Source organism: Rhinopithecus roxellana, chromosome 9 (assembly GCF_007565055.1).
Source record: "Rhinopithecus roxellana isolate Shanxi Qingling chromosome 9, ASM756505v1, whole genome shotgun sequence".
NCBI classification, from domain to species: domain Eukaryota; kingdom Metazoa; phylum Chordata; class Mammalia; order Primates; family Cercopithecidae; genus Rhinopithecus; species Rhinopithecus roxellana.
In genome coordinates, this window is record NC_044557.1 from 128,283,480 (window position 1) to 128,355,568 (window position 72,089).

Consider the following 72,089-nt stretch of genomic DNA (forward strand, 5'->3'; position numbering starts at 1 on the left):
CAGGCCAACATTCAAATTCAGGAAATACAGAGAACACCACAAAGATACTCCTCGAGAAGAGCAACTCCAAGACACATAATTGCCAGATTCACCAAAGTTGAAATGAAGGAAAAAATCTTAAGGGCAGCCAGAGAGAAAGGTCGGGTTACCCACAAAGGGAAGCCCATCAGAATAACAGCAGATCTCTCGGCAGAAACTCTACAAGCCAGAAGAGAGTGGGGGCCAATATTCAACGTTCTTAAAGAAAAGAATTTTAAACCCAGAATTGCATATCCAGCCAAACTAAGTTTCATCAGTGAAGGAGAAATAAAATCCTTTACAGATAAGCAAATGCTTAGAGATTTTGTCACCACCAGGCCTGCCTTACAAGAGACCCTGAAGGAAGCCCTAAACATGGAAAGGAACAACCGGTACCAGCCATCGCAAAAACATGCCAAAATGTAAAGACCATCGAGGCTAGGAAGAAACTGCATCAACTAACGAGCAAAATAACCAGTTAATATCATAATGGCAGGATCAAGTTCACACATAACAATATTAACCTTAAATGTTAATGGACTAAATGCTCCAATTAAAAGACACAGACTGGCAAACTGGATAAAGAGTCAAGACCCATCAGTCTGCTGTATTCAGGAGACCCATCTCACATGCAGAGACATACATAGGCTCAAAATAAAGGGATGGAGGAAGATCTACCAAGCAAATGGAGAACAAAAAAAAAGCAGGGGTTGCAATCCTAGTCTCTGATAAAACAGACTTTAAACCATCAAAGATCAAAAGAGACAAAGAAGGCCATTACATAATGGTAAAGGGATCAATTCAACAGGAAGAGCTAACTATCCTAAATATATATGCACCCAATACAGGAGCACCCAGACTCATAAAGCAAGTCCTTAGAGACTTACAAAGAGACTTAGACTCCCATACAATCATAATGGGAGACTTCAACACTCCACTGTCAACATTAGACAGATCAACGAGACAGAAAGTTCACAAGGATATCCAGGAATTGAACTCATCTCTGCACCAAGTGGACCTAATAGACATCTATAGAACTCTCCACCCCAAATCAACAGAATATACATTCTTCTCAGCACCACATCGCACTTATTCCAAAATTGACCACATAATTGGAAGTAAAGCACTCCTCAGCAAATGTAAAAGAACAGAAATTATAACAAACTGTCTCTCAGACCACAGTGCAATCAAACTAGAACTCAGGACTAAGAAACTCAATCAAAACCACTCAACTACATGGAAACTGAACGACCTGCTCCTGAATGACTACTGGGTACATAACGAAATGAAAGCAGAAATAAAGATGTTCTTTGAAACCAATGAGAACAAAGATACAACATACCAGAATCTCTGGGACACATATAAAGCAGTGTGTAGAGGGAAATTTATAGCACTAAATGCCCACAAGAGAAAGCAGGAAAGATCTAAAATTGACACTCTAACATCACAATTAAAAGAACTAGAGAGGCAAGAGCAAACACATTCAAAAGCTAGCAGAAGGCAAGAAATAACTAAGATCAGAGCAGAACTGAAGGAGACAGAGACACAAAAAGTGCTCCAAAAAATCAATGAATCCAGGAGTTGGTTTTTTGAAAAGATCAACAAAATTGACAGACCACTAGCAAGACTAATAAAGAAGAAAAGAGAGAGGAATCAAATAGATGCAATAAAAAATGATAAAGGGGATATCACCACCAACCCCACAGAAATACAAACTACCATCAGAGAATACTATAAACACGTCTACGCAAATCAACTAGAAAATCTAGAAGAAATGGATAATTTCCTGGACACTTACACTCTCCCAAGACTAAACCAGGAAGAAGTTGAATCCCTGAATAGACCAATAGCAGGCTCTGAAATTGAGGCAACAATTAATAGCCTACCCACCAAAAAAAGTCCAGGACCAGATGGATTCACAGCTGAATTCTACCAGAGGTACAAGGAGGAGCTGGTACCATTCCTTCTGAAACTATTCCAATCAATAGAAAAAGAGGGAATCCTCCCTAACTCATTTTATGAGGCCAACATCATCCTGATACCAAAGCCTGGCAGAGACACAGCAAAAAAAGAAAATTTTAGACCAATATCCCTGATGAACAAAGATGCAAAAATTCTCAATAAAATACTGGCAAACCGGATTCAGCAGCACATCAAAAAGCTTATCCACCATGATCAAGTGGGCTTCATCCCTGGGATGCAAGGCTGGTTCAACATTTGCAAATCAATAAACGTAATCCAGCATATAAACAGAACCAAAGACAAGAACCACATGATTATCTCAATAGATGCAGAAAAGGCTTTTGACAAAATTCAACAGCCCTTCATGCTAAAAACGCTCAATAAATTCGGTATTGATGCAACGTACCTCAAAATAATAAGAGCTATTTATGACAAACCCACAGCTAATATCATACTGAATGGGCAAAAACTGGAAAAATTCCCTTTGAAAACTGGCACAAGACAGGGATGCCCTCTCTCACCACTCCTATTCAACATAGTGTTGGAAGTTCTGTCTAGGGCAATCAGGCAAGAGAAAGAAATCAAGGGTATCCAGTTAGGAAAAGAAGAAGTCAAATTGTCCGTTTGCAGATGACATGATTGTATATTTAGAAAACCCCATCGTCTCAGCCCAAAATCTCCTTAAGCTGATAAGCAACTTCAGCTAAGTCTCAGGATACAAAATCAATGTGCAAAAATCACAAGCATTCTTATACACCAGTAACAGACAAGCAGAGAGCCAAATCAGGAATGAACTTCCATTAACAATTGCTTCAAAGAGAATAAAACACCTAGGAATCCAACTTACAAGGGATATAAAGGACCGCTTCAAGGAGAACTACAAACCACTGCTCAGTGAAATCAAAGAGGACACAAACAAATGGAAGCACATACCATGCTCATGGATAGGAAGAATCAATATCGTGAAAATGAACATACTGTCCAAGGTTATTTATAGATTCAATGCCATCCCCATCAAGCTACCAATGAGTTTCTTCACAGAATTGGAAAAAACTGCTTTAAAGTTCATATGGAACCAAAAAAGAGCCCGCATTGCCAAGACAATCCTAAGTCAAAAGGACAAAGCTGGAGGCATCACGCTACCTGACTTCAAACTATACTACAAGGCTACAGTCACCAAAACAGCAGGGTACTGGTACCAAAACAGAGATATAGACCAATGGAACAGAACAGAGTCCTCAGAAATCTACAGTCCACACATCTACAGCCATCTGATCTTTGACAAACCTGAGAGAAACAAGAAATGGGGAAAGGATTCCCTATTTAATAAATGGTGCTGGGAAAATTGGCTAGCCATAATTAGAAAGCTGAAACTGGATCCTTTCCTTACTTCTTATACGAAGATTAATTCAAGATGGATTAGAGACTTAAATGTTAGACCTAATGCCATAAAAATCCTAGAAGAAAATCTAGGTAGTACCATTCAGGACAGAGGCATGGGCAAGGACTTCATGTCTAAAACACCAAAAGCAACGGCAGCAAAAGCCAAAATTGACAAATGGGATCTCATTAAACTAAAGAGCTTCTGCACAGCAAAAGAAGCCACCATCAAAGTGAACAGGCAACCTACAGAATGGGAGAAAATTTTTGCAATCTACTCATCTGACAAAGGGCTAATATCTAGAACCTACAAAGAACTCAAACAAATATACAAGAAAAAAACAAACAACCCCATCAAAAAGGGGACAAAGAATATGAACAGACATTTCTCAAAAGAAGACATTCATACAGCCAACAGACACATGAAAAAATGCTCATCATCACGTGCCATCAGAGAAATGCAAATCAAAACCACAATGAGATACCATCTCACACCAGTTAGAATGGCACTCATTAAAAAATCAGGAAACAACAGGTGTTAGAGAGGATGTGGAGAAATAGGAACACTTTTACACTGTTGGTGGGATTGTAAACTAGTTCAACCATTATGGAAAACAGTATGGTAATTCCTCAAGGATCTAGAACTAGATGTATCATGTGACCCAGCCATCCCACTACTGGGTATATACCCAAAGGATTATAAATTATTCTACTACAAAGACACATGCACACATATGTTTATTGCGGCACTATTCACAGTAGCAGAAACTTGGAATCAACCCAAATGTCCATCTGTGACAGACTGGATTAAGAAAATGTGGCACATACACACCATGGAATACTATGCAGCCATAAAAAAGGATGAGTTTGCGTCCTTTGTAGGGACAGGGATGCAGCTGGAAACCATCATTCTTAGCAAACTGTCACAAGAACAGAAAACCAAACACCGCATGTTCTCACTCATAGGTGGGACTGAACAATGAGATCACTTGGACTCGGGAAGGGGAACATCACACACTGGGGCCTATCATGGGGAGGGGGGAGGGGGGAGGGATTGCATTGGGGAGTTATACATGATATAAATGATGAATTGATGGGTGCTGACGAGTTGATGGGTGCAGCACACCAACATGGCACAAGTATACATATGTAACAAACCTGCACGTTATGCACATGTACCCTAGAACTTAAAGTATAATAAAAAAATAAAATACAATAAATTAAGTTGCTGAGGTGATGGCTAACCTCATTAGCTGAAGTGCTTCTGCCATATGATTATCAATCCAAACATCACATCATACCCTACATATATATACAAAAAATATTTTTCAATTAAAAATAAACAAATTTGAACAAAACTTAAATGAGGAATTCAAATGTAGAGGCTCTCCAAGGGCCCACTGAGCAGCAAAGGATGTGTATCAAATATGGTCATATTATAGAAATACACAGTAATATCTTAAAAATGTGTAAGATACTGTCTCTTTTTTTGTTTTTAAGAGAAAGGGGTCTCACTATGTTGTCAGGCTGGTATCGAACTCCTGGTCTCCGATGATCCTCCCACCTCAGCCTCTCAAATAGCTAGAACTACATGCATGTGCACTATACTGGCTTAAGATGCATTCTTTCACACAGCAATTCTATTTCTATAAGTTTCTCCATATGGATAAGAGGACATATATACAAGATAATCACTGTAACTTTACTTATTACTGCAAAAGTTTAAGAATAACCAAATTGTAATAATTTCATTGTATTTTATCAATAGAAAAAAATAAGTGATGGCATATACAAACCCTAGGATAGTATAAGCCTCTTAAAAATTATAACAGCATTCTATGTGTTTAGATACACAAAGTGCCCAGACACAGGTGATAAAAGCAAAGTGCAGAATACTATGAATAACTGTTAATTGTGATGGTTTCCTGGGTCAGAATTGAAGGCCTGGGGGTAGAAATGAGAGCTCATTACTTCTTCTACCGTTTGAATGCTGTTCCTTGTGTATGATTTAAAATTTTCTACAACTAAAAAATAAAAATAAAATAAAAGATCTCAGAAAGGGGTTGTAGGCACCTAAATTACTTTGATATTCCTCCAAGTGGAGAGAAGTACCTGCTACACATTGTATAGGATGCATTCACATCACACCAACTTCTTGAACTAAATCTGAATTTTGATTTTCATCTGATAAACTTGGCCTACTATTCTACTGAACTCATTTCCCCTATAGCTGATAAGGTCATTGTCCTGTCCACACTGGCCCCGGCAGGAGACTACTCACCTCAAGATCTCAAAAGTCTCCTACATGAGGTTAGTAATATCCTTGAATCCTGCAATGGATTAACTCTCTACTCCACTGGGACCCAGGTCTGACCCCAGAGAGTCATCCAGAGAGTACCAGGGATCATCTTCGGAAAACAAGAGGCATTTGATCCCCAAATTTATTGAATGAAAGCACTGTTGTTTTTCTTCTCTGAATATATAAAAGTAAATACTCAAGCAGATGGGAAACAGGACAGTAATGTCCTTATCATCATTAACAGCTTGGATCAAGAAGAGGCATTAAGCATACAGACTCACTCTGTGATGAAAGCCGGGAGAAAGAGGAGCATCAAAGGGATCTTGAGGGCAAAGGCAGCCCTTCCCTCCCAATCACATGCCCACCTCCTCTCACTGTAGCCTCTGTCTCAGGCCTTCTCCCAGCAGAGCTATAAATCCAGGCTCACTCCTCACTCTCCACACATCCACACCTGCTCTCCCTCCTCCAGGTGACCCCAGCCATGAGGACCCTCGCCATCCTTGCTGCCATTCTCCTGGTGGCCCTGCAGGCCCAGGCTGAATCACTCCAGGAAACAGCTGATGACACTGCAACCCAGGAGCAGCCTGGGGAAGAAGACCAGGACCTTGCTGTCTCCTTTGAAGAAAATGGACTCTCAACTCTTAGAGCCTCAGGTAGGAGACATCAATGTTGCAGATCTGCAAAATAGAGACAGGCTCTGGCGTCAAGTGTGGAAAAGTCTACCTCACTTGAGTGACTTTACTTAATCTTCCTGGACCTTGATTTTCTCATCTCTAAGTTAATCAGTGAGAACCGAACACATCTAAAAGATTTTCTTTCTTCTACGACTTTTAGTTTCAAGATATTTCTGTGAAATTTGCTACTTTTAAGATAGAAAGAGCTACACTGACTAATTGTTTCTAGGTCTGAATGGGTAGACTTAGTTATAGAGAGAATATTTTACTTTGTCCATTGGTAAAGCTTTTAGAACCTAGAGAGGTACCTATGGGTGTGTTGCAATGTAGGCTAATAGGCTCAATTAAATCTTTCTGCAATACATACTTAGATCCAAACATCATATTGCATCTTATACATATACACAATAATTATTTGTCAATTAAAATAAGTAAATAAGTAAAATGTTTAAGAAAAAAGAGAGAGAGAGGGAAGGAAGAATTTGAATTTGGAAGGTTTTTAAAGACTCCTTAAGCACCAAAGTATTCGAGTCCATGACATGAGCATGCGCAATGCAGCATCTCAGAAACGGATCCGGTTGCATTAGGGAGCCTTGTTAGGACATGGAGATCATACATGGAGGTCAAGATTAGGGGTATGGACTAAGCAGAATGAAGAGTAGGTAACCCTGATGTTGAGAGGGATATTGTTTTCCCACGGAGCAGGTAATAAACATGTCCTGGATAGACTCAGATGGAGAAAGAGCTATGATCTTGCATGACTAACACATAGCTAGTACGATTTCTTGTCATTTATGACAAAGACATGAATTTTCTCCATCCTAACATGACTGATACAGTGTCTCTTATTTAGACTATCTCAGTTAGTCTGGCTCTGCCTGTCCTTTTCCCCACCTCCCTCGCTGTGCCTGACCCTCTCTTCTTTCCACAGGTTCTCAGGCAATACTCCGCTGCCATTGCCGACGCCGTTGTTGGCGGCTTGAATCCCAGTCCGGGAACTGCGGCCCATGGTTCAAACGCTGCTGTCGCAGAGCTTCCTAGATAGAAACCAAAGCAGTGCAAGATTCAATCCAAGGTCCTGAAGAAAGAAAAACATTTCACCGTCTGTACCTTGTGTCTTTCTAAATTTTTCTCTCCAAAATAAAGTTCAAGCATTAAACTTAGTGTGTTTGACTGTTTAAATTTTCTTTTTCCTTTTTTTCCCTTTTGCTTTTTTATATGATGGATTGTATGGTTCCTTTCTATAGAGAATTCTGATCTACATTAAATTAACTGGTCTTTGCATTCCAATGATGCACAATTTGAGCATCATAGAGCAATAACAAAATAGCAAAAATGAATAAATTGGGTTTGTTGTTGTTGTTGTTGTTTGAGACAGTGTCTCACTTAGACACCCAAGGTGGAGTACAGTGGTGCAATCTCTGCTTACTGTAGCCTTAAACTCCTGTGCTCAAATGATCCTCCCATGTCAGCCTCTTGAGTAGCTGGGACTACAGGAATGTGCCACCACACCCTGCTAATGGTTTGTACTGTTTAGAGACACAGGGTTTCACCATGTTGCCCAGATTGGTATCGAACTCCGGAGCTTAAGTGATCTGCCCTCCTCAGCCTCCCAAAGTGCTAGGATTTCATGCTTGAGCCACATTGCCTGACAGGATATAAGTGTTAATTGGAATAGTTTGAAACTTAAAAGTTCAATGCATTCCTAATGATTCTCAAACAATAGAACTTTACAATGAGAGGCAAAAAGTGGTTGTTGCTCAAAGGAAAGATAGATCTGGTGCGTTATGTTTACTTGTCCTTTAATTTTAAAAAGTGGGAAAGCATTGCTATACATAATATTTGAAATTTTAAGCAGATGTGTTAAATACATATGTTATACACTAAGCTTTATTTCACTCTGTTTTGGTAAGTGATACATAACTGTATCAACAAGATAGAATAAAATAAAGTTTGACAAGGAAAAAGATAAAATTGTGCCAAAAACAGGAAAGACTGATGAGCATCAGTGATTCAATTAATAACCAGATAGAAGAAGAGCTCAGAAGCTAGTGACCATAGAGGATGAGGCCCAATAATCAAGGAGACAAATGGTCCCTTACTGGTCTCCAAAAGGTTAATTAGACCAATGTTTAATGAAGGAGTTGGTCTCAACTCTCCATCCCTTCAAACATATGAATTCTATTAATTATAATGAAGCTATACTCATTTTAGTAAAATGCTAGTGAGAAAATATATGTTAATATGTTTTTAATTATGCCAATGAACCAAGTCAATAATCGTAATGATAAGACAATTGGTCATACAGTTGTTCAAAAACTTAAGAACAACATATATGTGAGAAGGGCAAGTTTTTAAAATTAAAATTTATATAAAAGACAGGGCTTGGTCAGTGGCATGACATGACAAAAAAAAACCAAACAGACATTTTTATTACAACAAAAAGAGTCTCAACCTGATAACAAATAACAAGTAGTCTGACTTCGATTCATCTTAGACACATACAAAGCACTGGTTCCTGATCAAGGGTCAGCTATTTGACCCTAGACTTGCAACCTCGTTTAGTCATCTGGGGTCTCGGAAGATCAAGAAAAACATAGGAAGGAGTAAAATCAAAACAAATAAGAAAAGACATCAAATCCATGACATGGGCCCTTCTATATCACTTTTGGTAAAATGAACAAATAAGTTTGTGATCATCGTTCAGGAATATGCTTATTTATTCTTTAAGGTGTTAGATGTGTTTAAAAACAACCAGGCATACTAAATGTATGACATCAATGTAGATGAAGGGAATTTAAATAACCACCGTTGTATCAATATTTAATACTCAAGAACTACTTTAAACTTAGTGTAAATAGTGATGAGAATTTTCTCTGTGCACAAAAGTCCTTCCAATACTAAAGAACCTACCAAGCTAGTGCAGGCTGGTGCTGCCTTTCCTCATCTGATGGTCCTTCGTGAGAGCTCTCCACTTTACAGGGAGATAGGTGGTGGGGGCTGGTTCTCTGCCTCAGCAACCCTTCTCAGCAGGACTCTCTTCCACTCTTGCTGTCACACCTGGTCCTGGAACTGGAGGGCCAGCAAGAGAGCAAGATAGAGGAGGGCGAGCATTCTCATGCACCACCCAAGAGGCGAGGCTCTCTGGCAGCAGGAACCAGAATGGGCTGTGGAGAGACCTCAGATGCCGAATACAAGTACATCTTTTAGGAAGATAAAGTCACTCTACAAACTCTGTGAACTTAGGTCAGGTTGGTGTGTAGGGTGAAAGGGAAGCATTTTCCAAGTCTCACCTGGTTGACTAAAAGTCACCGTGATGCTCCTCTATTTAACTGCTTTACTCACAGCCAGAATTGACTGGTTGTTTGGTCTCTGCCCTTTCTTTTTGATGTGTTCTGCTTTTTGTTTTTTGGGTGTTTTGTTTTGTTTTGTTTTGTTTTGTTTGAGATGGAGTCTTCCTCTGTCGCCCAGGCTGGAGTGCAGTGGCATGATCTAGGCTCACTGCAACCTCCACCTCCCAGGTTCAAGTGATTCTTCTGCCTCACCCTCCCGAGTAGCTAGGATTACAGGCAAGTGCCACTGCGCCCAGCTCATTTTTGTATTTTTATTAGAGACGGAGTTTCACCATGTTGGCCAGGCTGGTCTCGAACTCCCAACCTTGAATGATCTCCCCACCTTGGCCTCCCAAAGTGCTGGGATTACAGGCATGAGTCACTGTGCTGGGACAATGGGTTCTGTTTTTATAAGAATCTTGAATAGTATATCCTGTTCCTCTTCAGCCTTTATGTAAACATCAGCTACAAAATGGGGGTTTGTTAGAGGCTCCACTGCTCCATTCAGAGCAGCTACAGTGTAAACAACTCTAGGTTTTCCAGGCAGATCTCTTCAATGTCCATTTTCCCTTGAAGCTAAGACTCTTGTCTTCTATTAGCACAGTGATCAGGGGATATGAATAACTTCCATGGAGTAGGACTCTAAGGTCATGGGGAAGTATACCCTACTCTCTACTATGAGTAAAACCTACAGTAAGAAACCAAATAAATGTTTCCTACAGCCCAAAGCTGTTACATTGAGCATCAAGTCTCTGGTCAGGAGAAGAGCAGGTTATGCAAAAACCAAGATAAACAGGAGATGTTCCTCACCCTTCCTTCAGGCAATGGGACCCTTTTTCTAACTATTAATGAAAATTCTTGGCTCAGCATGGACCTAAACAAAAAGGTCTGATAAAAGGCACTTGACTCTCATTTCAGTCATGTCCTGCATATATAAGCAGGAGAGAGATGCAAACCCTGTCTCTTCTCATCTTGGCATCCCACACATCCTCATTCTCATGTCCCAACCCCAGTCAGTCTAACTGCAGATCTTCCTGTTCTCTGCTGCAGAAAATTCAGGTGACCACACAAATCAAGTGTCTACCTAAACTCTATGTCGTGGTCAGGGATCTCCAGAGAAACAGAACCAAAATAATGTGTATGTATAGGGAGATTGTTTTCAAGTAAATGCCTCATGTGACTAAGGAGCTAGCAAATTAAAAATCTCCAGGATGGCCCATCAAGCTGGAGGCCCAGGGAAGAGTCACACTTGCAGTTCAAGTCTGGAGCCTGTCTGCCGGCAGAATTCTTTCCTGCCCAGGTAAGGTCAACCTTTTCCCTTTTCAAGCCTTCAGCGGATTGGATGAGGACCACCTACATTAAACAAGACAATCTACTTCACAGAAAGCCCACCAACTTAAATGTTAATCACATCCAATAAGACACCCTTACATAAATACCCAGAATCATGTTTCACCAAATATCTGCTCCACTGCAAACCAGGCAAGTTGACACATAAAATTAACCATCACACTGGACCTTCAGTTTTACTGAGCAATCTTCTAAGTCTCTGTATTTCAATCTTGTTCCAGTTCTTTAGAAGGACTTCAACAATATCCTAGTTCTATCATATTCTATATCATGTTTTTCATAGATTAACTGCTTGAAACTGTTTTATTGTTTGTTTGTTTGTTTTGTTCTTTTTTTTGGAAGACCAAGTCTCACTCTGTTACCCAGGCTGGAGTACAGTGATGTGATCTCAGCCGACTCCAACCTCTGCCTCTCAGGTTAAAGCGATTCTCATGCCTCAGCCTCCCAAGTAGCTGGGACTACAGGCATATACAACCACACCCAGATAATTTTTTTAAACTTTTAGCAGTAACAGGGTTTCACCATGTTGTCCAGGCTGGTATCAAACTCCCAATCTCAGGTGATACACTCACCTTGGCCTCCCAAACTGCTGGGATTACAGGTTTGAGACCCCACACCCAGCCTTGCTTCTAAAACTTTTGATGCATCTTACATCTATGTGTAAAAGTAATCAGATAGTAGTTGTGCTTTGATTTATTTTGATAATCTTCTATAATTATGTAATTGGTATTACTATAATTTGAGTATGTCCTCCAAAAGTTCATGTTGAAACTGAATCCTCAATATAACACTATTAAAACATGGGGTCTTTAAGAGGTGATGGGGTTTTGAGGCCTCTTTGCCCCCAAATGGATTAACCCATTCAGGAATTAACATGTTAGTAGAGTGTCACAAGAGTGAGTCTGCTGTGAGTCTGTTGTAAAAGCCAGTTCCTCTCAAAGTGTCCCGCCTCACAATGTGACGCCCTGTACCAGTGAGGACTGCAGAGAATCCTAATCAGCAAGAAGGCCCTCACCAGATGCAGCCTCTAAACCTCAGACTTACCACCCTTCAGAGTTGTAAGAAAAAAGTGTATTTTCTTTATAAGTTACCCAGTCTTAGATATCTAGTTATACAAAATATATATATATATATACGTATATATATATATGTATATATATATATACGTATATATATATATGTGTATATATATATATATGACAGCTACCATCTTAGGATGAAGGAAATATGGCAATATTGGTTAATATCCATTCATTGCTGCCATTGTGTTAGGCATCACACCAATTCCTTTCCCTACTGCACATGAGGTAGGAGAGAGACAATTATCTAGATTTCAGAGATGAAGAAATGGAGGCCTGCTACATGGAAACCCATCCTTTAGTCTTCGGTATACCTGATGTTGCATAAGAAACAATAGTAAACAGAAAAAGAAGACCTCCCCCGATGGACAAAGGAGCCTGTGACCAACCTTAAGAACATGGCAACGTTCACTAATTCAAAACAGCAGCTTTTAGGAAACTCAGCAAACTTTGTGATGACACAGAAAAGATATTCAGAAATGTATCAGAAAAATTTAGCAAGGAGATCAAAATAGTTTTCTTTTTTTTTTTTTTTTTTTTTGAGACGGAGTCTTGCTCTGTCGCCTGGGCTGGAGTGCAGTGGCCGGATCTCAGCTCACTGCAAGCTCTGCCCGCGAGTTTACGCCATTCTCCTGCCTCAGCCTCCGGAGTAGCTGGGACTACAGGCGCCCGCCACCTCGCCCGGCTAGTTTTTTTTTTTTATTTTTAGTAGAGACGGGGTTTCACCGTGTTAGCCAGGATGGTCTCCATCTCCTGACCTCGTGATCCGCCCGTCTCGGCCTCCCAAAGTGCTGGGATTACAGGCTTGAGCCACCGCGCCCGGCCGATCAAAATAGTTTTCTAAAAATCAAACAGAAGCCCTGGAACTGAGAAATAAACTCCCTGGCAGAAAACTCTCAAGAACAGAATTGATCAAGTAAAAAAAATTCAGTAAGCTCAATGCAGGTTAGTTGAAATACAATGTAAGAGCAGAAAAAAAGGGAAAAGAATGAAGAAAACCAATTAAATACAGAAAGTACCTCAAAAGAGCAAACCTAAAAGTCATTGACCTTCAAAAGGGAGTTGAGAGAGGGCAAGGGCTACAAAACTTAAATAAATAATAATAGAAAACTTTCCAAATATACAGAAAGATATAAATATCTAGGTACAGGAAGGTCAAAGATCATCAAACAGATTCAACACAAATAAGACTATCATAAGGCATATAGTCATTAAACTCTCAAAGGACAAAGAGAGGATTCTAAAAGCAGCAAGAAGAAACAAGCAAATTACACGTAAAGTGACTCCAATTCATCTGGCTACAAACTTCTCAGTGGAAATCCTAGAGACCAACAAGGAGATGGATGATATGCTCAAAGTGCTGGGGGGCAGGTTGAGGGAAAATCTTCCCACCAACAATACTGTACCCAGCAAAGCTATCTTTCATATATTGAGTAGAAATAAAAGTGTGCCTGACAAACAAAAACTAAGAAAATTCATTACTAGACCTGTCTGTCTTAATACAAAACTATAGAAGGTAATTCTTTAGTCTTTAAGAAAAGGGTACGAACATGCAATAAGAAAATATCTGAAGGTATAAAACTAATTGGTAAAAGTAAGTATACACACAATTTTAGAATATTCTAATACTATAATTGTGGTATGTAGATCTCTCATATCTCTAGTAAGAATACTTAAAGGCAAATCTATCAAAAACAGTAAAACAATTTGTTAAGAGATAGGCAATATAAAAAGACATACATTGAGACCAAAAAAAGGCTAAATGTTGAGGGGGAGGCAGTTAAAGTATAGAGTATTTTTAGTTTTTTCTCTCTTTGTTAGTTTCTTCTACTTTCTTTGTGATCAAAGTTAAGTTGTCATTTGTTCAAAATAACTTCTTATAAACATTTTATAATCTTCATAGTAACCCCAGGGCAAAAACCTATAATGCATACACCTTTTTTTTTTTGTTTTTTGAGACAGAGTCTCACTCTGCCACCCAGGCTGGAGTGCAGCGGCATGATCTCAGCTCACTGAAATCTCCACCTCCCCAGTTCTGGCCATTCTCCTGCCTCAGCCTCCCAAGTAGCTGGAACAACAGGTGTCCGCCACCACTTCCGGCTGACTTTTGTATTTTTAGTAGAGACGAGGTAACACCGTGTTAACCAGGATGGTCTCAATCTCCTGACCTCATGATCCATCCACCTCGGTCTCCCAAAGTGCTGGGATTACAGGCGTGAACCACCGTGCCCGGGCACGCACACATTTTTTTAAAAGCAAAGAATTAAAGCACTACCAGAGAAAATCATTTAACCACTAAGGAGGAAAGTAATAAAAGAAGGAAGAATAGGAAGAGATGAGTTACAAAACAACCAGAAAACAAGTAATAAAATTGCAATAGAAAGATCTTACCTATCAATAATAACATTAAATATAAATTAAATTCTTCAGTTTATAGACATACGTTGGCTGAATGGATTGAAAATCAAGATCCACCTATATGTTCCCTACAAGAAAATTACTTCATCTGTAGAGACACATATAGATTGAAAGTGAAGGGATGAAAGAAGATATTCCATGCAAATGGAAACCAAAAGAGAGCAAATGTAGCCGTATTTCTATCAGACAAAATAAAATTTGAGTCAAAAATTACAAAAAGAAGCAAACAAGGTCATTACATAATCACATAGGGGTCAATTTAGCAAAGGGATATAAAAATTCAAAGAGCATTCAAATGCAAATATTAATGGATCTAAAGAGATAAGCTGCAATATAATTATAGTAGGAAACTCCAACAACTTACTTTCAGTAGAGAACTGATCATTTAAACAAAAAATGAACAAAACCAAACATCAGAGTTAAATTACACTCTAGCCCAAATGGACCTAACTGACATTTACAGAATATTTCATCCAACTGATGCAGAATATATTCTTCTCACAGCACATGGAACATTCTCCAGAACAGATCGTATGTTAGTCCACAAAACAACTCTCAACAATTTTTTAAGTCAAAATTGCATTAACTGTGTCAAAATTATATCAAGTAGTATTCTGACCACAGTGGAATACAATTTGAAATCAATGATAAGGGGAACTGTACAGACACACGGAATTAAACAACATGTTCCTGAATGACCAATGGATCAATAAAAAAATAAGAAGGAAATTTAAAGATTGCTTGAAACAAATGAAATTAGAAACAGAATATAACAAAACCTATATTCAAGCCACACCTACTCTTAGGTGGTCACTGGTAAAATGACACAAGGAGTTTGAGTGGGACAGACAGATTGAAGACTTCAAAGAAAGGGACAGCATTTCAAGTGGGTTTTCACCATTCTTGACCAAAACATCTCAAGGGCCAGACACTGCTGTGACCACCAACACCAATCGCAAATGCCCAGAGCCCAGGAGAAGGGAGCAGGTGTTTCCCACGTCCACCCCATGAGATTCTGAGGAAGTCTCAGCCCCAGACTGGGGCTCTGTCTGTCTGAAGAGGCAGTTCAGGTGTCCAGGCACCTCACTGAAACACTGCACGGCCGGGGAACCCAACACAGATTCCAGGGAGGACACAGGCATTCTGACAGACAAATGATCCCACCCATCCCCTTGTTTAGATGGTGAAGGAAACACACAGAACTTCAGATTGTGAAGGCCAGGAGCCTCCCTTGGTTTCTAGTAACCACCACTGCTTCAAGTCCTGAGGTCCCTGAACTAACGTTCCATATTGTTCCAAATTGGGGGCTGGGTCAGGCTGACTCTATCCAGAGGGCATCTGCATTTCTCCCAGAAGTACACCTGGCTCATTTCCCAGACTTGGGGTCTCTCCTAAAATTTCACTTTGTCACTGACATCTTTCCTGATTTCTCAGTTTTAAATTGCAGCAACTTTCCTGAGCAATCTCCATCCCACTTGTTCTCTTTATTTTAAACTGTAGAATTGTAACGGTCTCACATTCTGTTCACTCCACTTACTCTCTGTAACATTTTCCTCCCCACTCTAGAAGGGAAGATGCATGTTTTGCTCATTACTGGACACAGTGTTCAGATGACTGCCGAGCACATCATAAGAGATCAAAAAATTAATTATGATAAAATTAATTATATTCAATATCACAAGATATAAAATGAGATTATTATTACTAAACAGCATAGGAAAAAATGAAAACTACTGCAGCAATGAAGTCCATATATCAAGTTTCTGTGACAGCATGGGAAAAAAAGCCATTTAAAAATATTGAAGGCTGAAAGAAAAATATCCTTGGGAAAATGTGGCTTCATGAAGCAATAGGAGTTTAGAAGAAAGAAATAGACTATTTTGGTATTCAGTGCAAGAAAAGACTTCATGGTGAAACACAGAGGTACCTAAAACATGGGTAGATTAAAAGAAGGGGTAGAGTACAATGTTCGGTGGAGAGAATAATATCAGGGCAAGAAATATGCAGGGTCAGGTAGACCGCCACTGAATTTAGAGGAATGGATGTTGCAAGACAGAAGGATGGAGTAGAATTCAGGCTGATGTGCTGAGAAGCATCCATCAACTCAAGGGAAAGGGTCAGACGAGGATGGAGCCTCCCTGATCCTCTGTGAATAAAGGCACACTGGGAGCACCACATGTGGCTTCTGCTACTGCAGTCTGGGGTGGGCAATCACAGCTGCAAACTCTAGGACAGAGAATTCAGGGAGAGGTGTGAGGGTCTCCAAACAACCAGGACCATTTGCTCGGCCTCAAGTAACACTCAGAACTGTTCACTGACATGCACAAACACTCTACGTTCACTGATGACATACAAAAGATTTTCTACCTTGAACAACTCGTGTGGTGGAACAATGAATAATGAATATGTCAGATGCCTCATCCCTATAAATGCAATTACCCAAGAGGGCAGCAGCTCTGTCTCTGTGGGAGGATAGGAGCCTTACTCCAACAAGCACAAATGAGCAAACACTGATGGCCCAATCACACTAGCCAGCTTCCCTCCTAACGACCTCCAGAACCATCCTGCTAGCTCCCTCCAAGGCTTAAATTCTCCTGTCTTTGGCTTGAGGTAAGTTGAGTCCAAGGGCTCTTCCTGTTACAGCATTTTCACTCCTATTGCAACAGTCTTCAATAAACGTTTTCTTGATATTTCTTGAAAGTCTTGCTGAAATTTTTCTTTTACAAGAAAAGTATAGAGTTGTTTTTTCTGTATCTCTGTTTGTTCTGAACTCTACTTACAAACAAAAACAGAAGGTAAGAGATGAGAAAAGTACTCGTTTCCTTTTCTGAAGTTCTGTATTTCTTCCTTTGCCATGAAAAGCCAAATAACTCATAAAAATAAAAACTAAGGGAAAGAGTTCACTCTAATATTTCCTGGCAGATCACTCTCCCAACCTCTCAGTGCTTTGTCCTCCTGGATGACAGTGATCCCCACTTCCTCTTTGCTCCAGCCCTCCACCCATGGCCACCCACTGACTCCTTCCACCACCTGGAATTCCTCCAGCTCTAAACATCAACTATGAAGGTCCCCATCCCTGATACCCTCTGTCCTTCTAGCCTCTCTCGTAGCTGTCCCTCCTTCCCTGCTGATCAACATCAACAAGGCTCTTCTCCCCCGGGGCCATGCATGGGAATCACCAGAGAGCCTGATGCCCAAGCTGCCCCCAGGACACCTGTCATCTGCCCTCATCTCCTGTCCTTGTGAACTACACCGTCTTTGCTTCTCAGGTTCTATGAGTTTGGTATTTTTGATGTTTTTCAGATATCTTAGTGGGGTCTTGAATTCAAACGTCAAACCATGACAAGCTGAGTTAACGTTTTGACTCCTATATCTTTGAATTGAAGGGGAATTCTGGCTTCAGGAAATACTTGATTTAAGGACTCAAAGCATGAGTTACATTGTTGGCTTCCCATTTATTTCTCTTGGTCTTACTTTGGGCTCTCTCCGCAGGTGACAGTCATGTGAATCATGGTCATCTCTCTGTGACCTCCGTAGCTGATCTCCTGGAGAAAATCCCTACTTCCTTCCCATTGTTCCAGCCAATGACCAAGTCCCATGGCCGACTCTGAATCTGTCACTAAGGGCAGAGGTTGGCACCACACCTGAGTCCCATACTGCCCCTGCTCCCCAAGGAAGAATTTAAACTAAGAACAGTTGACAGGGGATCAGTGAGTCACTGGAAATGTAAGTGAGGACAGAGTGGGTCTGTGTCCAACAAAGAAATGGCTCCAGGCCAGGCGTGGTGGCTCATGCCTGTAATCCCAGCACTTTGGGAGGCCGAGGTGGGCGGATCACCTGAGATCAGGAGTTTGAGATCAGCCTGGCCAACATAGTGAAACCCCATCTCTACTAAAAATACAAAATTTAGCCAAGCATGGTGGTGTGTGCCTGTAATCCCAGCTACTCAGGAGGCTCAGGCAAGAGAACCGCTTGAACCTGGGCGGCAGAGGTTGTAGTGTACCGAGATCGCGCCATTGCACTCCAATCTGGGGGACCGTCTCATCAACAACCGCAACGAAAAAAAAAAAGTAGAAGAATTTGCTGGATACCGCTATTCAGTAGTGAACCAATGCAGGTCCCTCGGGGTAAGTTTATAAGGGGCAGGAGCGCCGCCTGCTGTCCTTAAGGTGCTGCTGTAGTGCTGCCGGCCCATCTTTCTGTAAGGGCAGGTTCTCCTTGCCTGGGAATACAGTGTGGGCACTGCTAGGTCGCCCTCTGATGACTGAGGACATCTCAAGGTAGAAACATACTAAAGCTACTGAAGAGAAAAAGGAGAAACAGCCCTTGGCACAAACAGATTGCAATTCAGTGAAAATGCTCTGGCTTCGATGTGGGGTGGGGTGAATGAGAGAAGGGCCGGCTCTGGCCTCTGGGTCTAGACCACCAGAGAATAGCAGGGCTCATCTTCAGAAAATAAGAGGCATTTATTCCCTGAACTTATTGAATAAGAGCACTGTTTCTTTTCTTCTTTGAACATGAAGTAAATGTTCCAGCAGACGAGACACAGGAAATTATATCATGGTTCTAATCATCCCTATTGGCTTGGACCCAGAACACATGCTCAATCAACAGACTTGCTATGATGAAAGCTGGGAGAACAGAGGAGCATCAAAGGGATCTTGATGGCAAAGGCAGCCCTTCCCTTCCCCAATCATATGCTCCACCTCCTCTCACTGCAGCATCTGTCTCAGGCCTTCAACCAGCAGCCCTATAAATCCAGGCTGGCTCCTCACTCCCCACACATCCACTCCTGCTCTCCCTCCTCCAGGTCAACCCAGCCATGAGGACCCTCACCTTTCTCACTATATTCTCCTGGTGTCCCTCCAGGCTCCGGCTTGAGCGACTCCAGGCAAGAGCTGTCTAGGCCGCCAGCATTGCAGACCTAGAAGTCTAGAGAGGAAAAACCAGGCCCCTCTAGAATCAGACTCAACAGCTGGCTCTTTCTCTTAGGTGATCGCCTCCCCAGGCCTCAGTTTCCTCATGTGTATACTGAAAACACAGAATCAGATGATATTCAATGGACAGTGATCCTCCAACGATATCTGATTCTGTGAAAAGTCAGTGAAATTTAGTAATCTTATGCTATGTGAAAACACTGGGGAGTCTCTCTGGCATCAAGGTTGAGAACCCACTTGGAAAGAAGCATATTTCTGTTTGTTCATTAGAGGAGTTTCACAAACGGGAATGGACCTAAGGGTGTATTCAACTGTGTGTGTGAAGAAGCAGCATCACAAAAAAGTGAGCAAATGAGAATAAGCCTCTAACCTGCCTGTGAGCGGCACTGCTGTGTACATTGATAACTACTGATTGAGCCGATCTTGCTGCTGCTGTGATGTGGCCACTGTGATAAATGCAATCAGCCCAGTAGGTAACCGCACAGGGATCCTCCTTATCAACCACCTCTGACCCCAATCCTAATGCCTGATGCTTTTTCTGTGTCTCCAGGCTGAATGAGGGGCTTGGTTTGCCCTTGCAGAATATCAGGCTGTCATTTTTCCAAACACCGCTATGGGACCTGCACCAATAGTGGGATCTGCTGTCTTTTCTGCTGCCTCTGAACATGGAGCACAGAGGAAAATGTGTTCATCATTTGCTTTGAGATCTAGAGAACTTTTCTTACTCCTTTACCTTGTCTCCAACTTTCTTTTCTTCTTCCAAATAAAGTCTTTGTAGCAAGTTCTCTGTGTTTCTACCTGTTTGCTGCTTAATGCATCTCTTAGTCAGGACTCTTTTGGATGCAAGTACCAGAATCCTAAATTCAGCTTTTTAGGCAAAATAAATTCCAAATTCTAAGAATACCAAGGACAAACATTGGCTTCAGACACAAATTGATTAACAAGCACAAATTATGCTGCTGATTTCTCCTCCTACTTCTCTGTCTTTTCACTCTGCCTCATTTCGAATGGATTCACTCAAAGGTAACTCCCATGTTTTAGGAAAAACAATCATTGTCAGCTTCCAGTTTACACAATCCTAACATCGCTACTTCTTAGGACAAAAACCCACCATGTTCTTTCCTGAAGTGTTGGAGTTTCATTGAGCAGACCCAGATCACACATCTGGCTTTGAAGACCTGGGGTTGTCACAGCTCTATTGAAAAACATTTAATTGAGATTGGAATGGACAGTTAAGAAAGCTGTAATGGGCTGGGTGTGGTGACTCATGTCTGTAGTCCCAGCACCAAAGAAATGGTTCCAGACCAGGGGTAGTGGCTCACGCCTGTAATCCTAGAGTTTTGGGAGGCCGAGGCGGGTGGATCACCTGAGGTCAGGAGTTCGAGACCAGCCCAGTCAACATGGTGAAACCTCGTCTCTACTAAAAATACAAAAATTAGCCGACAATGATGGCATGTAAATGTAATCCCAGCTACTTGCGAGGCTGAGGCAGGAGAATTGCTTGAACCTGGGAAATGGAGATTGCCATGACCAAAAGCATGCCGTTGCACTCCAGCCTGGGTGACAAGAGCGAAACTCCATCAAAAATAAAAAAATAAAATAAAATAAAATCAAACCTGTAATGAGTACAACAAAAAGCATAGGAGCACCTCACTGCAACAGACTCATCAATATTTTCCACCCATGCCAGGGAAAATCTTGATTTCACATTCATAAAGTTGTCTTCACACAAACAAAATGCAGATTCCTCTACTGCATTCTGAAAAATGCACCCTTGAGACAGGAGAATAAGGAAGTAGGGTAATCAAGGGTTAAGGCATAAGGAAAAGAAAACCAGGTGCAGCCAGTTCCAGGCAAGATTAGGCAGAACACCAAATTCTTTTAGCTTAATAAAAACCCTAAATGGGGGTGGGGGGCTTTTGAGCCACTTGTTTGAACCGGCTCCCACTCTGTGGAGTGTCAATAAATCTGTACTTTGGTTACCGCGTTCTCATGTTGCTTTGGTTTGTCTTTCGTTGCCTCGTTCTTTTGTTGTTTTGTTTGTACGTTTTGTTGAATTATTTGTTCAATGCGCTAAGAATCTGGACAACTCACAGTCAAGACCTTCCATCTGGTAACACTCTCTTGGGTTCCCTTCAAACTGCAGAGGACCTGATTCTACCTGAAAATACAGTTTTAAAGGGGCACCGGGAAAACAGATGTCAGGGAAAAGCTATCCAAGTAATCTGCGTCCCTGCTGGTGCTGCAGGGCGCTGAGGTTCTGATACCCAGAACGTCCTGCACATCAGCAAGTGAGCAGGAAACCAGGTCTGAAGAAAGGGAATGAACCAGGAGCTCAGCACCCTCTGAGATGCTCAAAGCATTTGCTGGGAAGGCCACAGCGCCCCCTGTGGTCCTGCCTCCAACTGCAGCCTCCCCACCAGGCACAGCACACCTTGGGTATGTACCTTCCTGAGCCTGTCTTTCTCCTCTCCTCCAAGAGGACAGGGTCACTCCCGGTGTCCCTGAGGCCAGGCTGACACCTTGCTGAGGTATGATGTGACCCTTCCTGTCTCTCTTCTTTTTCCTTCTCTAGGCACCCATTGAAATTTGAACACTAGTTCAACATATCCTGCAAATAGCCTATGAGAACATGACCACAAAGCCCCAGAAAGGATTCCACGTGAGCCCCAGAGCCCCAGAAAGGATTCCAGCGTGAGCCCCAGAGCCCCGGGAAGAATTCCAGCGTGAGCCCCGAGTCTTTATTTTACTTTAAATTTAGTAGTGCTACTTTGCGTTTCCACAATACGTTTTTTGAATAAAAATATGTCTGTTCCAGCCTTGGCTACTCTTATTGGGTGGTACTGGTAAAACACCCCAAGAACTCTTCCAGTGACAGAGAGACCACAGCTTGCACAGAAGGAAAGAGTGTTTCAAGTGGATTATTCACCATTCTTGAATAAAACAATCTAATCAGTCCAGACACAGCTGTGGACAACAGTGACCCTTCATCTTCTTTGTTCCAACCCTCCACACCCTAACTCCTGCCACCACTCAGAACCACCTGTGGAGGCTGAGAAGTACAAATCAAGGGGGCAGCAGATTCAATCTCTGGTGAGGACCAGACTTTTGGTTCATATAAAACATCTTTTCACTGTGTCTTCATCTGGTGGGAGGAATAAAGGAGCTCTCTGGGACCTCTTCTACAGGGACACTCATTCCATTCATGAGAACCCCACCGTGCTGACCTGCTCACTTCCAAAATGGCCCCTTCTTTTAATGCTATCATCTTAGGGTCTAAGACTGCAACATACGAATTTCAGAGGAAAAATGTATCAGGCCACAGCACCATCCAACACAGAGAAAGTGAAAGTCACCAGTTCACTAGGGCCTAATTCCAGAAAACAGCATGGCATCTAGTTGCATGTAGTCTGTCGGTCAAAATGTCACCCGGTCCTAGACCTAATAGGACAGAACAGAACCTTCCTTTCTATAGAAAAAAGTAAAAGGATTTAGGGGCCATATTTTAAAACAGCTCAAGGAACTATTTCCTTATGGTTTCTTGTAAAATAAACCTGCTGCAGACATCTGCTACTGACGTCAACACCAGACACATAGACAGCTAGTGAGAGGTGGCTGGGAAAGGTGGACAAAGGGCTGGGGACTCGGAGCTCCTGCTTATCCCAGCTGGATCTGCGGGCCCGGGAGTGGCTGTGTGGCACAGGCAGCACCAGGACCCTCCCTGCAGGATGGGGGACAAAGGGCTGAGGGGAGGGACAGGGCGATGCAGTCTGAGGAGCTGGGAGGTGGAGGGTCCTCCTCAGAGCTCACTTCCATGCAGCCCCCACTCTGCGCCACGCTAACACACATGCTGTGTTTCATGACTACCCTTTCCTACCGGGTCAAAATCATAACACCAGGGCCCTGCCCAAGGTCCACACACACACTGTCTGCTGGGGTCATCAGACACCATAAGCGTGTGTGAGAATATACATGCTGCTCTTGGAAGCCTCTGTCCTCTCACACCTACAGTCCCACCAACAACTTCTCAGAATGTTTGCCCCAGCCTGATGATGTCAAGGTTTTTATTGAGTCTAGAGTCACTTCAATGTTCCCGAAAATTCAAATGCATGTGTCTGAAAAAACAGCTTCAGTTGCATCTACATATAGTGTCTACAGTGTGGACACTGATTGTCTATACTGGCAGCAATCAGTGGAAAAATCAGGCTGGGGTTGGGGGCTATGGATCAACATGGAATTGAAAGTACTGTAAAAAAATTTTAGACGTAACACCTTTTTTGTTTAAACCACAGAATTCTGCCAAGGTTCTGGTGCAGCCAAAAGAGAAAAGTGAAAAGGACCACAGAGAAGAATCCCTCTGTTCTAATTTGAGTGTGAGAGTTTGAGAATCACCTGGAGAAGGATGGAGACGATGCCTGGGTGTGACCTCAGCACAGACTGAGACCCTGCTGGGGCTCTGGGCTGCCGAGTCCTGACCGCAGTCTACAGAGGAGGCAAGGATGGGAGCATGGCCATGAGGCAGACAGAGCAGTGTCCCAGCAGATGGTTCCCAGTCCTGAAGCCAAGAATGGGAGGGAAGGAGAGCACAAGACTGGGTTGGGGCAGAGAAGGCCACTCCTCCAGCGACAGCAGCCACCAGTGACTCTGAGCCAGCTGGAGGGTCTCAGTTTTCCCTGAACTCCCCAAATTGCTCTGGGTGCTGCATGTAAAACCACCACCTGGGCCAGGCCACACATCTGCGGCAGGGCTGCTGCACCCGCTCTCCCTCTTCCTGGACAGTGCCCAGGTTTCTGCAGGACACACTCATGGCCCCTCCAGCACTGTTGTAAAGATTCTGGGCATCAATTGGTCCTCAGTGGGCTGACAAAGTCCCCTTGCAGTTAAAAACCAAATCCTCACCACTAGTGTGCCGGCCCCTTTGTGGCAGACCCTCTATGTACTGGGACATCGTATCTTTGGTGACAGCTATACCCCACTTGTCCATTCTGCTGAGGCCCACCAATATCATCACTCAGAAGCCATTCGCATCCTTTGGGGTCAAGTAGGATACAGTCTGTAGCTGGCCCAGCAGGTGATCTCTCCAGGCCATGACTGGGCCCCAGGTTCTGAGTTTCATGGGGAGGCCCTCACTACCGCCCATCACAACTCTCAGAGCCTCTGGACAAAGCACACTAGTCCTGGCTATGGGCTTCTGTACATGTAGTCTTCCAGTAGAGGTAGTTCCTTATGCCCCAGGTGGAGCAGGTATTCTCTTTTCATGGCATTTCTTCATTTTCTCCTTTAGAACCACACCTACCATTGATTCAGATGGAGGCTCCCACCTGAGGGCATCACAACACTGGGGTGGGTTAAGGGAGTCTCATTTAGTTCATCATCCCCAAGCCACCAGCTGCCTCAAGCAGCACAGTGGCCTCCTAAAGTCATGGTTATTAATGTCTCTGGATGTGCTATGGACACCCAAGGCACCAAGAACCTTCCAAGGGCCATCGCTTTTTTAATTCTCAACCCGATGGCCACCATCGCCTCATCACAATTGGGCTAGACTCACTGTGCTGCCCACCTTGGTGATCACAGAAGAGTTAGCTTCTTTTTCCCTCAGAGATAACATCATTTACATGTTCTCCAAGAATGAGACCTCCCCACACCATCACAGGACATCCACCATCTCAACATCAAACATTTACTGAACAACGGATTGTGGATGGATAGTAAACTATGATCTTCTGAGGACTGATGCCCCAGGCCCACTGGCACCCACCAGGGCCACGAGGCTTTTGCTAGATCACACCTCTCCATTTGACAGGCAACTTCTGGCAAAAGCTCCCGGTTTTAAAGGTTAGCTAATATTTCCCACTTATTCCTCCTGGCAGGAAGTAGGGATTATTGCTCCAGAACCCTCCGAGGGTGCAGTCAGAGGCAGCAAATGAGAAGAAGAAGCCTTCAAATTAGAGACAACAACTACATCAGGCAAAGACCATATGGAAGTGCCATCACCAAACGTGGCCATGGTGGAGAAAGACTCCAAGGAAAAGTGGGTGTGAGCTGACCCCATAATCTGTGTCAATATGGAAGCACTGGGAAGAAGCCCTGAGTGACAAGATGTCAGTGTTCTCCATGATTGGCCTTGCGTGGTATCTCATGTACACATAGCTTGTGGGGTAGCTGTTAAACCCAGGCCTTGCAGCCTACAGCGCTGCTGGGAACAGGACAGCCCTAGTCAGAATTTGCACCCCAGCCTGGAAAACTGGGGAATTCTAGTTTGGATGGTCTCGATCTCTCGACCTCATGATCCACCCGCCTCACCCTCCCAAAGTGTTGGATTACAGGGGTAAGCCACCGCACCCGGCCAGCATCATTCTCAATGTAACCAAGAACTATGGCATTTTATTCATAATAAAGATGTGCTAAAGTTATGTGAACTACATGAGCTCCTCCAATCCCAAGTCAAAAATCTTAGAATCCATGCTAGGCTTTTACTCACATCTCTTCATTCTGCTACTGATGGTCACATAATGAAGTGACAAAGGAAACTGTTATTTACACAGTATAGAATATTAGCACTCACACCTGCCACAGACAGCTCACCACCGTTATACATTATACATCTCCAATGAGTCCTGCCCTTGGGGGTTAGATCTACACAAGACTAAGACAGGAACCAGCTCAGCCCTCTGCCTAGGCAGCCATGAGCAGGTGGTGGGCATATGAACACTGGAGTCGAACTGGAAAGACCTCAGAGGCCATTGAAAATGACACACTGCATGGCTGCCACATGTGTGCCAAGAACAGAGCTGAGAACTTCAACGCCCTTACCCTTTTTATTCCTCAGACAGTCCTGTGAGGTAGGTGCTATTGTTATATAATAACTGTTACCCTTATTCCTCTTTAGAAAATGTGGAAACAGAGGCACAGAGAAGTTATGTCACTTGCTCGGTATCTCAGAGTCAGCACACGAGTGACATAGGATGCCCCCACAGCTGTGCTCTTCCAATTGGTGTCCAGCAGCCTCTGGACAAGTGAGGAAGGTTCATCCACTAGTGCAAAACTGGGCTGGAGGTGCCCACAAGGAGGAGCCAGAGGTCCTCATGGTCACGAAGGCCCCCATCTCTCTCTCTCCCATCTGCTTGCCTGTTACCAGCAATAAATATGGTCATGTCTAAGCATCATTTGTCCCCTGGAATATCCTGGAATACAAAACCTCTATTATACAACCAGATTCTGTTGCTGTCTTATTTTTTTCCCGGCCAATTCCCTTGCACCCTACTTTCTTAACACAGTTAAGTTAATTCCTATGTTAAATAATTAACTCATTCATCAGGGGAGTACATGCCTTCTAAGAGTGACTGTCCATACTATGGGTGGAAATCCTGTTTTTTTCCTGGCCCTGAGTGACCCGGACAAGTAGACCTTTCTACCCTGAGGTCCAGCTCCTCAGGGTAGAAAGTGCAGCATCGACATCTCTATGAAAATGACCAGGACAATAGAAAGAAAATGGTAAGAAAAACAAGTAAAGAAAAAAATAAGGGAAAGAAAAGGGGAGACTATATGGCCCAAATACATTGAGCTTACTGTGAAAACTCATTTTTAGATAGAGAGAAAATAAAGCACAAGGTAAAGAGACTGAATTGTTCATTTCCAGGTTTTCAAATGGAATCTTGCCTTGATCTGGGTCTCAATTAACAAAGCACAAGGACAGTTGAGCCTGTACCAGGTGTCGCTGAGGATGCAGGTCCGAGAGTGATGCCCAGTGGCAACAGGTGGGTCTGCAACTGCAGGTGCCCCTCACCTGGTGACCTTGAGGAAGATGGAGCAGCGTACTGGGCACAGTGCTGGGTTTCAGGGTACTGGAAATCAGATCAGAGCAGCCCAGAGGAGGACTGTGTCTGTGCACGGAAAACATACCTCACAGATCCTATTAGAGCAGAATAAAGAGATCATAACTGGCCACCTGTCGGCCATTTAAGATCTGGTTCTTCCTTTCATGCTCTCTGTCATTTATATCACACAGTCCCCTCTCCCTGCACACAGGCACTCAGACTCAGAGACATGCACATGCACACATACAACACATACATCCCCAGTTTCCACCTCGCAACACACTCCCCTCACCACACATGCATACATACATATAAACATACAAGCATACGCACAGGTGCACACACACCCTGAAGTGCAGACCCCAAACTCTAATAGATCTGGTTTAGTCTCTGAGGCCGAAGCTCTCAGACTGACATGCACAGGCCGTAAAACCAAATTTTTGCACCCAACACCCCTTGGAGAGAGTCTATTGCTCCCAATTTAGAGTCGAAAGGCAGAGACTATGATAGGTGAAGTCATTCACTAACGATCCCACAGTTAGTTGACGACACCACTGAGACCACAGCTCCCAACAGACAGCACATTGACCTGCTGTCTTACGTGAAGCCCATAATGCAGTTTTCATTCCTGCAAAGGGGTCACCTACATCTGGGTCCTCGGTCCCAGGTTGCTCCAAGGCTACGACCTGGTGCACTTTCTACAAGAGGCTCCAGAGAAGCACAAGGGTCCTCAGGGCGATGAGCCTCCTATAGGTCAATGTCTCTAAAGGGACTGAAGGAGTTTGAGGACCAAGGGGAGTGAAAAGACCCCAGCTCTGTGCTGTCTGGAGGAAGCAGCATCCCAGGGCAATGAGCTACCCCAAACCTGTGTGGCTGTGGGATAGCAGCATCCTTTGGGTTGATAGTTCAGACCTTTGACAGTTCTCCAATCCAGGGCTGCACCGAAACACCTGCTATTCATGTTCATGAAGGCCCCTATCACTCTTCCTGTCTCCCATCTGCCTGACTGTTACCAGTAATAAACACACTTCTAAGCATTATTTGTTCCCTGGAATATCCTGGAATACAAAACCTCTATTTTAAAACCAGATTCTGTTGCTATCTTAAGTATTTTCTTTCAGGCCAATTTCCTTGCCCTCTACATTTTAGCACAGTTAAATTAATTTCTTTGTTAAATAATTAAATCATCGATCAGGTAGTACATGCCTTCTAAGAGTGAATGTCCATATTATGCATGCAAATCCTGCTTTTATCCCAGCCCTGAGTATAGGAGAGGCAAGATTAGAGTCAGAATAAAGGACAAGAAAAACAGTTTTTCAGGTTTTATTTTAAATGACAGCAGGTTTGAAGTCAAGAGGACAATAGATAATGGGCACCTTGCTACAGTTCAAGAAATGAAGGAACAGGAAAGGCATTTAATCTAAATAATTATTCACAAACACATTAGGAAACTAAAAATATTTTCCATAATGTCAGTGGAGTTTTCTCATTTTCCTTCCTTCCTTTATTTCCTTCCTTCTTCTTCCTTTCTTTCTTTCTTTCTTTCTTTCTTCTTGTCTTCTTTCTTTCTTTCTTTCTTTCTTTCTTTCTTTCTTTCCTTCCTTCCTTCATGACTGGCCTTCATTCCTTACGCCTCAGGCAATTCCTTATTTCGTTGTCTCGTCTTTCTTTCCTGTTCTTTCTTCCCTCTCTCCCTTCCTTCCTTCCTTCCCTTCTTCCTTCCTTACTTCTTCCTTCCTTCCTTCCTTCCTTCCTTCCTTTCTTTTTGATGGAGTCCTGCTGTGTTGCCCAGGCTAGAGTGCAGTGGCACAATCTCAGCTCACTGCAACCTCTGCCTTCCAGGTTCAAGTGATTCTCGTGTCTCAGCCTCCAGAGTAGCTGGGACTATAGGCACCTGCTGCCACATCCAGCTAATTTTTGTATTTTTAGTAGACACAGAGTTTTACCATGTTGGCAAAGCTGTTCTCAACCTCCTAACTTCAAATGATCTGCCCACTTTGGCCTCCCAAAGTGTTGGGATTACAGGCATGAGCCACTGCACCCAACCCAGTGGAGTTCTCTAGAAATACTTCTGGCAGAAATAATAAGAAACTTGATTGGCAACAGAGTTGTGTCCAAGGCTGAGCAATGGGCTGCCGACGGGGGTCTGGTCCTGGGAAGATGGGCCACTGGGCATCTTCTGGCTTGGCCAGTGCTCAGCTCTGCTGTCTGAGCAAACCACAGGGCCTGGACAGTGGTTTCTAAACCACCCATTTCTCTTTCCAGATTTTCTGCTCACCCTATTAATTTTGGGTCAGAGAAGGATGAAGAGAGACTGAAGATATCAATTTCTCTAATTAATAAGGACTCTGGGTGATCAAACACATAACAGAATTCATGGAGAAAGGTTAGAACCGGAATAAAAATGTTCCAAATCGTTTCTTCAGTCATTGCTAGAGATTCAGAGAGACAATGCCAGAGAGATGTAGGCTAGGAAGCAATCGTGGAATGCTATCTGCAAACTCAGCAATGTCCAGTGAGAAATAGAGAAGCAGTACAAATACAGATGTTTTAAAATCTGGTGCTAAATGGTCATTAGGGTAAAACAAGGGCCATGAAAGCTGGAATCACTGATATAGGAAATTAGTCCCTCCCAGTTTCCCTGTTAATTCATGAATTCAAATTGATATTATAGATATTACAGATCTGATTGAGATCCTCTCATTTTCGTAAGGTAGAATAAGTGGGAGATACACTCTATTAGTTTCTCTGCAAAGAAAGAAAAAATGGAAACACATATCAAACACCACAACCTCCCCACTGTACTCTAACAGTCTGGCTTCTCTCCCATTCTCTCAAGGCAATAGCAAGACTTGACACTCTCTAATTTTGTAGGAGTCACTAAGAATAAAGACAGGAGTTTGGACTGGCACAAAGGTTTAGAAGCCCACACAATCTTATTTGAAATAGCACTCAAAAATAAAATTCTTAGAAGTAAATTTAACCAAAAAATGAAAGATCTGTACACTGAAAACTATAAATATTGATGAATAAAACTGAAGAAGACACAAATAAATGGAAATATAGATTGAGTTCATGGTTTTGAAGAATTAATATTATTAAAATATTTATACTACCCAAAGTGATCTGCAGATCCTCATCAAAATTCCATTGCAATTTTTCACAGAAATTAAAAAAAATACTAAAATTGGTATGAAATCAGAAATGACACCAAATAGCCAAAGCAGTCTTGAGCGCAAATAACAAAGATAGAGGCATCATGCTCTCTGGTTTTAAAATGTATCATAAAGTTATTGTAAGCAAAACAGCATGGTCTGGCGTAAAAGCAGACACAATAACCAAAGGAAAGGAGTAGAAAGCCCAAAACTAAACCCAAGCATTTATGATTATTTGATCTTCAACAAAGATGCCAAGAACACACAATAGGGAAAGGATAGTCTCTTCAAAGAAGGTGTAAGGAAAACTAGAGATCCACAAGCAGAAGAATGAAATTGGACACTTATCCCGCACTATACCCAATAATCAACTCAAAATGGATTGAAGACTTGCATAAAAGACCCAACATTGTAAATCTACTAGAAGAAAACATGGGGTAATATCCTTATGACATTTCTCTGGGCAATTATTTCTACCACAGGACTCCAAAAGCAAAGACAACAAAAGCAAAAATAGACAAAGGAGGTTTCATCAACTAAAAAACTTCTGCACAGAAAGGAAACAAAGTGAAGAGATGACCCGTGGACTAGGAGAAAGTATCTGTAAACCATACATCTGATGAGGGGCCAATATCCCAAATATATAAGGAAGTCAAACTACTCAACAAGAAGAAGACAAACATCTCAATTTTAAAATGGGCAATAAACGTGGCCCACAGATATATGGAAAACATACTCAACATCACTAATTATCAGGAAAATGCAAATTAAAATCACAAAGAGGTCACCACCTGTTAGAATGGCTTTTAACAAATAGACAAATAGTATGTGTTGGTGAGGATATAAAAAAAAGGGGACCCTTGTATGCCATTGGTGGAAATGTAAATTAGTACAGCCATTTTGGAGAATAGTATGGGGGTTCCTCAAAGCATTAAACATAGAATTACCATATGACCCAGCAATCCTGCTTCTGGGAATATCTCCAAAGAAATTGAAATCACTATATCGGCCGGGCGCGGTGGCTCACACCTATAATCCCAGCACTTTGGGAGGCTGAGGCAGGTGGATCACGAGGTCAGGAGATCAAGATCATCCTGGCTAACACGGTGAAACCCCGTCTCTACTAAAAATACAAAAAATTAGCCGGGCGTGGTGGCGGCACCTGTCGTCCCAGCTACTCGGGAGGCTGAGGCAGGAGAACCGGGTGAACCCCGTAGGCGGAGCTTGCAGTGAGCCTCGAGATCGCGCCGCCACTGCACTCCAGCCTGGGAGACAGAGCGAGACTCCGTCTCAAAAAAAAAAAAGAAAGAAAGAAAGAAAGAAATCACCATATCAAAGAAGAATCTGCACTCCCATGTCCATTTCAGCATTATTCAAAATAAGTAAGATATAGAATCAGCCTAAATATTCATCAGTGGATGAATGAAGAAAAAATGGTATATATGCAAGATGGTATACTATACAGCCTTAACAAAAGAAGGAAATTGGCCGCGCTCACGCCTGTAATCCCCGCACTTGGGGAGGACATGGCAGCGGATCACGAGATCAGGAGATCAAGACCATCCTGGTTAACATGGTGAAACCCTGTCTCTACTAAAAATACAAAAAACTAGCCGGGCGAGGTGGCGGGCGCCTGTAGTCCCAGCTACTCGGGAGGCTGAGGCAGGAGAATGGCGGGAACCCGGGAGGCAGAGGTTGCAGTGAGCTGAGATCGTGCCACTGCACTCCAGCCTGGGCGACAGAGCGAGACTCCCTCTCAAAGAAGGAAATTCTTCATTCATGACAACATGGATGGAACCAGAGGACAATGTGCTAGATGAAATAAACTAGGCACAGAAAGACAAATACTACATGATATCACTTGTATATGGAATGTTAAAATGTCGATGTTATGGAACTGGAGTACAAAGGTGGTTATCAGAAGCTGGAGGTGGGTGAGAGGGAGGGATGGGAAAAGAGAAGATCTTGAGCCAAGAGTACAGTTTCGGTTATGCTGGAGAGTCTTAGTGATCTATGGCACTGCAAGGTGACCACAGTTAATAGTAATGTATTGTATCTTTCAAACTGATAAAGGACTCGATTTGTAATTCTCCTTAAAAAATTAAGTTGCTGAGGTGATGGCTGTCTTCATTAGCTGAAGTGCTCCTGCCTTGTGATTATCAATCCAAACATCACATCATACCCTACAAATATACACACAAAATATTTTTCAATTAAAAATAAACAAATTTGAACAAAAATTAAATGAGGAATTCAAATGTAGAGGCTCTCCAAGGGCCCACTGAGCAGCAAAGGATGTGTATCAAATATGGTTATATTATACAAATACACAGTAGTATCTTAAAAATGTGTAAGATACTGTCTCTTTTCTTGTTTTTAAGAGAAAGGGGTCTCACTATGTTGTCAGGCTGGTATCCAACTCCTGGTCTCCGATGATCCTCCCACCTCAGCCTCTCAAATAGCTAGAACTACATGCATGTGCCACCATACTGGCTTAAGATGCATTCTTTCACACAGCAATTCTATTTCTATAAGTTTCTCCATATGGATAAGAGGACATATATACAAGATAATCACTGTAACTTTGCTTATTACTGCAAAAGTTTAAGAATAACCAAATTGTAATAATTTCATTGTATTTTATCAATAGAAAAAAATAAGTGATGGCATATACAAACCCTGCGATAGTATAAGCCTCTTAAAAATTATAACAGCATTCTATGTGTTTAGATACACAAAGTGCCCAGACACAGGTGATAAAAGCAAAGTGCAGAATACTATGAATAACTGCTAATAGTGATGGTTTCCTGGGTCAGAATTGAAGGCCTGGGGTTGAAATGAGAGCTCCTTACTTCTTCTACCATTTGAATGTTGTTCCTTGTGTATGATTTAAAATTTTCTAAAACTAAAAAATAAAAATAAAATAAAAGATCTCAGAAAGGGGTTGGAGGCACCTAAATTACTTTGATATTCCTCCAAGTGGAGAGAAGTACCTGCTACACATTGTATATGATGCATTCAGATCACACCAACTTCTTGAACTAAATCTGAATTTTGATTTTCATCTGATAAACTTGGCCTACTATTCTACTGAACTCATTTCCCCTGTAGCTGATAAGGTCATTGTCCTGTCCACACTGGCCCCGGCAGGAGACTACTCACCTCAAGATCTCAAAAGCCTCCTACATGAGGTTAGTAATATCCCTGAATCCTGCAATGGATTAACTCTCTACTCCACTGGGACCCAGGTCTGACCCCAGAGAGTCATCCAGAGAGTACCAGGGATCATCTTCGGAAAACAAGAGGCATTTGATCCCCAAATTTATTGAATGAAAGCACTGTTGTTTTTCTTCTCTGAATATATAAAAGTAAATACTCAAGCAGATGGGAAACAGGATAGTAATGTCCTTATCATCATTACCAGCTTGGATCAAGAAGAGGCATTAAGCATACAGACTCACTCTGTGATGAAAGCCGGGAGAAAGAGGAGCATCAAAGGGATCTTGAGGGCAAAGGCCGCCCTTCCCTCCCAATCACATGCCCACCTCCTCTCACTGTAGCCTCTGTCTCAGGCCTTCTCCCAGCAGAGCTATAAATCCAGGCTCACTCCGCACTCTCCACACATCCACACCTGCTCTCCATCCTCCAGGTGACCCCAACCATGAGGTCCCTCGCCATCCTTGCTGCCGTTCTCCTGGTGGCTCTGCAGGCCCAGGCTGAATCACTCCAGGAAACAGCTGATGACACTGCAACCCAGGAGCAGCCTGGGGAAGAAGACCAGGACCTTGCTGTCTCCTTTGAAGAAAATGGACTCTCAACTCTTAGAGCCTCAGGTAGGACACATCAATGTTGCAGATTTGCAAAATCTAGAACAAAAGAATTAGAGACAGGCTCTGGCGTCAAGTGTGGAAAGGTCTACCTCACTTCAGTGACTTTACTTAATCTTCCTGGACCTTGATTTTCTCATCTCTAAGTTAATCAGTGAGAACCGAACACATCTAAAAGATTTTCTTTCTTCTGAGACTTTGAGTTTCAAGATATTTCTGTCAAATTTGCTACTTTTAAGATAGAAAGAGCTACACTGACTAATTATTTGTAGGTCTGAATGGGTAAACTTAGTTATAGAGAGAATATTTTACTTTGTCCATTGGTAAAGCTTTTAGAACCTAGAGAGGAACCTGTGGGTTCGTTTCAATGTAGGCTAATGGGCTTGATTAAATCTTTCTGTAATACATACTTAGATCCAAACATCATATTGTATCTTATACATATACACAATTATTATTTGTCAATTAAAATAAGTAAATAAGTAACATGTTTTTAAAAAAAAAAGCGAGAGAGAGAGAGAGGGAATGAAGAATTTGAATTTGGAAGGTCTTCAAAGACTCCTTGAGCACCAAAGTATTTCAGTCCATGACATGAGCATGCACAATGCAGCATCTCAGAAACTGATCCAGGTGCATTAGGGAGCCTTGTTAGGACATGCAGATCATACATGGAGGTGAAGATTAGGGGTATGGACTAAGCAGAATGAAGAGTAGGTAAGCCTGGGGTTGAGAGGTACATTGTTTTACCAGGGAGCAGGTAATAAACATGTCCTGAATAGACTCAGATGGGGAAAGAGCTATGATCTTGCATGACTAACACATAGCTAGTACGATTTCTTGTCATTTATGACAAAGACATAAATTTTCTCCATCCTAACATGACTGATACAGTGTCTCTTGTTTAGACTATCTCAGTTAGTCTGGCTCTGCCTGTCCTTTTTCCCACCTCCCTCCCTGTGCCTGACCCTCTCTTCTTTCCACAGGTTCTCAGGCAAGACGCAACTGCTATTGCCGACCCCGTTGTTTGTGGCGTGAGTCCCAAGCCGGGTGGTGCGGCCGCGGCCGCATACTCTGCTGTCCCAGAGCTTCCTAGATAGAAACCAAAGCAGTGCAAGATTCAATCCAAGGTCCTGAAGAAAGAAAAACATTTCACCCTCTGTACCTTGTGTCTTTCTAAATTTTTCTCTCCAAAATAAAGTTCAAGCATTAAACTTAGGGTGTTTGACTTTTTAAGTTTTCTTTTCTTTTTCCTTTTTTTCCCCCTTTTGCTTTTTTATATGGTGGTTTGTATGTTTCCTTTGTATAGAGAATTCTGATCCACATCAAGTTAACTGGTCTTTGCATTCCAATGATGCACAATTTGAGCATCATAGAGCAATAACAAAATAGCGAAAATGAATATGATTGGGTTTCTTCTTGTTGTTGTTATTTGAGACAGTGTCTCACTTAGCCACCCAAGCTGTAGTACAGTGGTGCAATCTCGGCTCACTGTAGCCTTGACCTCCTGTGCTCAAATGATCCTCCCACCTCAGCCTCTTGAGTAGCTGGGACTACAGGCATGTGCCACCACACCCTGCTAACGATTTGTACTTTTTGGAGAGACAGGGTTTCACCATGTTGCCCAGATTGGTCTCGAATTCCTGAGCTTAAGTGATCTGCCTCCTCAGCCTCCCAAAGTGCTAGGATTTCATGCTTGAGCCACCATGCCTGACAGGATATAAGTGTTAATTGGAATAGTTTGAAACTTAAAAGTTCAATGCATTCCAAATGATACTCCAATAATAGAAGTTTACAATGAGAGGCAAAAAGTGGTTGTTGGCTCAAAGGAAAGATAGATCTGATGGGCTATGTTTACTTGTCCTTTAATTTTAAAAAGTGGCAAAGCATTGCTATACATAATATTTGAAATTTTAAGCAGATGTGTTAAATACATATGTTTTACATTAAGCTTTATTTCACTCTGTTTTGGTAAGTGATATATAACTGTATCAACAAGATAGAATAAAGTAAAGTTTAACAAGAAAAAAGTTACAACTGTGCCAAAAACAGGAAAGACTGACAAGCATCAGTGATTCAATTGATAACCAGATAGAAGAAGAGCTCAGAAGCTGGTGACCATAGAGGATGAGGCCCAATAACCAATGAGACAAATGGTCCCTTACTGATCCCCAAAAGGTTAATTAGACCAATTTTTAATGAAGGAGTTGGTCTCAACTCTCCATCCCTTCAAGTATATGAATTATATTAATTATAATAAAGCTATACTTATTTTAATGAAGTGCTAGTGAGAAAACATGTTAATATGCTTTTAATTATGCCAATGAACCAATTCAATATATCATAATGATAAGACAATTGACCATACACTCACAACTGTGCAAAAACTTAAGAACAACGTATTGATGAGAAAGGCAAGTTTCTAGAATTAAAATTTATATAAAAGACAGGGCTTAGACAGTGCCATGACATGACAAAAAATAACCAAACAAACATTCTTATTACAACAACAACAAAAAGTCTCAGCCTGATAATAGATAACAAGCAGCCTGAGTTCACTTCATTTCAGACACATACAAAGCACTGGTTCCTGATCAAGGATCAGTTATTTGACCCTAGACTTGCAACCTCGTTTAGTCATCTGGGGTCTCAGAACATCATGAAAATCATAGGAAGGAGTAAAATCAAAACAAAGAAGAAAAGACATCAAATCCATGACATGGGCCCTTCTGTATCACTTTTGGTAAAATGAACGAATAAGTTTGTGATCATCGTTCAGGAATATGTTTATCTATTCTTTAAGGTGTTAGATGTGTCTAAAAACAACCAGGCATACTAAATGTATAACATCAATGTAGATGAAGGGAATTTAAATAACCACCGTTGTATCAATATTTAATACTCAAGAACTGGTTTAAACTTAGTGTAAATAGTGATAAGATTTTTCTCTGTGCACAAAAGCCCTTTCAATATTAAAGAACCTACCAAGCTAGTGCAGGCTGCTGCTGCCTTTCCTCATCTGATGGTCCTTAGGGAGAGCTCTCCACTTTACAGGGAGATAGGTGGTCGGGGCTGGTTCTCTGCCTCAGCAACCCTTCTCAGCAGGACTCTCTTCCACTCTTGCTGTCACACCTGGTCCTGGAACTGGAGGGCCAGCAAGACAGCAAGATAGAGGAGGGCGAGCATTCTCATGCACCACCCAAGAGGCGAGGCTTTCTGGCAGCACGAACCAGAACGGGTAGTGGAGAGACCTCAGATGCTGAATACAAGTACATTTTTTGGGAAGATAAAGTCACTCTACAAACTCTGTGAACTTAGGTCAGGTTGGTGTGTAGGGTGAAAGGGAAGCATTTTCCAAGTCTCACCTGGTTGCCTAAAAGTCACCGTGATGCTCCTCTATTTAACTGCTTTACGCACAGCCAAAATTGACTGGTTGTTTGGTCTCTGCCCTTTCTTTTTGATGTGTTCTGCTTTTTATTTTTTGGGTGTTTTGTTTTGTTTGGTTTTGTTTTGTTTTGTTTGAGATGGAGTCTTCCTCTGTCGACCAGGCTGGAGTGCAGTGGCACGATCCTGGCTCACTGCAACCTCCACCTCCCAGGTTCAAGTGATTCTTCTGCCTCACCCTCCCGAGTAGCTAGGATTAGAGGCAAGTACCACTGTACCCAGCTAATTTTTGTATTTTTTTTTTGGAGGCGGAGTCTCGCTCTATCTCCCAGGCTGGAGTGCAGTGGCCAGATCTCAACTCACTGCAAGCTCCGCCTCCCGGGTTCACACCATTCTCCTGCCTCAGCCTCCCGAGTAGCTGGGACTACAGGCGTCCGCAACCTCGCCCGACTAGATTTTTGTATTTTTTTTTTTTAGTAGAGACGGGGTTTCACCATGTTGGCCAGGCTGGTCTCGAACTTCGAACCTTGAATGAACCCAGCACAGATCCCAGGGAGGACACAGGCATTCTGACAGACAAATGATTCCACCCTTCCCACCCTTCCCCTTGTTTAGATGGTGAAGGAAACACACAGAACTTCAGATTGTGAAGGCCAGGAGCCTCCCTTGGTTTCTAGTAACCGCCACTGCTTCAAGTCCTGAGGTCCCTGAACTGACGTTCCATATTGTTCCAAATTGTGGGCTGGGCCAGGCTGACTTCACCCAGAGGGCATCTGCATTTCACCCAGAAGTACACCTGGCTCATTTCCCAGACCTGGGGTCTCTCCTAAAATTTCACTTTGTCACTGACATCTTTCCTGATTTCTCAATTTTAAATTGCAGCAACTTTTCTGAGCAATCTCCATCCCACTTGTTCTCTTTATTTTTAACTGTAGAATTGTAACGGTCTCACATTCTGTACACCTCACTTACTCTCTGTAACATTTCCCTCCCCACTCTAGAAGGGAAAGTTGCATGTTTTGCTCCTTACTGGACACAGTGTTCAGATGACCGCCGAGCACATCGTAAGAGATCAATAAATTAATTATGATAAAACTAATTATATTCAATATCATATAATGAAATAAAATTAGATTATTATTACTAAACTGCATAGGACAAAATGAAAACTACAGCAGCAATGCAGTCCACATATCAGGCTTTGCGACAGCATGAAAAAAAAGCCAATGAAAAACATTGAAGGCTGAAATACAGAAAAATATCCTTGGAAAATGTGGCTTCATGAAGCAATAGGAGTTTAGAAGAAAGAAATAGACTATTTTGGTTTTGAGAACAAGAAAAGACTTCATGGTGAAACACAGAGGTACTTAAAACGTGGGTAGGTAAAAAGAAGGGGTAGAGTACAATGTTCGGTGGAGAGAATAATATCAGGGCAAGAAATATGCAGGGTCAGGTCAACCTCCACTGAATTTAGAGGAATGGACATTGCAAGACAGAAGGATGGAGTAGAATTCAGGCTGATGTGCTGAGGAGCATCCATCAACTCAAGGGAAAGGGTCAGACGAGGATGGAGCCTCCCTGCTCCTCTGTGAATAAAGGCACACTGGGAGCACCACATGTGGCTTCTGCTCCTGCAGTCCAGGGTGGGCAATGATAGCTGCAAACTCTAGGGACAGAGAATTCAGGGAGAGGTGTGAGGGTCTCCAAACAACCAGGGCCACTTGCTCGGCCTCAAGTAACACCCAGAACAGTTCACTGAGATGCACGAATATTCTACGTTCACTGATGACATAGAAGAGATTTTCTACCTTGAACCACTCGTGTAGAACAATGAATAACGAATAAGTCAGATGCCTCATCCCTATAAATGCAATTACCCAAGAGGGCAGCAGCTCTGTCTCTGTGGGCGGATAGAAGACTTACTCCAACAAGCACAATTGAGCAAACACTGATGGCCCAATCACACTAGCCAGCTTCCCTCCTAACGACCTCCAGAAGCATCCTGCTAGCTCCCCCCAAGGCTTAAATTCTCCTGCCTTTGACTTGAGGTAAGTTGAGTCCAAGGGCTCTTCCTATTACAACATTTTGACTCCTATTGCAACAGTCTTCAATAAACGTTTCCTTGACATTTCTTGAAAGTCTTGCTGAAATTTTTCTTTTACAAGGAAAGTATAGAGTTGTTTTTTCTGTATCTCTGTTTGTTCTGAACTCTACTTACAAACAAAAACAGAATGTAAGAGATGAGAAAAGTACTCGTTTCCTTTTCTGAAGTTCTGTATTTCTTCCTTTGCCACGAAAAGCCAAATAACTCATAAAAATAAAAACTAAGGGAAAGAGTTCACTCTAATATTTCCTGGCAGATCGTCCTCCCAACCTCTCAGTGCTTTGTCCTCCTGGATGTCCCCCACTTCCTCTTTGCCCCAGCCCTCCACCCATGGCCACCCACTGACTCCTTCCGCCACCTGGAATTCCTCCAGCTCTGAACATCAACTATGAAGGTCCCCATCCCTGACACCCTCTGTCCTACTAGTCTCTCTCGTAGCCATCTCTCCTTCCCTGCTGATCAACAACAACAAGGTTCTTCTCCCCCAGGGCCGTGCATGGGAATCACCAGGGAGCCTGATGCCCAAGCTGCCCCCAGGACACCTGTCATCTGCTCTAATCTCCTGTCCTTGTGCACTGCACCGTCTTTGCCTCTCAGGTTCAGTGAGTTTGGTATTTTTGATGTTTTTCAGATATCTTAGTGGGGTCTTGAACTCAAAAGTCAAACCATGACAAGCTGAGTTAACGTTTTGACTCCTATATCTTTGAATTGAGGGGGAATTCTGGCTTCAGGAAATACTTGATATAAGGACTCAAAGCATGAGTTACATTGTTGGCTTCCCATTTATTTCTCTTGGTCTTACTTTGGGCTCTCTCTGCAGGTGACAGCCATTTGAATCATGGTCATCTCTCTGTGACCTTCGTAGCTGATCTCCTGGAGAAAATCCCTACTTCCTTCCCATTGTTCCAGCCAACGCCCAAGTCCCATGGCGGACTCTGAATCTGTCACTGAGGGTGGAGGTTGGCACCACACCTGAGTCCCATACTGCCCCTGCTCCCCAAGGAAGAATTTAAACTAAGAACAGTTGACAGGGGATCGGTGAGTCACTGGAAAAGTAAGGGAGGACAGAGTGGGTCTGTGTCCAACAAAGAAATGGCTCCAAGACGGGCGTGGTGGCTCGTGCCTGTAATCCCAGCACTTTGGGAGGCCAAGGTGGGCGGATCACCTGAGGTCAGGAGTTTTGTAATCCCAGCACTTTGGGAGGCCGAGGTGGGTGGATCACCTGAGGTCAGGAGTTTGAGACCAGCCTGGCCAATATAGTGAAACCCCATCTCTACTAAAAATACAAAATTTAGCCAAACATGGTGGTGTGTGCCTGTAATCCCAGCTACTCGGGAGGCTGAGGCAAGAGAACCCCTTGAACCTGGGAGGCAGAAATTGTAGTGAACCGAGATCGCGCCATTGCACTCCAACCTGGGGGGCAGAGCGGGATTCCGTCTCATCAACAACCACAACGAAAAAAAAAAGTAGAAGAATTTGCTGGATACCACTATTCAGTAGTGAACCATATGCAGGTCCCTCGGGGTAAGTTTATAAGGGGCAGGAGCGCCGCCTGCTGTCCTTAAGGTGCTGCTGTAGCTGCTGCCAGGCCCATCTTTCTGTAAGGGTAGGTTCTCCTTGCCTGGGAATACAGTGTGGGCACTGCTAGGTCGCCCTCTGATGACCGAGGACATCTCAAGGTGGAAACATACTAAAGCTACTGAAGAGAAAAAGGAGAAACAGCCCTTGGCACAAACAGATTGCAATTCAGTGAAAATGCTCTGGCTTCGATGTGGGGTGGGGTGAATGAGAGAAGGGCCGGCTCTGGCCTCTGGGTCTAGACCACCAGAGAATAGCAGGGCTCATCTTCAGAAAATAAGGGGCATTTATTCCCTGAACTTATTGAATAAGAGCACTGTTTCTTTTCTTCTTTGAATATTAAGTAAATGTTACAGCAGATGAGACACAGGAAATTATATCATGGTCCTAATCATCCCTATTGGCTTGGATCCAGAACACACACTCAATCAACAGACTTGCTATGATGAAAGGTGGGAGAACAGAGGAGCATCAAAGGGATCTTGATGGCAAAGGCAGCCCTTCCCTTCCCCAATCATATGCTCCACCTCCTCTCACTGCAGCATCTGCCCCAGGCCTTCGCCCAGCAGCGCTATAAATCCAGGCTGGCTCCTCACTCCCCACACATCCACTCCTGCTCTCCCTCCTCCAGGTCACCCCAGCCATGAGGACCCTCACCCTCCTCGCTGCCATTCTCCTGGTGCCCCTCCAGGCTCTCCAGCTTGAGCCACTCCAGGCAAGAGCTGACTAGGCCGCAAGCATTGCAGACCTAGGAGTCTAGAGAGGAAAAACCAGGCACCTCTAGAATCAGACTCAACAGCTGGCTCTTTCTCTTAGGTGATCACCTCCCCAGGCCTCAGTTTCCTCATGTGTATACTGAAAACACAGAATCAGATGATATTCAATGGACAGTGATCCTCCAACGATATCTGATTCTGTGAAAAGTCAGTGAAATTTAGTAATCTTATGCTATGTGGAAACACTGGGGAGTCTCTCTGGCATCAAGGTTGAGAACCCACTTGGAAAGAAACATATTTTTGTTTGTTCGTTAGAGGAGTTTCACAAATGGGAATGGACCTAAGGGTGTATTCAACTGTGTGTGTGAAGAAGCAGCACCACAAAAAAAATGAGCATAGACAGACTGGATTAAGAAAATGCGGCACATATACACCATGGAATACTATGCAGCTATAAAAAAGGATGAGTTTGCGTCCTTTGTAGGGACATGGATGCAGCTGGAAACCATCATTCTTAGCAAACTATCACAAGAACAGAAACCAAACACCGCATGTTCTCACTCATAGGTGGGAACTGAACAATGAGATCACTTGGACTCGGGAAGGGGAACATCACACACTGGGGCCTATCATGGGGAGGGGGGAGGAGGGAGGGATTGCATTGGGGAGTTATACATGATATAAATGATGAATTGATGGGTGCTGACGAGTTGATGGGTGCAGCACACCAACATGGCATAAGTATACATATGTAACAATCCTGCACGTTATGCACATGTACCCTAGAACTTAAAGTATAATAAAAAAAAAAAAAAAGTGAGCAAATGAGAATAATTCTCTAACCCTGCCTGTGAGCGGCACTGCTGTGTACATTGATAACTACTGATTGAGTCGATCTTGCTGCTGCTGTGATGTGGCCACCGTGATAAATGCAATCAGCCCAGTAGGTAACCGCACAGGGATTCTCCTTATCAACCACCTCTGACCCCAGTCCTAATGCCTGATGCTTTCTCTGTGTCTCCAGGCTCAACGAGGGGCTTGGTCTGCTCTTGCAGAATATCACGCTGTGATTTTTCCAAACACCGCTATGGGACCTGCACCAATAGTGGGATCTGCTGTCTTTTCTGCTGCCTCTGAACATGGAGTACAGAGGAAAATGTGTTCATCATTTGCTTTGAGATCTAGAGAACTTTTATTATTTCTTTACCTTGTCTTCAACTTTCTTTTCATCTTCCAAATAAAGTCTTTGTAGTAAGTTCTCTGTCTTTGTACCTGTTTGCTGTTTAATGCATCTCTTAGTCAAGACTCTTTGGGATGCAAGTACCAGAATCCTAAATTCAGCTTTTTAGGCAAAATACAACTCCAAATTCTAAGAATATCAAGGACAAACATTGGCTTCAGACACAAATTGATTTACAAGCACAAATTATGCTGCCGATTTCTCCTTCTATTCTCTGTCTTTTCACTCTGTCTCATTTCTAATTGATTCACTCAAAGGTAACACCTATGTGTTAGGAAAAACAATCATTGTCAGCTTCCAGTTTACACAATCCTAACATCGCTACTTCTTAGGAAAAAAAACCACCATGTTCTTTCCTGAAGTGTTGGAGTTTCATTGAACAGACCCAGATCACACATCTGGCTTTGAAGATGTGAGGTTGTCACAGCTCTATTGAAAAACATTTAATTGAGATTGGAATGGACAGTTAAGAAAGCTGTAATGGGCTGGGTGTGGTGACTCATGTCTGTAGTCCTAGCACCAAAGAAATGGTTCCAGACCAGGGGTAGCGGCTCACGCCTGTAATCCTAGAGCTTTGGGAGGCCGAGGCGGGTGGATCACCTGAGGTCACGAGTTCGAGACGAGCCCAGCCAACATGGTGAAACCTCGTCTCTACTAAAAACTACAAAAATTAGCTGAGAATGATGGCACTGTACATGTAATCCCAGCTACTTGGGAGGCTGAGGCAGGAGAATCTCTTGAACCTGGGAAATGGAGGTTGCCGTGACCAAAAGCATACCATTGCACTCCAGCCTGGGTGACAAGAGCAAAACTCCATCAAAAATAAAAAAACATTAAAAAAAATTAAAACCTGTAATGAGTACAACAAAAAGCATAGGAGCACCTCACTGCAACAGACTCATCAATATTTTCCACCCTTGCCAGGGAAAATCTTGATTTCACATTCATAAATTTGTCTTCACACAAACAAAATGCAGATTCCTGTACTGCATTCTGAAAATGCACCCTTGAGACAGGAGAATAGGGAAGTAGGGTAATCAAGGGTTAAGGCATAAGGAAAAGAAAACCAGGTGCAGCCAGTTCCAGGCAAGATTAGGCAGAACACCAAATTCTTTTAGCTTAATAAAAACCATAAATGGGAGGGGGGGGCTTCTGAGTCCACTTGCCTTGAACCAGGCTCCCACTTCTGTGGAGTGTCAATAAATCTGTACCTTTGGTTACCTGCGTTCTCATGTTGCTTTGGTTTGTCTTTCGTTGCCTCGTTCTTTGGTTGTTTTGTTTGTACGTTTTGTTGAATTATTTGTTCAATGCTCTAAGAATCTGGACAACTCACAGTCAAGACCCTCCATCTGGTAACACTCTCTTGGGTTCCCTTCAAACTGCAGAGGATCTGATTCTACCTGAAAATACGGTTTTAAAGGGGCACCGGGAAAACAGAAGTGAGGGAAAAGCTATCCAAGTAATCTGCGTCCCTGCTGGTGCTGGAGGGCACTGAGGTTCTGATACCCAGAACGCCCTGCACATCAGCCAGTGAGCAGGAAACCAGGTCTGAAGAAAGGGAATGAACCAGGAGCTCAGCACCCTCTGAGATGCTCAGAGCCTTTAGCCTGAGAGGACCACAGCGCCCCCTGTGGTCCTGCCTCTAACTGCAGCCTCCCCCCCAGGCACAGCACACCTTGGGTATGTACCTTCCTGAGCCTGTCTTCCTCCTCTCCTCCAAGAGGACAGGGTCACTCCCGGTGTCCCTGTGCCAGGCTGACACCTTGCTGAGGTGTGATGTGACCCTTCCTGTCTCTCTTCTCTTTCCTTCTCTAGGCACTCATAGAACCTTGAACACTAGTTCAACATATCCTGCAAATAGCCTATGAGAACATGACCACAAAGCCCCAGAAAGGATTCCAGCGTGAGCCCCAGAGCCCCGGGAAGAATTCCAGCGTGAGCCCCGAGTCTTTATTTTACTTTAAATTTAGTAGTGCTAGTTTGCGATTCCACAACACATTTTTTGAATAAAAGTATGTCTGTTCCAGCCTTGGCTTCTCTTATTGGGTGGTACTGGTAAAACACCCCAAGAACTCTTACAGTGACAGAGAGACCACAGTTTGCAAAGAAAGAAAGAGTGTTTCAAGTGGAGTATTCACCATTCTTGAATAAAACAATCTAATGAGTCCAGACACAGCTATGACTACCAACACCAAGCACAAATGCCCAGCGCCCAGGAGAAGGAAGCAGATGCTGTCCACGTCCAACCATGCAGATTCCAAGCAGGTCTCAGCCCCAGACTGAGGCTCTGCCTGTGTAAAGAGGGAACTCAGGGTTCCAGGCACCCCGCTGAGACACTGCACAGCTGGGGAATCTACTGCAGACCTCAAGGAGGACACAGTGGGTTCATATAAATGCTAAAATATGCTAAATATTTTATAAATTATTTGATAAAACAATGCTCCCAAATCTTCCCCCTTGTGTAGACAAGGAAGAACACAAATAAGGATTCAGGGGGTGAAAAACAAGCAACCTTCCTTGGGTTCCTGTAACTGCCTTGGAGTTGGAGTCATGAGGTCCTTGAACTAACTCTGCAAATTATTCCTAACTGTCCACTGGGCCAGGATCACTTCATTTTGGGGCATCTGCCCTTCACACAGAAGTCCTCCCAACTCATTCCTCTAGCTCCTGGGGTCTCAGCTAAAACATACTTTGGTCACTGAAATCTTTCTTGATTTCTCAATTTAAGATTGCAACAAGTTCCCCTGGATACCTCCATCCTCCTTGTTCTCTTTATTTCTAACTGTAGAATTTCAAACCATTTCACATCCTATACATTTCATATCCTATACATTTCACTTACTCTCAGTAACAGTTTTCTTCATGCTGGAAGGGAAGCTGCATGTTTTGTTCATTGTTGTACCAGCTATGTGTTAGGCAGTCATCTGGGCACAGACATCAATACATTAATTCCGATTAATTAATTATCCCCAACATCACATAATATTACAAAATTCCATTTGTATTACTCAGCTTCATAGAAAAAAGCTGAAACTTACAGAGGAAAAAATTCCATGTGTCAGTTCATGTGATACTAGACCTTTCAAAAACTAAAATCATTTAAGAATGAAATATAGAAGAATATCATGGGTTAAATGTGGCTTTATGTAACATTAGGACTTTAGAAAGAAGAGATCATTTTGTCTTGGAGTGGCAAGGATAGGTTTTATGGTGTATCTTAAACTGAAATATAAAGATGTTTACAACTGAATAGATTAAAAAGAGGATTAGAGAAGACTGTTTGCTGGAGGGAATGATATCAGGGACAGAGATATGCCAGGTCAGGGTCTAAGTCTACTGGATTTGGAGGAATTGATGTTGCAAGAGAAAAGGATGAACTAGTAATTCGAGCTGATATTCTCAGAGGCATCTATCAATTTAAGGGAAAGGGGCAGATGAGGACAGAGTATCCCTGCTCCTCTGTGTGGATAAAGGCATACTGGGAGAACCACAGGAAGATTCTGCTACTGCAGTCTAGGGTGGGCAATGACAGCTGCAAACACTAAGGACAGAGAATGCAGGGAGAGGTGTGAGGGTCTCCAAACAATGGGAGCAACTTGCTTAGCCTCGAATAAAACCCAAAGCTTATTAATGGAATGCACACACACAGGACATTTATGGAATGCCGATGAGATATTTCTAACTTAAATAAACCACTCATATGGTAGGAGGAGAAAATAAAGAATAAGTCAAATATGAAGCTAACCCTTTGAAATGTCATTTTCCAAGAAGAGCGTAACCTTTTCTCTGTGGGAGGATAGGAGTTTAACTTCCATAAATACAAATTGAGAAACACAGATGGCCCAATCACACTGCTCAACCTTCCCGCCAGCAACCTGCAGTACTTTTCCACCAGCTCACTCTAGGGCTTAAACTCTCCTGTGTTTGACCCCAAGAGAGTTGAGTTCAACTGCTCTCTCTATTGCAAAGAGTCTCACCTATTGGGACATTCCTCAATAACCAATTCCCTGGCATTTCCAAAAAGTGTCTGGTGCAATTTTTCTTTAAAACAAAGGATATTGACTCGTTAGTGTTGCCACTGATATTTTGTGCTTCTTTATATGATATTCTGAACTCTGTTTACAACGAAAAAAGAATGTAAGAGATGAGAAAAGTACTTGTTCCCTTTTCTGAACTTTGGCATAGTTTTTCTTTTGCTGCTAAAAGTCCCATAACTCACGAAGAAACTTAAGATTATGAGAAGTTATTTTTCACTCTAATATTTCCCAGAAGGTCACTCTCACCACCTCTCAATGCTTTGAGATCCTGGATAACAGTGGCCCCCACCCCTCACTTGGCACCAGCCCTCTACCCATGGCCACCCACTAACTCCTGAGACCACCTGGAATTCCTCCTTTTATGAACATCAACTATGAAGCTCCCCATCCCTGACTCACCCACTGTCCTTCCAGCCTCTCTCGTAGCCGTCCCTCCTTCCCTGCTGATCAACATCAACAAGGCTCTTCTCTCCTGGGGCTGTGCATGGGAATCCCCAGGGAGCCTGAGGCCCGAGCTGCCCCCCGGGACACCTGTTGTCTGCTCTCAAGCTGCCCCCGGGACACCTGTCATCTGCTCTCATCTCCTGTCCTTCTGCACTGCACCATCTTTGCCTCAGGTTCTCTGCGTTTGGTATTTTTTATGGTTTTTGGATCTCTTAATGGGGTCTTGAATTCAAATGTCAGAAACCAATGACAAGCTAAGTTAACATTTTGGCTCCTATATCTTGGAATTGAGGAGGAATTCTGGCTTTAGGAATTGCTTGACTCAAGAACTCAAAGCATGAGTTACATTGTTGTTTTTACCGTTTTTTTCCCTTTGTTTCTCTAGATCTTATTTTGGGCTATCCCCCCAGGTGACAGCCCTGTGAATCGTGGTCATCTCTCTATGACCTTTGTTGCTAATCTCCTGGAGAAAATCCCTACTTCTTTCCCTGTTGTTCCAGCCAACTCCTGAGTCCCATGGCCTCCTCTGAGTCTGTCACTGCAGGGACAGGTTGAGACTCCACCTGGCTCCCACACCACCTCTGCTGCCAGCAGGAAGAATTTAAACTAAGAATGGGTGAGGGGGTTCTTCGGTCACTCCTAAGAGTCCACAGTTCCATGCTGCCATGACGATGGGCTCTTTGTGACACTTTGGGGAAAAGGTGAGAGGGTTCTGTCCTACTTCTTCAATATTATAGAGAAACTGAGATTTACACACACACACAATGCACACATTCAACTTCTCACCAAAACTGTGCCTTCTGTTCATCTAAGACTGTGAGAAAAGACACCACAGAAAGTAGTGGATTGAAACAGCACGATCAGGTCTTCACTCACACATTCGCAATTGGGGTTTGGATCCTTCCACCGGCATAAGAGGAGAGGTTCTGCTGAGATCTGAAAATTCCAGGGACAGGACACTCATGCTCAGGTGGCAGGTGGTGCTGGCTCGGCTGGGAACTCTCAGAAAGCTGAGTGATGAGACCCTGTGATGTGCTGGGGCCAGATCAGGCCAGCTCATCAGAGAGGAGTTTTGTGTGATAGTTCTTAAACTGTCCATAGCTGGGAGCATTTTAACCACAGAAATTTACATAAATTTACATTGCAAATCACAGTTTGGTTTTTCCTAGAAAGCTGGTTGCTCTGTGTTCTCTAGCCCATCCTTGCAGGGGGCTCAGTTACTCTCCCTGTGGAATGTTTAGTCTTCCTCCAAGCATGGTATCTGGGCTCCAAAGGCACCAGCCCTCTTAGCACATGTGAACTGCTAAAAAAAATTTAAAATGCCATGACCCAAGTTACTCTAATATTGCCTGGAAGGTCACCCTCACTACCTCTCAGCTCTCTGTCCTGCTGGACAATAGTGACCCTTCATCTTCTTTGTTCCAACCCTCCACACCCTAACTCCTGCCACCACTCAGAACCACCTGTGGAGGCTGAGAAGTCCTAATCAAGGGGGCAGCAGATTCAGTCTATGGTGGGGACCAGCTTTTTGGTTCATATACAACATCTTCTCACTGCATCTTCATCTGGTGGGAGGAATGAAGGAGCTCTCTGGGACCTCTTCCATAGGGGTACTCATTCCATTCATGAGGACCCCACCGTGCTGACCTGCTCACTTCCAAAAAGTCCCCTTCTTTTAATGCTATCATCTTAGGGTCTAAGACTTCAACATACCAATTTCAGAGGAAAAATGTATCAGGCCACAGCACCATCCAACACAGAGAAAGTGAAAGTCACCAGTTCACTAGGGCCTAATCCCAGAAAACAGCATGGCATCTAGTTGCATGTAGTCTGTTGGTCAAAATGTCACCGGTCCTAGACCTAATAGGACAGAACAGAACCTTCCTTTCTATAGAAAACAGTAAAAGGATTTTGGGGCCATATTTTAAAACAGCTCAAGGAAGCTATTTCCTTATGGTTTATTGTAAAATAAACCTGCTGTAGACATCTACTGCAGACGCCAACACCAGACACATAGACAGCTTGTGAGAGGCCGCTGGGAAAGGTGGACAAAGGGCTGGGGACTCGGAGCTCCTGCCTGTCCCAGCTGGATCTGCAGGCCCGGGAGTGGCTGTGTGGCACAGGCAGCACCAGGACCCTCCCTGCAGGATGGGGGACAAAGGGCTGAGGGGAGGGACAGGGCGATGCACTCTGAGGAGCTGGGAGGTGGAGGGTCCTCCTCAGAGCTCACTTCCATGCAGCCCCCGCTCTGCCCCACGCTAACACACATGCTGTGTTTCACGACTATCCTTTCCTACCGGGTCAAAATCATAACACCAGGGCCCTGCCCAATGTCCACACACACTGTGTCTGCTGGGGCCACCAGACACCATAGCGTGTGTGAGAATATGCATGCTGCTCCTGAAAGCCTCTGTCCTCTCACACCTACAGTCCCACCCACAACTTCTCAAGAATGTTTGCCCCAGCCTGACGATGTCAAGGTTTTTATTGAGTCTAGACTCACTTTAATGTTCCCGAAAATGCAAATGCATGTGTCTGAAAAAACAGCTTCAACTGTGTCTGCATATACTGTCTACGGTGTGGACACTGATTGTCTACACTGGCCGCAATCAGTGGAAAAATCAGGCTGGGGTTGGGGACTATGGATCAACACGGAAGTGAAAGTACTGTAAAAAATTTTTAGATGTAACACCGTTTTTCTTTAAACCACAGAATTCTGCCAAGGTTCTGGTGCAGCCAAAAGAGAAAAGTGAATAGGACCACAGAGAAGAATTCCTCTGTTCTAATTTGAGTTTTAGAATTTGAGAATCACCTGGGGAAGGATGGAGACGATGCCTGGGTGTGACCTCAGCACAGACTAAGACCCTGCTGGAGCTCTGGGCTGTGGAGTCCTGACCACAGTCTACAGAGGAGGCAAGGATGGGAGCATGGCCACGAGGCAGACAGAGCAGCGTCCCAGCAGATGGTTCCCAGTCATGCAGCCAAGAATGGGAGGGAAGGAGAGCGCAAGACTGGGTTGGAGCAGAGAAGGCCTCCCCTCCAGCGACAGCAGCAATCAGTGACTCTGAACCAGCTGGAGGGTCTCTGTTCTCCCTGAGCTCCTCAAATCACTCTGGGTGCTGCATGTAAAGCCACCGCCTGGGCCAGGCCACACATCTGTGGCAGGGTTGCTGCACCTGGTCACCCTCTTCCTGGACAGTGCCCAGGTTTCTGCAGGACACACTCATGGCCCCTCCAGCACTGTTGTAAAGATTCTGGGCATCAATTGGTCCTCAGTGGGCTGACAAAGTCCCCTTCCACTTAAAAACCAAATCCTCACCACTAGTGTGCCAACCACTTTGCGGCAGGCCTTCCATGTACTGGGACATCGTATCTTTGGTGACAGCTATACCCAACTTGTCCATTCTGCTGAGGCCGACCAATATCATCACTCAGAAGCCATTCGCATCCCTTGGGGTCACAGCAGGACACAGTCTGTAGCTGGCCCAGCAGGTGATCTCTCCAGGCCATGCCTGGGTCCCAGGTTCTGAGTTTCACGGGGAGGCCCTCACTACCGCCCATCACAACTCTCAGAGCCTCTGGACAAAACACCATTGTCCTGGCTGTGGGCTTCTACACCTTCCAGGGAAGGTAGCTCCTTATGCCCTGGGTGGAGCAGGTGTTCTCTTCTCGTGGCATTTCTTCGCTTTCTCCTTTAGAACCACACCTATCATTGATTCAGATGGAGGCTCCCACCTGAGGGCATCACAACACTGGGGTGGGTTGAGGGAGTCTCATTTAGTTCATCATCCCCAAGCTGCCAGCCTCCTCAAGCAGCACGGTGGCCTCCTAAAGTCATGGTTATTAATGTCTCTAGATGTGTTACGGACACCCAAGGCACCAAGGTCCTTCCAAGGGCCATCACTTTTTTAATTCTCAACCTGACGGCCACCATCGCCTCATCACAGTTGGGCTAGCTAGACCCACTCTGCTGCCCACATTGGTGATCACAGAAGAGTTAGCTTATTTTTCCCTTAGAGATAACGTCATTTACATGTTCTCCAATAATGAGACCTCCCCACACCATCACAGGACATCCACCATGTCAACATCAAACACTACTGAACAATGAATTGTGAATGGACAGTAAACTATGATCTTCTGAAGACTGACGCCTTAGGCCCACTGGCACCCAGCAGGGCCACGAGGCTTTTGCTAGACCACACCTCTCCATGTGACAGGCAACGTCTGGCACAAGCTCCCGTTTTTACCGGGTTTAAAGGTTAGCTAATATTTCCCACTTATTCCTCCTGGCAGGAAGTAGGGATTATTGCTCCAGAACCCACCAAGGGTGCAGTCAGAGGCAGCAAATGAGGAGAAGAAGCCTTCAAATTAGAGACAACAACTACATCAGGCAAAGGCCATATGGAAGTGCCATCACCAAACGTGGCCACGGGGGAGAAAGGCTCCAAGGAAAAGTGGGTGTGAGCTGACCCCATAATCTGTGTCAATATGGAAGCACTGGGAAGAAGCCCTGAGTGACAAGATGTCAGTGTTCTCCATGATTGGCCTTGCGTGGTATCTCATGTATACATAGCTTGTGGGGTAGCTGTTAAACCCAGGCCTTGCAGCCTACAGCGCTGCTGGGAACAGGACAGCCCTAGTCAGAATTTACACCCCAGGCTGGAAAACGGGGGAATTCCAGTTTGGATGGTCTCGATCTCTTGACCTCATGATCCACCCACCTCACCCTCCCAAAGTGTTGGGATTACAGGTGTGAGCCACCACACCCGGCCAGCATCATTCTCAATGTAACCAAGAACTATGGCATTTTATTCATAATAAAGATGTGCTAAAGTTATGTGAACTACATGAGCTCCTCCAACCCCAAGTCAAAATCTTAGAATCCATGTTAGGCTTTTACTCACATCTCTTCGTTCTGCTACTGATGGTCACATAATGAAGTGACAAAGGAAACTGTTATTTACACAGTATAGAATATTAGCACTCACACCTGCCACAGACAGCTCACCACCATTATACATTATACATCTCCAATGAGTCCTGCCCTTGGGGGTTAGATCTACACAAGACTAAGACAGGAACCAGCTCAGCCCTCTGCCTGGCAGCCATGAGCTGGTGGTGGGCATATGAACACTGGACTCGAACTGGAAAGACCTCAGAGGCCATTGAAAATGACACACTGCATGGGTGCCACATGTGTGCCAAGAACAGAGCTAAGAACTTCAACGCCCTTACCCTTTTTATTCCTCAGACCATCCTGTGAGGTAGGTGCTATTGTTATATAATAACTGCTACCCTTATTCCTCTTTAGAAAATGTAGAAACAGAGGCACAGAGAAGTTATGCCACTTGTTCAGTATCTCAGAGTCAGCACAAGGGTGACATAGGATGCCCCCACAGCTGTGCTCTTGCAATTGGTGTCCAGCAGCCTCTGAAAAAGTGAGCAAGTTTCATCCAATAGTGCAAAACTGGGATGTAGGTGCCCACAAGGAGGAGCCAGAGGTGCTCATGGTCACGAAGGCCCCTATCTCTCTCCATCTCCCATCTGCTTGCCTCTTACCAGCAATAAATGTGGTCATGTCTAAGCATCATTTGTCCCCTGGAATATCCTGGAATACAAAACCTCTATTATAAAACCAGATTCTGTTGCTATCTTATTTTCTTCCAGGCCCATTCCCTTGCACCCTACTTTCTTACCACAGTTAAGTTAATTCCTATGTTAAATAATTAACTCATCCGTCAGGGGAGTACATGCCTTCTAAGAGTGAATGTCCATATTATGGGTGGAAATCCTCTTTTTGTCCTGGCCCTGAGTGACCTGGACAAGTAGACCTTTCTACCCTGAGGTCCAGCTCCTCAGGGTAGAAAGTGCAGCATCGACATCTCTATGAAAATGACCAGGACAATAGAAACCAAAAGCTAAGAAAAACAAGTAAAGAAAAAAATAAGGGAAAGGAAAGGGGGACTATATGGCCCAAATACATTGAGCTTACTGTGAAAACTCATTTTTAGATAGAGAGAAGATAAAGCACAAGGTAAAGAGACTGAATTGTTCATTTCCAGGTTTTCAAAGGGAATCTTGCCCTGATCTGGGTCTCAATTAACAAAGCACAAGGACAGCTGAGTCTGTAGCAGATGTCGCTGAGGATGCAGGTCCCAGAGTGATGCCCAGTGACAACAGGTGGGTCTGCAACTGCAGGTGTCCCTCACCTGGTGACCTTGAGGAAGATGGAGCAGCGTCCTGGGCACAGTGCTGGATTTCAGGGTACAGGAAATCAAATCAGAGCAGCCCAGAGGAAGACTCTGTCTGCTCAGGGAAAGCATACCTCGCAGATCCTATTAGAGCAGAGTAAAGAGATCGTAAGTGGCCACCTGTCGGCCATTTAAGATCTGGTTCTTCCTTTCATGCTCTCTGTCATTTATATCACACAGTCCCCGCTCCCTGCACACAGACACTCAGACTCAGAGACATGCACATGCACACGTACAACACATACATCCCCAGTTTCCACCGCCCAGCACACTCCCCTCACCACACATGCATACATACATATAAACATACAAGCATACGCACAGGTGCACACACACCCTGAAGTGCAGACTCCAAACTCTAATAGATCTGGCTTAGTCTCTGAGGCCGAAGCTGCTCATACTGACATGCACAGGCCATAAAACCAAATTTTTGCACCCAAGACCCCTTGGAGAGAGTCTACTGCCCCCAATGTAGAGTGGAAAGGCAGAGACCATGATAGGTGAAGTCATTCACTAATGATCCCACAGTTAGTTGATGACACCACTGAGACCACAGCTCCCAACAGACAGCACATTGACCTGCTGTCTTACGCGAAGCCCATAATGCAGTTTTCATTCCTGCAAAGGAGACACCTACATCTGGGTCCTCTGTCCCAGGTTGTTCCAAGGCTACAACCTGGTGCACTTTCTCCAAGAGGCTCGAGAGAAGGACAAGGGTCCTCAGGGCAGTGAGCCTCCTATAGGTCAATGTCTCTCAAGGGACTGAAGGAGTTTGAGGACCAAGGGGAGTGAAAAGACCCCAGCTCTGTGCAGTCTGGAGGAAGCAGCATCCCAGGGCAATGAGCTACCCCAAACCTGTGTGGCTGTGGGATAGCGGCATCCTTTGGGTTGATAGTTCAGACCTTTGACGGTTCTCCAATCCAGGGCTGCACCGAAACACCTGCTATTCATGTTCATGAAGGCCTCTATCACTCTTCCTGTCTCCCATCTGCTTGACTGTTACCAGTAATAAACACACTTCTAAGCATTATTTGTTCCCTGGAATATCCTGGAATACAAAACCTCTATTATAAAACCAGATTCTGTTGCTATCTTAAGTATTTTCTTTCAGGCCAATTTCCTTGCCCTCTACTTTTTAGCACAGTTAAATTAATTTTTATGTTAAATAATTAAATGATCGATCAGGGAGTACATGCCTTCTAAGAGTGAATGTCCATATTATGGATGCAAATCCTGTTTTTGTCCCAGCCCTGAGTATAGGAGAGGCAAGATTAGAGTCAGAATAAAGGACAAGAAAAACAGTTTTTCAGGTTTTATTTTAAATGACAGCAGGTTCGAAGTCAAGAGGACAATAGATAATGGGCACCTTGCTACAGTTAAAGAAACAAAGGAACAGGAAAGGACATTTTATCTAAATAATTATTCACAAGCACATTCGGAAACTAAAAATATTTTCCATAATGTCGGTGGACTTTTCTCATCTTCCTTCCTTTCTTTCTTGCTTGCTTGCTTGCTTTCTTCTTTCTTTCCTTTCTTTCTTTCCTTCCTTCCTTCCTTCCTTCCTTCCTTCCTTCCTTCCTTCCTTCCTTCCTTCCTCCCTCCCTCCCTCCCTCCCTCCCTCCCTCCCTCCCTCCCTCCCTCCTTCCTTCCTTCCTTCCTTCCTTCCTTCCTTCCTTCCTTCCTTTTTGACAGAGTCTTGCTCTGTTACCCAGGCTGGAGAGCTAGGACACAATCTCAACTCACTGCAACCTCTGCCTTCCAGGTTCAAGTGATTCTCGTGTCTCAGCCTCCAGAGTAGCTGCAACTATATTCACCTGCTGCCACATCCAGCTAATTTTTGTATTTTTAGTAGAGACAGAGTTTTACCATGTTGGCAAGGCTATTCTCAACCTCCTAACTTCAAATGATCTGCCTACCTTGGCCTCCCAAAGTGTTGGGATTACAGGCCTGAGCCACTGCGCCGAGCCCAGGGGAGTTCTCTAGAAATACTTCTGCCAGAAATAATAAGAAACTTGATTGGCAACAGAGCTGTGTCCAAGGCTGAGCAATGGGCTGCCGACGGGGGCCTGGTCCTGGGAAGATGGGCCACTGGGCATCTTCCGGCTTGGCCAGTGCTCAGCTCTGCTGTCTGAGCATACCACAGGGCCTGGACAGTGGTTTTTAAACCACCCATTTTTCTTTCCAGATTTTCTGCTCACCCTATTAATTTTGGGGTCAGAGAAGGATAAAGAGAGACTGAAGATATCAATTTCTCCAATTAATAAGGACTCTAGGGGATCAAAAACATGACAGAATTCATGGAGAAAGGTTAGAACTGGAATAAAAATGTTCCAAATTGTTTCTTCAGTCATTGCTAGAGGCCCAAAGAGACAATGCCAGAGAGATGTAGGCTAGGAAGCAATCGTGGAATGCTATCTGCAAACTCAGCAATGTCCAGCGAGAAACACAGCAGCAGTACAAATACAGATGGTTTAAAACCTGGTACAAAATGGCCACCAGGGTAAAACAAGGGCCATGAAAGCTGGAATCACTGATGCAGGAAATTAGTCCCTCCCAGTCTCCCTGTTAATTCACGAATTCAAATTGATATTATAGATATTACAGATCTGATTGAGATTCTCTCATTTTCATGAGGTAGAATAAGTGGGAGATACACTCTATTAGTTTCTCTGTAAGGAAAGAAAAAACGGAAACACCTATCAAACACCACAACCTCCCCACTGTACTCTAACGGTCTGGCTTCTCTCCCACTCTCTCAAGGCAATAGCATGACTCGACACTCTCTAATTTTGTAGGAGTCACTAAGAATAAAGACAGGAGTTTGGACTGGCACAAAGGTTTAGAAGCCCACACAATTTTATTTGTAAGAGCACTCAAAAATAAAATTCTTAGAAGTAAATTTAACCAAAAAAGTGAAAGATCTGTACACTGAAAACTATAAATATTGATGAATAAAACTGAAGAAGACACAAATAAATGGAAAGATATCTTAAGTTCATGGATTGGAAGAAGTAATATTATTAAGAATGTCTATACTACCCACAGTGATCTGCAGATCCTCATCAAAATTCCAATGTAATTTTTCACAGAAATTAAAAAAAATACTAAAATTGTTATGGAATCAGAATGACACCGAATAGCCAAAGCAATCTTGAGCAAAAATAACAAAGACAGAGGCATCATGTTCTCTGATTTTAAAATGTATCATAAAGTTATTGTAATCAAAACAGCATGGTCTGGCATAAAAGCAGACACAATAACCAAAGGAAAGGAGGAGAAAGCCCAAAACTAAACCCAAGTATTTATGATTATTTGATCTTCAACAAAGATGCCAAGAACACACAGTAGGGAAAGGACAGTCTCTTCAAATAAGTGTAAGGAAAACTAGATATCCACAAGCAGAAGAATGAAATTGGACACTTATTCCACACTATACACAAAAATCTACTCAAAATGGATTAAAGACTTTCATAAAAGACCCGACATTGTAAACCTACTAGAAGAAAACATGGGGGGAAATCTTATGACATTTCTCTGGGCAATTATTTCTACCACAGGACTCCAAAAGCAAAGACAACAAAAGCAAAAATAGACAAAGGAGGTTTCATCAACTAAAAAACTTCTGCACAGAAAGGAAACAAAGTGAAGAGATGACCCGTGGACTAGGAGAAAGTATCTGTAAACCATACATCTGATGAGGGGCCAATATCCCAAATATATAAGGAAGTCAAACTACTCAATAAGACAAGACAAACATCTCAATTTTAAAATGGGCAATAAACGTGGCCCACAGATATATGGAAAACATACTCAACATCACTAATTATCAGGAAATGAAAATTAAAATCACAAAGAGGTCACCACCTGTTAGAATGGCTTTTAACAAATAGACAAATAATATGTGTTGGTGAGGATATAAAAAAAAGGGACCCTTGTATGCCATTGGTGTAAATGTAAATTAGTACAGCCATTTTGGAGAAAAGTATGGGGGTTCCTCAAAGCACTAAACATAGAATTACCGCAGATGACCCCACAATCCCGCTTCTGGGTATATCTCCAAAGAAATTGAAATGACTATATCGGCCGGGCGCAGTGGCTCACACCTATAATCCCAGCACTTTGGGAGGCTGAGGCAGGTGGATCACGAGGTCAGGAGATCGAGATCATCCTGGCTAACACGGTGAAACCCCGTCTCTACTAAAAATACAAAAAATTAGCCGGGCGTGGTGGCGGCACCTGTCGTCCCAGCTACTCGGGAGGCTGAGGCAGGAGAACCGGGTGAACCCCGTAGGCGGAGCTTGCAGTGAGCCTCGAGATCGCGCCGCCACCGCACTCCAGCCTGGGGGACAGAGCGAGACTCCATCTCAAAAAAAAAAGAAAGAAAGAAAGAAAGAAATCACCATATCAAAGAAGAATCTGCACTCCCATGTCCATTTCAGCATTATTCAAAATAAGTAAGATATGGAATCAGCCTAAATGTTCATCAGTGGATGAATGAAGAAAAAATGGTATATATGCAAGACGGTATACTATACAGCCTTAACAAAAGAAGGAAATTGGCCGCGCTCACGCCTGTAATCCCCGCACTTGGGGAGGACATGGCAGCGGATCACGAGATCAGGAGATCAAGACCATCCTGGTTAACATGGTGAAACCCTGTCTCTACTAAAAATACAAAAAATTAGCCGGGCGAGGTGGCGGCGCCTGTAGTCCCAGCTACTCGGGAGGCTGAGGCAGGAGAATGGCGGGAACCCGGGAGGCAGAAGTTGCAATGAGCCGAGATCGCGCCACTGCACTCCAGCCTGGGCGACAGAGCGAGACTCCCTCTCAAAGAAGGAAATTCTTCATTCATGACAACATGGACGGAACCAGAGGACAATGTGCTAGATGAAATAAACTAGGCACAGAAAGACAAATACTACATGATATCACTTGTATATGGAATGTTAAAATGTCGATGTTATGGAACTGGAGTACAAAGGTGGTTATCAGAAGCTGGAGGTGGGTGAGAGGGAGGGATGGGAAAAGAGAAGATGTTGAGCCAAGAGTACACAGTTTCGGTTATGCTGGAGAGTCTTAGTGATCCATGGCACTGCAAGGTGACCACAGTTAATAGTAATGTATTGTATCTTTCAAACTGCTAAAGGACTCGATTTGTAATTCTCCTCAAAAACTTAAGTTGCTGAGGTGATGGCTGTCTTCATTAGCTGAAGTGCTTCTGCCATGTGATTATCAATCCAAACATCACATCATACCCTACAAATATACACACAAAATATTTTTCAATTAAAAATAAACAAATTTGAACCAAAGTTAAATGAGGAATTCAAATGTAGAGGCTCTCCAAGGGCCCACGGAGCAGCAAAGGATGTGTATCAAATATGGTCATATTATAGAAATATACAGTAATATCTTAAAAATGTGTAAGATACTGTCTCTTTTTTTGTTTTTAAGAGAAAGGGGTCTCACTATGTTGTCAGGCTGGTATCCAACTCCTCTTCTCCGATGATCCTCCCACCTCAGCCTCTCAAATAGCTAGAACTACATGCATGTGCCACCATACTGGCTTAAGATGCATTCTTTCACACAGCAATTCTATTTCTATAAGTTTCTCCATATGGATAAGAGGACATATATACAAGATAATCACTGTAACTTTGCTTATTACTGCAAAAGTTTAAGAATAACCAAATTGTAATAATTTCATTGTATTTTATCAATAGAAAAAAATAAGTGATGGCATATACAAACCCTGCGATAGTATAAGCCTCTTAAAAATTATAACAGCATTCTATGTGTTTAGATACACAAAGTGCCCAGACACAGGTGATAAAAGCAAAGTGCAGAATACTATGAATAACTGCTAATAGTGATGGTTTCCTGGGTCAGAATTGAAGGCCTGGGGTTGAAATGAGAGCTCCTTACTTCTTCTACCATTTGAATGTTGTTCCTTGTGTATGATTTAAAATTTTCTAAAACTAAAAAATAAAAATAAAATAAAAGATCTCAGAAAGGGGTTGGAGGCACCTAAATTACTTTGATATTCCTCCAAGTGGAGAGAAGTACCTGCTACACATTGTATATGATGCATTCAGATCACACCAACTTCTTGAACTAAATCTGAATTTTGATTTTCATCTGATAAACTTGGCCTACTATTCTACTGAACTCATTTCCCCTGTAGCTGATAAGGTCATTGTCCTGTCCACACTGGCCCCGGCAGGAGACTACTCACCTCAAGATCTCAAAAGCCTCCTACATGAGGTTAGTAATATCCCTGAATCCTGCAATGGATTAACTCTCTACTCCACTGGGACCCAGGTCTGACCCCAGAGAGTCATCCAGAGAGTACCAGGGATCATCTTCGGAAAACAAGAGGCATTTGATCCCCAAATTTATTGAATGAAAGCACTGTTGTTTTTCTTCTCTGAATATATAAAAGTAAATACTCAAGCAGATGGGAAACAGGATAGTAGTGTCATTATCATCATTAACAGCTTGGATCAAGAAGAGGCATTAAGCATACAGACTCACTCTGTGATGAAAGCCGGGAGAAAGAGGAGCATCAAAGGGATCTTGAGGGCAAAGGCCGCCCTTCCCTCCCAATCACATGCCCACCTCCTCTCACTGTAGCCTCTGTCTCAGGCCTTCTCCCAGCAGAGCTATAAATCCAAGCTCACTCCTCACTCTCCACACATCCACACCTGCTCTCCCTCCTCCAGGTGACCCCAACCATGAGGACCCTCGCCATCCTTGCTGCCATTCTCCTGGTAGCCCTGCAGGCCCAGGCTGAATCACTCCAGGAAACAGCTGATGACACTGCAACCCAGGAGCAGCCTGGGGAAGAAGACCAGGACCTTGCTGTCTCCTTTGAAGAAAATGGACTCTCAACTCTTAGAGCCTCAGGTAGGACACATCAATGTTGCAGATCTGCAAAATAGAGACAGGCTCTGGCGTCAAGTGTGGAAAAGTCTACCTCACTTGAGTGACTTTACTTAATCTTCCTGGACCTTGATTTTCTCATCTCTAAGTTAATCAGTGAGAACCGAACACATCTGAAAGATTTTCTTTCTTCTAAGACTTTTAGTTTCAAGATATTTCTGTGAAATTTACTACTTTTAAGATAGAAAGAGCTACACTGACTAATTGTTTCTAGGTCTGAATGGGTAGACTTAGTTACAGAGAGAATATTTTACTTTGTCCATTGGTAAAGCTTTTAGAACCTAGAGAGGTACCTATGGGTGTGTTGCAATGTAGGCTAATAGGTTTAATTAAATCTTTCTGCAATACATACTTAGATCCAAACATGATATTGTGTCTTATACATATACACAATAATTATTTGTCAATTAAAATAAGTAAATAAGTAAAATGTTTAAGAAAAAAGAGAGAGAGGGGGAATGAAGAATTTGAATTTGGAAGGTCTTCAAAGACTCCTTGAGCACCAAAGTATTCAAGTCCATGACATGAGCATGCACAATGCAGCATCTCAGAAACTGATCCAGGTGCATTAGGGAGCCTTGTTAGGACATGGAGATCATACATGGAGGTCAATATTAGGGGTATGGACTAAGCAGAATGAAGAGTAGGTAACCCTGATGTTGAGAGGTATATTGTTTTACCAGGGAGCAGGTAATAAACATGTCCTGGATAGACTCAGATGGGGAAAGAGCTATGATCTTGCATGACTAACACATAGCTAGTACGATTTCTTGTCATTTATGACAAAGACATGAATTTTCTCCATCCTAACATGACTGATACAGTGTCTCTTGTTGAGACTATCTCAGTTAGTCTGGCTCTGCCTGTCCTTTTCCCCACCTCCCTCGCTGTGCCTGACCCTCTCTTCCTTCCACAGGTTCTCAGGCAAGACTCGCCTGCCATTGCCGACCCCGTTGTTGGTGGTTTGAATCCCAGTATGCGAACTGCGGCCCAAGGTTCAAACGCTGCTGTCGCTGAGCTTCCTAGATAGAAACCAAAGCAGTGCAAGATTCAATCCAAAGTCCTGAAGAAAGAAAAACATTTCACCCTCTGTACCCTGTGTCTTTCTAAATTATTCTCTCCAAAATAAAGTTCAAGCATTAAACTTAGTGTGTTTGACTGTTCAAATTTTCTTTTTCCTTTTTTTCCCTTTTGCTTTTTTATATGATGGATTGTATGGTTCCTTTGTATAGAGAATTCTGATCTACATTAAGTTAACTGGTCTTTGCGTTCCAATGATGCACAATTTGAGTGTCATAGAGCAATAACAAAATAGCGAAAATGAATACATTGGGTTTGTTGCTGTTGTGGTTTGAGACAGCGTCTCACGTAGACACCCAAGCTGGAGTACAGTGGTGCAATCTCTGCTTACTGTAGCCTTAAACTCCTGTACTTAAATGATCCTCCCATGTCAGCCTCTTGAGTAGCTGGGACTACAGGCATGTGCCACCACCCCCTGCTAATGGTTTGTACTGTTTAGAGACACAGGGTTTCACCATGTTGCCCAGATTGGTCTCGAACTCCGGAGCTTATGAGATCTGCCCTCCTCAGCCTCCCAAAGTGCTAGGATTTCATGCTTGAGCCACATTGCCTGACAAGATATAAGTGTTAATTGGAATAGTTTGAAACTTAAAAGTTCAATGGATTCCTAATGATTCTCAAACAATAGAACTTTACAATGAGAGGCAAAAAGTGGTTGTTGCTCAAAGGAAAGATAGATCTGATGCGTTATGTTTACTTGTCCTTTAATTTTAAAAAGTGGGAAAGCATTGCTATACATAATATTTGAAATTTTAAGCAGATGTGTTAAATACATATGTTATACATTAAGCTTTATTTCACTCTATTTTGGTAAGTGATATATAACTGTATCAACAAGATAGAATAAAATAAAGTTTGACAAGGAAAAAGATAAAATTGTGCCAAAAACAGGAAAGACTGATGAGCATCAGTGCTTCAATTAACAACCAGATAGAAGAAGAGCTCAGAAGCTGGTGACCATAGAGGATGAGGCCCAATAATCAGTGAGACAAATGGTCCCTTACTGGTCCCCAAAAGGTTAATTAGACCAATGTTTAATGAAGGAGTTGATCTCAACTCTCCATCCCTTCAAACATATGAATTCTACTAATTATAATGAAGCCATGCTCATTTTAATAAAATGCTAGTGAGAAAATATATGTTAATATGTTTTTAATTATGCCAATGACCAAGTCAATAATCGTATTGATAAGACAATTGGTCATACACTTTTTCAAAAACTTAAAAACAACATATATGTGAGAAGGGCAAGTTTTTAAAATTAAAATTTCTATAAAAGACAGGGCTTGGTCAGTGGCATGACATGACAAAAACAAACAAACAAACATTTTTATTACAACAACAAAAAAAGTCTCAACCTGATAACAAATAACAAGTAGTCTGACTTTGATTCATCTTAGACACATACAAAGCACTGTTTCCTGATCAAGGGTCAGCTGTTTGACCCTAGACTTGCAACCTCGTTTAGTCATCTGGGGTCTCAGAACATCATGAAAATCATAGGAAGGAGTAAAATCAAAACAAATAAGAAAAGACATCAAATCCATGACATGGGCCCTTCTATATCACTTTTGGTAAAATGAACAAATAAGTTTGTGGTCATCGTTCAGGAATATGTTTATCTATTGTTTAAGGTGTTAGATGTGTCTAAAAACAATCAGGCATACTAAATGTATAACATCAATGTAGATGAAGGGAATTTAAATAATCACCTTTGTATCAATATTTAATACTCAAGAACTAGTTTAAACTTAGTGTAAATAGTGATGAGAATTTTCTCTGTGCACAAAAGTCCTTCCAATACTAAAGAACCTACCAAGCTAGTGCAGGCTGGTGCTGCCTTTCCTCATCTGATGGTCCTTCGTGAGAGCTCTCCACTTTACAGGGAGATAGGTGGTGGGGGCTGGTTCTCTGCCTCAGCAACCCTCTGAGCAGGACTCTCTTCCACTGTTGCTGTCACACCTGGTCCTGGAACTGGAGGGCCAGCAAGAGAGCAAGATAGAGGAGGGAGAGCATTCTCATGCACCACCCAAGAGGCGAGGCTCTCTGGCAGCAGGAACCAGAACGGGTCGTGGAGAGACCTCAGATGCCGAATACAAGTACATCTTTTGGGAAGATAAAGTCACTCTACAAAGTCTGTGAACTTAGGTCAGGTTGGCGTGTAGGGTAAAAGGGAAGCATTTTCCAAGTCTCACCTGGTTGACTAAAAGTCACCGTGATGCTCCTCTATTTAACTGCTTTACTCACAGCCAAAATTGACTGGTTGTTTGGTCTCTGCCCTTTCTTTTTGATGTGTTCTGCTTTTTGTTTTTTGGGTGTTTTGTTTTGTTTTGTTTTGTTTGAGATGGAGTCTTCCTCTGTCGCCCAGGCTGGAGTGCAGTGGCATGATCTAGGCTCACTGCAACCTCCACCTCCCAGGTTCAAGTGATTCTTCTGCCTCACCCTCCCGAGTAGTTAGGATTACAGGCAAGTGCCACTGTGCCCAGCTCATTTTTGTATTTTTATTAGAGACGGAGTTTCACCATGTTGGCCAGGCTGGTCTCGAACTCCCAACCTTGAATGATCTCCCCACCTCGGCCTCCCAAAGTGCTGGGATTACAGGCATGAGTCACTGTGCTGGGCCAATGGGTTCTGTTTTTATAAGAATCTTGAATAGTATCTCCTGTTCCTCTTCAGCCTTTAGGTAAACATCAGCTACAAAATGGGGGTTTGTTAGAGGCTCCACTGCTCCATTCAGAGCAGCTACAGTGTAAACAACTCTAGGTTTTCCAGGCAGATCTCTTCAATGTCCATTTTCCCTTGAAGCTAAGACTCTCGTCTTCTATTAGCACAGTGATCAGGGGATATGAATAACTTCCATGGAGTAGGACTCTAAAGTCATGGGGAAGAATACCCTACTCTCTACTATGAGTAAAACTTAGAGTAAGAAAGAAAATAAATGTTTCCTTGGGCCCAAAGCTATTAAATTGAGCATCAAGTCTGGTCAGGAGGAGAGCAGGTTATGCAAAAACCAAGATAAACGGAAGATGTTCTTCACTCTTCCTTCAGGCAATGGGACACTTTTTCTAACTGTTAATGGAAATTCTTGGCTCAGCATGGACCTAAACAAAAACATCTGATAAAAGGCACTTCACTCTCATTTCAATCATGTCCTGCATATATAAGCAGAAGAGAGATGCAAACCCTGTCTCTTCTCATCTTTGCATCCCACACATCCTCATTCTCATGTCCCAACCCCAGTCAGTCTAACTGCAGATCTTCCTGTTCTCTGCTGCAGAAAATTCAGGTGACCACACAAATCAAGTGTCTACCTAAACTCTATGTCGTGGTCAGGGATCTCCAGAGAAACAGAACCAAAATAATGTGTATGTATAGGGAGATTGTTTTCAAGTAAATGCCTCATGTGACTAAGGAGCTAGCAAATCAAAAATCTCCAGGATGGGCCATCAAGCTGGAGGCCCAGGGAAGAGTCACACTTGCAGTTCAAGTCTGGAGCCTGTCTGCCGGCAGAATTCTTTCTTGCCCAGGGAAGGTCAACCTTTTCCCTTTTCAAGCCTTCAGTGGATTGGATGAGGACCACCTACATTAAACAAGACAATCTACTTCACGGAAAGTCCACCAACCTATATGTTAATCACATCCAATAAGACACCCTTACATAAATACCCAGAATCATGTTTCACCAAATATCTGGTCCACTGCAAACCAGCCAAGTTGACACATAAAATTAACCATCACACTGGACCTTCAGTTTTACTGAGCAATCTTCTAAGTCTCTGTATATCAATCTTGTTCCAGTTCTTTAGAAGGACTTCAACAATATTCTAGTTCTATCATATTCTATATCATGTTTTTCATAGATTAACTGCTTGAAACTGTTTTTTTTTTCTGTTTGTTTTTTTTGTTTGTTTGTTTGTTTTTTGGAAGACAGAGTCTCACTCTGTTACCCAGGCTGGAGTACAGGGGTGTGATCTCAGCTGACTCCAACCTCTGCCTCTCAGGTTCAAGAGATTCTCATGCCTCAGCCTCCCAAGTAGCTGGGACTACAGCCATACACAACCACGCCCAGATAATTTTTTTAAACTTTTAGCAGTAACAGGGTTTCACCAAGTTTTCCAGGCTGGTATCAAACTCCCAATCTCAGGTGATCCACCCACCTTGGCCTCCCAAACTGCTGGGATTACAGGTTTGAGACCCCACACCCAGCCTTGCTTCTAAAACTTTTGATGCATCTTACATCTATGTGCAAAAGTAATCAGATAGTAGTTGTGCTTTGATTTATTTTGATAAACTTCTATAATTATGTAATTGGTATTACTATAATTTGAGTATGTCCTCCAAAAGTTCATGTTGAAACTGAATCCTCAATATAACACTATTAAAACATGGGGTCTTTAAGAGGTGATGGGGTTTTGAGGGCTCTTTGCCCCCAAATGCATTAACCCATTCAGGAATTAACATGTTAGTAGAGTGTCACAAGAGTGAGTCTGCTGTGAGTCTGTTGTAAAAGCCAGTTCCTCTCAGTGTGTCCCACCTCACAATGTGACGCCCTGTACCACTGAGGACTGCAGAGATTCCTTATCAGCAAGAAGGCCCTCACCAGATGCAGCCTCTAAATATCAGACTTACCAGCCCTCAGAGTTGTAAGAAAAAAGGGTATTTTCTTTATAAGTTACCCGGTCTTAGGTATTTAGTAATACAAATATATATATATGACAGCTACCATCTCAGGATCATTAATATCCATTCATTGCCGCCATTGTGTTAGGCATCACACCAATTCCTTTCCCTACTACACATGAGGTAGGAGAGAGACAATTATTTAGATTTGAGAGGTGAAGAAATGGAGGCCTGCTACATGGAAACCCATCCTTTAGTCTTCGGAATACCTGATGTTGTATAAGAAACAATAGTAAACAGAAAATGAAGACCTCCCCCAATGGACAAAGGAGCCAGTGACCAACCTTAAGAAGATGGCAACGTTCAATAATTCAAAACAGCAGTTTTTCAGAAACTCAGCAAACTTTGTGATGACACAGAAAAGTAATTCAGAAATGTATCAGAAAAATTTAGCAAGGAGATCAAAATAGTTTTCTAAAAATCAAACAGAAACCCTGGAACTGAGAAATAAACTCCCTGGCAGAAAACTCTCAGACTCTCAAGAACAGAATGGATCAAGTAAAAAAAATTCAGTAAGCTCAATGAAGGTTATTTGAAATACAAAGTAAGAGCAGAAAAAAGGGGAAAAGAATGAAGAATACCAAGTAAATACAGAAAGTACCTCAAAAGAGCAAATCTAAAAGTCATTGACCTTCAAAAGGGAGCTGAGAGAGGGCAAGGGCTACAAAACTTAAATAAATAATAATAGAAAACTTTCCAAATATAGAGAAAGATATATATATCTAGGTACAGGAAGGTCAAAGATCATCAAACAGATTCGACACAAATAAGACTATCATAAGGCACATAGTCATTAAACTCTCAAAAGACAAAGAGAGGATTCTAAAAGCAGCAAAAGAAACAAGCAAATTACATGTAAAGGGACTCCAATTCATCTGGCTACAAACTTCTCAGTGGAAATCCTATAGACCAACAAGGAGATGGATGATATGCTCAAAGTGCTGGGGGGCAGGTTGAGGGAAAAATCTTCCCACCATGAATACTGTACCCAGCAAAGCTATCTTTCATATATTGAGTAGAAATAAAGTTGTGCCTGACAAACAAAACCTGAGGAAATTCATTACCAGACCTGTCTGTATTTAAGAAATACAAAAATTAAATAAAAAACTTAAATAAATAATACAAAACTTAATAAATAATAATAGAAAAACTTTATAATACAAAACTTAAATAAATAATAATAGAAAACTTTCCAAATATAGAGAAAGATATATATATCTAGGTACAGGAAGGTCAAAGATCATCAAACAGATTCAACACAAATAAGACTATCATAAGGCACATAGTCATTAAACTCTCAAAAGACAAAGAGAGGATTCTAAAAGCAGCAAAAGAAACAAGCAAATTACATGTAAAGGGACTCCAATTCATCTGGCTACAAACTTCTCAGTGGAAATCCTATAGACCAACAAGGAGATGGATGATATGCTCAAAGTGCTGGGGGGCAGGTTGAGGGAAAAATCTTCCCACCATGAATACTGTACCCAGCAAAGCTATCTTTCATATATTGAGTAGAAATAAAGTTGTGCCTGACAAACAAAACCTGAGGAAATTCATTACCAGACCTGTCTGTCTTAATACAAAACTATAGAAGGTAATTCTTTAGTCTTTAAGAAAAGGGTGCCAACATGCAATAAGAAAACATCTGAAGGTTTAAAACTAATTGGTAAAAGTAAGTATACCCACAATTTTAGAATATTCTAATACTATAATTGTGGTATGTAGATCTCTCATATCTCTAGTAAGAATACTTAAAGGCAAATCTATCAAAAACAGTAAAACAATTTGTTAAGAGATAGGCAATATAAAAAGACATACATTGAGACCAAAAAAAGTCTAAATGTTGAGGGGAAGGGAGTTAAAGTATAGAGTTTTTTAGTTTTTTCTCTCTTTGTTAGTTTCTTCTACTTTCTTTGTGATCAAAGTTAAGTTGTCATTTGTTCAAAATAACTTCTTATAAACATTTTATAATCTTCATAGTAACCCCAGGGCCAAAACCTATAATGCATACACTTCTTTTTTGTTTTTTGAGACAGAGTCTCACTCTGTCACCCAGGCTGGAGTGCAGCGGCATGATCTCAGCTCACTGCAAGCTCCACCTCCCCAGTTCTGGCCATTCTCCTGCCTCAGCCTCCCAAGTAGCTGGAACAACAGGTGTCCGCCACCACTCCCGGCTAACTTTTGTATTTTTAGTAGAGATGAGGTAACATCGTGTTAACTAGGATGGTCTCAATCTCCTGACCTCAAGATCCATCCACCTCGGTCTCCCAAAGTGCTGGGATTACAGGCATGAACCACCGTGCCCGGCCACGCACACATTTTTTTAAAAGCAAAGAATTAAAGCACTACCAGAGAAAATCATTTAACCACTAAGGAGGAAAGTAATAAAAGAAGGAAGAAAAGGAAGAGATGAGTTACAAAACAACCAGAAAACATATAATAAAATTGCAATAGTAAGATCTTACCTATCAATAATAACACTAAATATAAATTAAATTCTTCAGTTTACAGATATACGTTGGCTGAATGGATTGAAAATCGACATCCAACTATATGCTCCCAAAAAGAAAATTACTTCAGCTGTAGAGACACATATAGACTGAAAGTGAAGGGATGAAAACAGATATCCCATGCAAATGGAAACCAAAAGAGAGCAAATGTAGCCACATTTCTATCAGACAAAATAGAATTTGAGTCAAAAATTACAAAAAGAAGCAAATAAGATCATTACATAATGATATAGTGGTCAATTTAGCAAAAGGATATAAAAATTCAAAGAGCATTCAAATGCAAATATTAATGGATTTAAAGAGATAAGCTGCAATACAATTATGGTAGGAAACTCCAACAACTCACCTTCAGTCAAGAACTGATCATTTAAACAGAAAATTAACAAAACCAAATATCAGAGTTAAATTACACTCTAGCCCAAATGGACCTAACTGACATTTACAGAATATTTCATCCAACTGATGCAGAATATATTCTTCTCATCAGCACATGGAACATTCTCCAGAACAGATCGTATGTTAGTCCACAAAACAACTCTCAACAATTTTTTAAGTCAAAATTGCATCAACTGTGTCAAATTATATCAAGTAGTATTCTGACCACAGTGGAATACAATTTGAAATCAATGATAAGAGGAACTTTGGAAACTGTACAGACACACGGAATTAAACAACATGTTCCTGAATGACCAATGGGTCAATAAAAAAATAAGAAGGAAATTTAAAGATTGCTTGACACAAATGAAATTAGAAACAGAATATAACAAAACCTATATTCAAGCCACACCTACTCTTAGGTGGTCACTGGTAAAATGACACAAGGAGTTGGAGTGGGACAGAGAGATTGAAGACTTCAAAGAAAGGGATAGCATTTCAAGTGGGTTTTCACCATTCTTGACCAAAACATCTCAAGGGCCAGACACTGCTGTGACCACCAACACCAATCACAAATGCCCAGAGCCCAGGAGAAGGGAGCAGGTGTTTCCCACGTCCACCCCATGAGATTCTGAGGAGGTCTCAACCCCAGACTGGGGCTCTGTCTGTCTGAAGAGGCAGTTCAGGTGTCCAGGCACCTCACTGAAACGCTGCACGGCCAGGGAACGCAACACAGACTCCAGGGAGGACACAGGCATTCTCACAGACAAATGATCCCACCTTCCCCTTGTTTAGATGGTGAAGGAAACACACAGAACTTCAGATTGTGAAGGCCAGGAGCCTCCCTTGGTTTCTAGTAACCGTCACTACTTCAAAGTCCTGAGGTCCCTGAACTAACGTTCCATATTGTTCCAAATTGTGGGCTGGGTCAGGTTGACTCTATCCAGAGGGCATCTGCATTTCACCCAGAAGTACACCTGGCTCATTTCCCAGACCTGGGGTCTCTGCTAAAATTTGACTTTGTCATGGAGATCTTTCCTGATTTCTCAATTTTAAATTGCAGCAACTTTACTGAGCAATCTCCATCCCACTTGTTCTCTTTATTTTTAACTGTAGAATTGTAACGATCTCACATTCTGTACACTCCACTTACTCTCTGTAACATTTCCCTCTGCACTCTAGAAGAGAAGTTGCATGTTTTGCTCATTACTGGACCACAGTGTTCAGATGACTGCCTAGCACATAGTAAGAGATCAATAAATTAATTATGATAAAATTAATTATATTCAATATCACAAGATATAAAATGAGATTATCATTACTAAACTGAAAAAATGAAAACTACAGCAGCAATGCAGTCTACATATCAAGTTTCTGTGACAGCATGGGAAAAAAAAGCAAATTAAAAACATTGAAGGCTGAAATATAGAAAAATATCCTTGGGAAAATGTGGCTTCATGAAGCAATAGGAGTTTAGAAGAAAGAAATAGACTATTTTGGTTTTGAGTGCAAGAAAACACTTCACGGTGAAACACAGAGGTATTTAAAACATGGGTAGATTAAAAGAAGGGGTAGAGTACAATGTTCGGTGGAGACAATAATATCAGGGTAAGAAATATGCAGGGTCAGGTCGACTTCCACTGATTTTAAGGAATGAATGTTGCCAGAGAGAAGGATGGAGTAGAATTCAGGCTGATGTGCTGAGAAGCATCAATCAATCCATGGGAAAGGGTCACATGAGGATGGAGCCTCCCTGCTCCTCTGTGCGAATAAAGGCACACTGGGAGCACCACATGTGGCTTCTCCTACTGCAGTCTAGGGTGAGCAATGACAGCTGCAAACTCTAGGACAGAGAATTCAGGGAGAGGTGTGAGGGTCTCCAAACAACCAGGGACACTTGCTCAGCCTCAAGTAACACCCAGAACTGTTCACTGGGATGCACGAACACTCTACGTTCACTGATGACATACAAGAGATTTTCTACCTTGAACCACTCGTGTCGTGGAACAATGAATAATGAATAAGTCAGATGCCTCATCCCTATAAATGCAATTACCCAAGAGGGCAGCAGCTCTGTCTCTGTGGGAGGATAGGAGCCTTACTCCAACAAGCACAAATGAGCAAACACTGATGGCCCAATCACACTAGCCAGCTTCCCTCCTAACGACCTCCAGAAGCATCCTGCTAGCTCCCCCCAAGGCTTAAATTCTCCTGCCTTTGGCTTGAGGTAAGTTGAGTCCAAGGACTCTTCCTATACAGCATTTTGACTCCTATTGCAACAGTCTTCAATAAACGTTTTCTTGATATTTCTTGAAAGTCTTGCTGAAAGTTTTGTTTTACAAGAAAAGTATAGAGTTGTTTTTTCTGTATCTCTGTTTGTTCTGAACTCTACTTACAAACAAAACCAGAGAGTAAGAGATGAGAAAATACTCATTTCTTTTTCTGAAGTTCTGTATTTCTTCCTTTGCCCCGAAAAGCCAAATAACTCATAAAAATAAAA

At 42.7% G+C, this 72,089-nt stretch overlaps 2 protein-coding genes across 3 annotated transcripts; both read left to right on the top strand.

Annotated features, from left to right (window-relative positions):
• The first annotated feature begins 6,104 nt into the window (after positions 1 to 6,104).
• Positions 6,105 to 35,463, top strand: LOC104666848 (neutrophil defensin 4-like). 2 transcript variants are annotated; one of them, XM_030937922.1, is made up of 2 exons: positions 6,105 to 6,312; positions 35,232 to 35,463. In XM_030937922.1, the coding sequence occupies exons 1-2, from the start codon at positions 6,141 to 6,143 to the stop codon at positions 35,339 to 35,341; spliced, it is 282 nt and encodes a 93-aa protein (XP_030793782.1). In that variant the 5' UTR covers positions 6,105 to 6,140; the 3' UTR covers positions 35,342 to 35,463. The 2 variants fall into 2 exon arrangements, with proteins under 2 accessions (XP_030793782.1, XP_010367282.1); XM_010368980.2 differs by lacking the exon at positions 35,232 to 35,463 and adding an exon at positions 7,265 to 7,374.
• A 25,273-nt stretch (positions 35,464 to 60,736) lies between these two features.
• LOC104675524 (neutrophil defensin 4-like) lies at positions 60,737 to 61,961 on the top strand. Its single transcript, XM_030937507.1, has 2 exons — positions 60,737 to 60,908; positions 61,861 to 61,961. Exons 1-2 carry the CDS (start codon positions 60,737 to 60,739, stop codon positions 61,959 to 61,961), a joined length of 273 nt encoding a protein of 90 aa, XP_030793367.1.
• The last annotated feature ends 10,128 nt before the right edge of the window (positions 61,962 to 72,089 follow it).

Coding starts and splice junctions, on each gene's coding strand:
- LOC104675524 (XM_030937507.1), top strand. CDS start 60,737: ATGAGGACCCTCGCCATCCTTGCTGCCATTCTCCTGGTAGCCCTGCAG. Junction 60,909..61,860: donor CTCAACTCTTAGAGCCTCAG/GTAGGACACATC, acceptor TTCCTTCCACAG/GTTCTCAGGCAAGACTCGCC.
- LOC104666848 (XM_030937922.1), top strand. CDS start 6,141: ATGAGGACCCTCGCCATCCTTGCTGCCATTCTCCTGGTGGCCCTGCAG. Junction 6,313..35,231: donor CTCAACTCTTAGAGCCTCAG/GTAGGAGACATC, acceptor TTCTTTCCACAG/GTTCTCAGGCAAGACGCAAC.